This window comes from Protomyctophum bolini (assembly GCF_963924005.1).
Source record: "Protomyctophum bolini genome assembly, chromosome: 16".
Taxonomy (NCBI): domain Eukaryota; kingdom Metazoa; phylum Chordata; class Actinopteri; order Myctophiformes; family Myctophidae; genus Protomyctophum; species Protomyctophum bolini.
In genome coordinates this window covers 18,319,590-18,391,678 of record NC_137877.1, presented here as the reverse complement: position 1 = coordinate 18,391,678, position 72,089 = coordinate 18,319,590, and the positions used below count along the sequence as shown (strand labels likewise).

Genomic DNA, 72,089 nt, shown 5'->3' with positions numbered 1-72,089 from the left:
GGTCCTGACATAGGACTATATATTTCAGGTTCATTGTGAAAACATAAATGCAGATTCCGTGCCAACCTCTTCACAGTAGCTCTTCTCCCACCAGCAGATGTGATGGTATAATCAGCATGCCTTCCTCCACCATCCCTCCAGCATTTTGTTCTTTACTGATAGTTGGAAGTCCGAACAGGTGTTAAGGGACAGCTCATGTGAAACGTCCATGCATGTGTTAACATAGACATTACATTGTATTCGTAGATGAGTTATAATCCATTCCTTTGCTCTCAATTCTTCTGTCACTTTCCAAGCCGTTATATATAATACATATTTGATGCTTAACACTCACAGTGAGTTCTTTTTTTTCCTCCTCACTTTTTCTCATACCCACTGTAGTATGTCTGCACACCCCTATAGGGGCAGAACGAAAATAGAACGTCGCAAAAGTAACCATTTAACTGCTACCATTTCCAAAATAGCGAACATAGTGGCTCTCAGCAGGTCATTGGTTTAGATACCTGGAACGCATCTGTGTCACCATAGCTTTTAGCCACTTCAACCATTATTTAAAAACTTAGCTATTGTAATATAGCAGACCATATAGAAGCTCATAGTGCCACGCTACGAGCTTGTAGATCTGCCATTTTTGAAAAATGGTGAAAACGTGTGCAAATGTTTGAATATATATTATTTCACAGCAAAGGTTTTTAACTCAAATCTTTGCTTCTGGGGGGTCCACTAGTGCGGCTGCATTATAACTTTGGGGCGGGCCCGTCTAGAGTTTGAATGGACAGGTATCAGTCAAAGCTCCATATATGGAGATCTATCATATAAGGGTTTGAGGTTTGTTTTCGGATGTACACTTCCTGGCCAATATTGATGACATCAGGGATCTCCATCCCTGATGATGTCACGTGATGTCGATTAAAATTTGTATTTAACTTTTTTGTTATTTTTATTATTTGTAGTAATAGTAGTAGTAATATTGCATTGCATCAGCCTATTCAGCCTCATCCTGGACGTCCACTAACTGTACAGTACCACTAGTTGGCAGCAGCTAATAATCACTGCAGGTACTTGACCTGTCACGTTGACCTGCTGTGTTCTTTGTTTGTAATTGTTCCCACTTCCCGGTGTGTGCACTCACTGCACTAGCAGCCCTGAGAGTGGCGATTGCATCATTGTATAGCCTATGCTGCCTCCCAGTTATCTTAAGTACCTCTCGGAGAGAGTCATATGGGGTCCAAGCCACTAGATGGCGCAGGCACACAGCCTAACATACACTCACGGAACAATTCCATTGGATCGTGAACTGTCGCTCATGGCGTGGTTATGTCCCCACCCACTGGGTATATAACCTAAGGTCCGCCCTGAGCAACGTCATTCCTCGCTTTCTGTGCTACGCATACACGTCTTAAACAAAGAGAATCACCTTTTCGACTGTTGAAAATTGTTTTCCATAAAGGACGGGTTTCAAACTTGTGCCGCGGAAATTCGCAGTCCTACGTTGGTGTCCTTCTCTCACTCACGGACGTTCCAGCTTTAAAAGCCAGTAAGTTATTTTAAGGACATTAAAACTCAAGTGGGCCGTACGGCGGCTTGTAGTTTGTCCTCTTGCTAGCTATCCCCGAAACTTTGTTTCCCCCTTGCTAGCCACGTTGCGTCCCTTTGTTCTGCTAGCTTAGCCTTAGTCTACTGTTGCACAACGTAGCACTACTATAAGCTGATAAGCATTAGAACGAGGCCCGAAGTGTTTTTCTCTAGCTCACCTGCCCAGCTACAAGCTAACCAGCGCTGCTCTATCTAGCCTCCGCAGTTTCGCTAGCCCCTTGGGTTAGCTAGCTCCCGCGAACGCAGCCGCTAGCCTCTTAGCTCCGCGAGACGTTAGCTAAGTTTCCAGCCGTCAGGCGCTAAACTTAGCCCTCTCTAGCGTCCCTCGCACGTGCCGGTTAGAGATCCACGGCCCTACTCTACGTGACGCAATCCACGCTGCCGACGGAAGCCCTGCTGTACGTCGGACCTGATACAACAACAGCGTGACGGCCTCGCTACGCGAGTCCCAGGCTTTGCGGCCTTCCCTTCTAGAAACAGCAGCCACAGTTGAAAAACGTGGTTTTTCTCTCTGTAATTGGACTCCTGTTTCTTCAACACTGTTTTGTGAGTACCAGATCTTTCTCCTCACACTACATTACTGTTGCAAATATATATATTATTAGTTGTAAAACAATAATATATATACTGTGACTTTATCCTCTTATTGTTGTAATATATATATATATTATTAGTTGTCAAACAATAATATTATATATATTATAGCTTTATCCTCACCGTCTTCTACAACCTTGTGAGTACCAGATTTTCTCCTCACACCTTTTTACTGTTGTATTATATATTATTAGTTTTTAAAACAATAATATTATAATATAACTATAAAAAAAAAAAAAAAAAAAAAAAAAAGAAGTTTCCTCCTGGGCTACTGTTTCTTCTCAAGCTACAACCAGTACCCAAGATGGCCTGCGGTGGTGGCGACAGCCCCCCCCAGCTCCCAGAGGAGGATCGCCCCCGTGTGTGTTTCTCACGCACCTGTGACAACCTGCTGTCCCCCGAGGACAGGCATTCTCGCTGCATGTTCTGCCTGGGACTAACACATGCCCGCCAGGCCTTCGAGACGCCAGGTTTCTGCCCCTGCTGTTTCTACTTTACAGACAGGGAGAAGGGTCGACGCATCTCTCGCGTCACAAACCACGAAACCGACCTCAGAGCCCGACTGCCCCGACCAGCCCCGACCTTCGACTGGCCTGACCATCCCACCCAGGGTGCGAGACCCAGGCCCGCCTCCTCTTCCTCCCTCTCCAGAGACCCCGACCTCGCCCCGTCTCAAAGACGTCGTGACGAGTCTTTCATGGTCTCCTCTCCTGCCAGGAAGACGGCTCGGACCGATCCCATCTACGAGAGAGCTGCCTGTCCCACTGGACCCTCAGCCTCCTTTTCTCCCCGGTCACAGTCCGACAGAGACTACTACCAAGACCGTTCCGATCAACGGTCCTACAGTCTCGACGATGACTACAACATCGACCGGCCCTCTAGACGCCGTTCTCTCTCCATCGATGACCTCCCCCCTCTCCCCCCTCTCTACCTGGCCAATGGCCAGAGATGGGGTGACGTATTGGACGATGAACGTCCAATGGACGACCTACCGCCGTACCAGGACCGGCTGGACGACTATAGAGTCCTGGATGAGATCGGCTACGACGACCATTCGGCCTACGACGCTGATGCCCCAGACGAGGCCGACGCTCCAGACGAGACCGATGCTCCAGATGAGGCCGACCCCCCAGGGTTGGTCTTGGTGGACCGCGACCGGCCCCTACCCCAGGACGTCCCGGACCAGGCAGCCTTGGCCGCTGACCCGACACTACCGCTTGACGAGAGGGACCTGGTGGATCTTTTCCGCCAGGCCTCTCTCCGATGCAACAGGACCTGGCCTGAAGAGGCCCCGCCACCAGTCCAGGAGGACGAGTGGCCGGGTATCAAACCCAAGAAGCAGGTCCGCAAGATCCTGCTTCCCCTGTCTCAGGGTTTCAGGGCCCACTACACGGCTAGCTGGAAAGAGCCCTTGGCTCCTCCAGCTACTCCGCGTCGCTCTCGTGTCCCTCTGGACACGGTTGAGATGCCCTCCCTATGCTTCGACAAGCTGCCAGCCATCGACCGCATAGTTGGAGCCTTCCTCCTCAACCCCACCTCCCCCCACATCACGCCTTTGACACGCGACCCTGTCCTTCCTGACAGGCGTGACAGAGAGTCCGCGGCGGCGAACGCAAAGCACTACGCCCTTGTGATAGCGTCTGCAAAGCATCTCAATGCTTCTGCGCTACTCCAAGGTTCCCAGAGTGCGCTGTTTCAGGAGATGGGCGACGCCCCCACCCCTGTACAGCTGGCTGAAGCACGTCGTCTGCACGAGGAGATCGTGACCTTTACATGCTGCCTCACAGACTTGACCGGCCGCATGGCCACGGCTTCAATTACATCGGAGCGTACCAGATGGCTGGAAGCCTCACCCAATCTAGACCCCGATGCCCGGAAGGAGCTCTCCGAGGGTGCCATCATCCCCGGAGGCCTCTTCAAGGGTGCACTGGAGAGGATGGCCCTCAATGTCGAGGGGCAGCGCCCAGGCTGCGAAGCCTTGGCGGCCTTTATCCCCCGTTCCGTGCGCCCCCGAGCTCAGGGCCGCGGACAGGGACAAGCTCCTCGCCAGCCTCCCCGCCCTCCTCAACGACAGCAGCGTCCTGTAGGCAACAGGAACGCTCGCCAGGCTCCACGTCCCCGCCCTGCCAGAGATGCCAGAGATGCCGGAGACCGTGACGTCCCCGGACCAGCTCCACCCGGTGACAGAGATGGACGCCGTCGACGCCCCGGAGACCAACGCCGTCGCCCCGCCGGCCCCCAGGCTGGCCCTAAGAGAGGCGTTCCTAAGCCCAACAAGGGCCAGCAGCCGAAGTGACCTACCGACCCTCCCCCCATGCGCCGGGCCTAGTACCGGACGTAGCAGTCTCGGATTGCACGTCCGGTCCGCCCCTGAAGCGCTCTCGGACATCGGCACAGATGGACGTCCCGGACGTCCCTGTGACCCAGTCCCAAAATATTGTTTACATGCATACAGCACTTTCTGTTTTTTCTGTAATAAAGGCTTTGCCCCAAAACAAAAAAACAAAACAATATCGACAGAGGGGGGACATGAACCCACTGCCAGGGGAGCCCCATGGGCCCCCCAACACAGTGGGGCAGGGCATGAGGTCAGTGGCGTACCAAAACGCCACTTGGGAGACGGGTCATGCCCAATTTTTCTCCGACAGGCCAGGGAACTCTGCCCCCAGGCGGGGCGCGCCTCCCATGGCTGGAGAGAACCCACTAGCCAAGCGCCTGGCACAGTGGGAGCGGTGCGGAGCATCCCCGTGGATCCTCAACACCATAGCGAAGGGCTACAGACTCCAGTTCGCCAGAACACCCCCAGCGTTTTCAGAGGTCATCTTCACCAACGCCAGGGGTCAAGAGGGTCTGGTTCTCCAACAGGAGATAGCTTCCTTGCTGGAGAAGGGTGCCGTCAGAGAGGTACCCTTGGCCCAGCGTCGCAGCGGGTTCTATTCCCGCTACTTTCTGGTCAAGAAGAAGGGGGGGGGCCTACGTCCCATCCTGGACCTGCGGATACTCAACAAGCACCTCAAGTCTTTTCAGTTCAAGATGCTGACGGCCAAGTCTCTGGTGCGCTCCATACGCCCGGGCGACTGGTTCACATCCATAGATCTGAAAGACGCCTATTTCCACATCCCTATTTACCCGCCTCACAGGAAGTTCCTGCGGTTTGGGTTCCAGGAAAAGGCTTACGAGTACACAGTCCTTCCATTCGGGATGTCCCTCAGTCCCAGAGTGTTCGTCCGCTGTACGGAGGCCGCACTGGCACCCCTGAGACTTCTGGGTCTACGGGTGTTCAGTTACATAGACGACTGGCTCCTATGTTCGGATTCAGCGGAGGAGGCCACGAGGAACACGACTCAGGTCGTGTCCCATGTGACCTCACTGGGTTTCAGGATAAACCTGGCCAAGAGCATGATGACGCCTACCCAATCCACGGATTTCATAGGCATCACTCTGGACTCTGTCTCCTACAGGGCTCAGCTGAGTCGGGACAGGGTCAACGACCTCTTGAAGTGCGTGTCCATGTTCAAGACAGGCCGCACACTTCCACTGGGTACGTGTCTACGGATGGCCGGACTCATGGCCTCGGCCATCTCTCTGGTGAGTCTGGGCAGACTCCATATGAGGCCTTTTCAGCGTTGGCTGAAATCCCTCGGTCTGTCCACCAGGTTCACGAAACGCAGAGTGACAGTATCCTCGAACTGCACTCTGGCTCTGAAATGGTGGTTGAACAGAGGTGTTCTGACGGAGGGCGTCCCGATGGGTCTCCCCACAGTCAGGAGGCTGGTCACCACCGATGCCAGCCTCTCCGGTTGGGGCGCCACCCACGACGGGAGGACGGCCAGGGGAGTGTGGGATGCCGCGTTGCGTTCCTCCCACATCAACTACCTGGAACTACTGGCGGTGTTCCTGGCACTCCGGGAATTCGAACAATTCCTCAGGGGTCACCACGTCCTGGTTCGTTCAGACAACACCACGACGGTTTGTTACATCAACAGGCAGGGGGGACTCCGGTCTCCTCGCCTGTGCTCCTTGGCTCACAGACTCCTGGTTTGGTGCGACGGCCGCCTGCTGTCTCTCTCAGCGTGCCACGTCCCTGGCCGCCTCAACGAGGGGGCCGACCTACTATCCAGGGGACCATTACGCTACAGCGAGTGGTCCCTGAACCCCAGGGTAGCGGACTTGGTCTGGACCAAGTTCGGCAGACCGGGGGCGGACCTCTTCGCCTCGGAGACGAACAACAGGCTTCCTATGTTCTTCTCTCTGTCAGGTTCCCCTCCACTCGGCCTCGATGCGCTAGCGCATCCGTGGCCTCTGGGACTGCTTTACGCGTTCCCTCCGTTGGAACTGATTCCCCACGTCCTAGCCAGGGTGCGGGATCAGGGATTGGAGCTACTGCTAGTGGCCCCAGCCTGGGGATCTTGGAGACAGGACATAGTCCCTCTCCTGTTCGAAGATCCATGGCAGCTCCCTCCGTGGAGGGACCTACTGACCCAGGCCGGAGGAGAGATCTTTCACCCACGTCCTCAGGACCTAGATCTCTGGGTTTGGCCCGTGAGGGGGCGTCGCTAGAAGCGACCGGCCTGCCTCCAAATGTCGTGGAGACCATCCTTGGCGCCAGGGCTGCCTCCACCAGACGGCGTTATAACACTGCTTGGCATGTGTTTGAGCGTTGGTGCTCGGACAGACAGGAAGAGGTCTTCCCTTTTCAGGCGTCTGTGAGACACATTCTGATTTTCCTACAGGAGTTCTTAGACAGGGGTCTCGGTCTCTCCTCAGTCAAGGTCAACCTGGCGGCCATAGCGGCCTATCATGTTGGGATGAACGACAGACCAGTCAGTGAACACCTGCTGATCCGTCAGTTCATGAAAGGCGTTACGCGCCTCAGACCCGTCTCCAAATCTCTGGTCCCCCCGTGGGATCTGACAATAGTCTTGGACTCCTTAATGAGAGACCCCTTCGAGCCACTGGAAACGGTGGACCTGAAGTTTCTCTCTCTGAAGACCGCTTTGCTCGTTGCCCTGACGACAGCGAAGCGGGCTGGTGACATGCACGCGCTCTCAGTGAGCAGCAGCTGCTTGAGATTCAGTGGCAATGACACCAGGGTCACGCTCAGGCCGAACCTTTCGTTTCTACCTAAGACTTTCCCCGCGGGCTGCTCGCCCGTGGATCTCACGGCCTTCCATCCTCCTCCCTTCTCTTCGGTGGAGGATAAGAGACTACACTGTCTCTGTCCGGTGAGAGCCTTGAAGGTTTACAGGTCAAGGACTGCCCCCTTCAGGCTGGGTGAGCAGCTCTTTGTGGCCTGGGGTTCACAATGGAAGGGTAAACCCATTTCGAAAGTGAGACTCTCGCAGTGGATTGTGGAGGCTATAAGGTTAGCCTATACCTCGTGTGGTGCTGTACCCCCAGAGGGCCTACGTGCACACTCTACAAGAGGTTTGTCTACATCCTGGGCCCTGGCCAGGGGTGTCCCTATTCAGGATGTCTGCGCTGCGGCGAGTTGGTCGTCTCCATCGACCTTTGCCACATATTATAACCTGGATGTGGCCCCTGCAACCCTAGGACATGCGGTCCTGGGGGTTGCCGCCGATCTGAGTCAGGGAGTCTGACTGGTCTTCTCTAGGGTCAAGGGTCCCTTCTGGCCCCCGACCATTAGGGATGGGTGACCATCGTGTCCTCTGACCGGCAGGGCTGGAACAGCAGAGCTGTCGGCCCTGGGTCACGGACATCTTCTCATAAGGTCATGGGTCCCTTTTGGCCCCCGACCATTAGGGATGGATGACCATCGTGTTCCTCTGACCGGCAGGGCTGGAACAGCAGAGCTGTCGGCCCTGGGTCACGGACATGTCTTTCATAAGGTCATGGGTCCCTTCTGGCCCCCGACCATTAGGGATGGGTGACCATCATGTCCTCTGACCGGCAGGGCTGGAACAGCAGAGCTGTCGGCCCTGGGTCATGGACATCTTTCATGAGGTCATGGGTCCCTTCTGGCCCCTGACCATTAGGGATGGGTGACCATCTTGTCCTCTGACCGGCAGGGCTGGAACAGCAGAGCTGTCGGCCCTGGGTCGGGGACATTTTTTATAAGGGATGTCTCTTTTGGGTGAGCACGCAGAGTTGGCCTCTTGGGCCTCCTTTGCGTTTGGTCTCTCTCCAATAGAGATGATCCTAGGGTCGAATTTTCTATCAGCCGAAGGCGATCATACGGGAGCGTTATGTTCCCCATATGACTCTCTCCGAGAGGTACTTAAGATAACTTCGGGTTACTTTAGTAACCTCAGTTATATAAGTGACTCGAGAGAGAGAGTCATTAAGTCGCCCTTCTGTCTTCTTTAAGACGTCAGAAAGCAGGTTGATAGGAATGACGTTGCTCAGGGCGGACCTTAGGTTATATACCCAGTGGGTGGGGACATAACCACGCCATGAGCGACAGTTCACGATCCAATGGAATTGTTCCGTGAGTGTATGTTAGGCTGTGTGCCTGCGCCATCTAGTGGCTTGGACCCCATATGACTCTCTCTCTCGAGTCACTTATATAACTGAGGTTACTAAAGTAACCCGAAGTTATACCTTACAGTCATTTCAAGACCAAGTAAAATAATTGTTTAATCAAGCTGCTTTTGTGTAGTTTTCTACTTGGCTGTGCTGTATGCTGTTCATGCTTTGAAGTCCGACAATGCACATAAAAAACAAAAAAAACGGGGCCTCCCGATCCTTAAGGCCGCCCCTGCTCCCGGTCACTAGGCACCCCTGTGCTCACTGTGTTTTGCCCCTAGCAAGAGGGCCGCCAACACATAATGCCTCGGCCGCTGATCTTTATAGACGCTTATCTCTGAATTACGGCTCAGATTTAGCTGGATTGAACAATCCGACAATGTTAGAGGCTCAATACAAAAATCCCGGTTACCGCACGTTTTAAATGGGCCCATTAATGCTTCTAAAGATTCTTAAATAGACAATCGCTGCATTAGCTTTAGCGGATTTGACTAAACTACGGAAATGGTCTTCTTGGACAAGCACAATAGAATGAGAGTCTGGTGGCAGTAGCCAACAACGCCGGGATTCTCCCTGGCTGTCAATGAGTTAAATATGGAGATACAAGGTTTCGGCCCCCGACGGGGACGATAGCAAGTAACACGATCCTGACTCCATGCTTTACCTCCGTCTGACTGTCGTCAAACCCTGCACAAATTGATTAGAATGGCCTCATAATGCAGTTTGCTCTATTGGATAAGAGCGTGCGTGCGTGTGTGCGTGCGCGTGTGCGCAGTGATACAGACGTACTAAGTGCATTCAGCACAATTTCTGCTATCATAATCAAAAGAGCAAAATCAAGTTAAGTTGTGTCTCTACTCCGACGAGCCGGGCAAAAGTACTCTGCTGACATTAAGAGCAATTGCTTCTCTCCGTGTGTGTGTGTGTGTGTGTGTGTGTGTGTGTGTGTGTGTGTGTGTGTGTGTGTGTGTGTGTGTGTGTGTGTAATTGTGCCCACACAGTACAGTATGCTGTAAGTTGCTCTAAATAACAGCGCCAGCCAAACGTCCAATATATAGATGTTTATGCACTGCCTCTGTGGTACTGGTTATACTCATATTTGTGTGTGTGTGTGTATGCGTCTGATGCATGCACATGTGTGTGTGTGTGTATTTTAATTGTTACTTGTGAACAGTGGTGTAAAGTATTTTTGTACATTTACTTAAGTACAATTACTTAAGTACTTGCGTATTTCTAATGTCCATTACTTTTACTTCTACTCTACTACACGACTACTACGATCCAAAGTACTAAATTGTACTTTTAGTCCACTACATTTATTTGACAACTTCAGTTACTAGTTACTTTGTAGATTTTGATTATTATTATTACAAAACATACAGTAACCTCTTCAGCCCGATATACATTTCGGCCATTTGAAAATAGCTGATCTACAAGCTCACAATGTGTTGCATAGTGACACATTGTGAGCTTGTAGATCTGCTATTTTCAAAAGATTTGTATGCATTTGAAAACTTGAAATGGGGCATTTTGCATAATTACTACTTTTACGTTTGGTACTTTAAGTACATTTTGTACTTTTACTCAAGGGCATCTTGAAACATTTCTATATTGCAGTATAAAAAAAGAAAATGCATGCGTCGGCGAAAACGATGATTGATACTTTTGATTATAATTGCTTTACAATTTTTCTCTCTCTCTCTCTCTCTCTCTCTCTCTCTCATCTTTTCACGTACGTTTGTCACACGTACTGCCTGTCTCTGGTCCTCCATTCCTTATTACCTTCTGGCTGTGCATAGGCTGTTAAAGGAAGAGAGAGAGAGAGAGGGGGGGGGGGGTTGTTTTATGGGACTAACCTCTGGGACTTTCTACAACTCCTGACTCCCAGCCAAAGTCTCATTTGCGTGTGTGAATTGTGGGGGACATCACAGTTGTGATAAAGACACAAACATACATACACACACACACACATACATATACACACACACACACACACACACACACACACACACACACACACTAGCAGTGACTGTGCCAGTGTGATTTTATAGTGGACAGGGGGAGGCGGGGGGTGGGACAGACGGACGGACAAGAATCGGGGTCCATCTGCAGAACTCCTGCCTGTCACGTATTAGTTAATGTATTTAATTTTGCAGCTAATTAGGTTAACGAGGCCCTGAGGAGCATATGTTATGACCAGAGAGAGAGGCCACCTGACTTTTAAGAGGTTAACTTATTTCCCCAGACCATGTGTTGTGGACTAAAACTATGAAAAATGTACGTCGACTACCTTTTTCACAGAGGGAAACTAAATAAAAACTAGGCTATGCCGCCTAAAACTATAAGACTAAATATATACAGATGTGTCATTCCACACTTGGATGGCAGAGAGCACCCGTATTTCTGCAATCAACTGTTTTAGTCACACCACAGCAATTATTTGCAGTGGCACTGGTGTTCCTAAAAAAATGTAGTTCGCAAAGATTAAAATTCGCAATTTCAAGCCCTACCTTTTAGAGAGAGGGTGAGAAGTTCTGTCACGCGAGAGAGACTTGGAGTAGAGTCGCTGCTTCTTCACTTGGAAAGTAGCCAGCTTAGGTGGTTTGGGCATCACAAAGTAAATAGTAACTAAAGTGCAAATACCTTAAAATTGTACTTAAGTACAGTACTTAAGTAAATGTACTTAGTTACTTTCCACCACTGTAAGGGGATGAGTAAAAAGTAATCTGTGTGGTTGTTCAACATGTGCACAACTGGTTTAGTAAGACAAAATCTTCGCTTCAAAATCAACCTGGCTTAAGACACATCTCTTCCAAATGAACCCTGACACTTTACAGACATGCTCTCACCTCTGCAGACGGCATGTGAAGTACGGCTGGAATGAAAGATAGGAAAAAACAGACCAATCGAGTAGGGAAAAAAGAGAGAATAATGAATATATTCCCATTCATCCACATGGCAAAAAGATCTTCCATTTACAACGCACTTCTGAGGGCTTTTCATCACAAACTAATGAGATTTCAGATAAACGTGGGCCAAGACTGCATATAAATTGCTATTCAGAGAGACACACACACACACACACACACACACACACACACACACACACACACACACTGTAGGCCAATGTGCTTCATTGAGACGCTGCAACAGTCCACTTAACATTTTGGCCATTAACTCTTGAACCGTACAATACAAATACCTTGGATTCTCACTATCCACTTTTTGCTATAATATTTACAACATAACTACCATTAACACGCCCTAAATGGCGAGGTCACGCTGAAACTACAGGTCTGGGAATGCCCATATATGGACTTTTTTTAAATTTATTTACGTTTTCGGGCCGAAACAGATCAGCTATCTAATGTTTTGAGGTGAGCTGTAGAGTTGTTGTCCGGCTCCATATATGTAGATCTAAGGTTTTGAGGTGAGATGTAGAGTTGTTGTCCGGCTCCATATATGGAGATCTAAGGTTTTGAGGTTAGCTGTAGAGTTGTTGTCCGGCTCCATATATGGAGATCTAAGGTTTTGAGGTGAGATGTAGAGTTGTTGTCCGGCTCCATATATGGAGATCTAAGGTTTGAGGTGAGATGTAGAGTTGTTGTCCGGCTCCATATATGGAGATCTAAGGTTTGAGGTGAGATGTAGAGTTGTTGTCCGGCTCCATATATGGAGATCTAAGGTTTGAGGTGAGATGTAGAGTTGTTGTCCGGCTCCATATATGGAGATCTAAGGTTTTGAGGTGAGATGTAGAGTTGTTGTCCGGCTCCATATATGGAGATCTAAGGTTTGAGGTGAGATGTAGAGTTGTTGTCCGGCTCCATATATGGAGATCTAAGGTTTTGAGGTGAGATGTAGAGTTGTTGTCCGGCTCCATATATGGAGATCTAAGGTTTTGAGGTGAGCTGTAGAGTTGTTGTCCAATTCCATTTGCAAATCTTGGTGATGATCCAGTCTTCTCCATGTATATGTATGGCTATCCAAGGTTTGATGAGGTCATCTTCATATAGACGGCCATATATGGAGTCAGTCAGTCACGAGGTGTGACTGACTGACTGACTGACTGAACCAATCTACGGTCGCAAACTCTCAATAAATTAACTTAATATAGCAGTATTTGTGTTCTCGGCTTGGATCAATGTAATTTACATAGTAAACACACACGCGTGTGTGTGTGTGTGTGTGTGTGTGTGTGTGTGTGTGTGCGCGCGTGCGCGTTACTGCCGACTAAATGCATCAATATTCATCAAAGGGACGTGACACAACCACATAATGTTTGTGAACATCATAGAGAACGCAGGATTGATTGAATGAAATTAAAAGTGAAAACACTTCATTGCATTGTGCAGGCGTCTGATGTTAAAAAGGCTACGTGACTAAAAAACACTCTGCATATAAAGAAGAAAAAAGAAACACAGTAGCTGCCGTATGCAGTATGCACATAGCACATCTTTAGGCCACGGGCCACTATTCACCAGAGGAAACTTTTGAACTGTATACATTTCTCAAAAAACGTTCGATGACATTGTAGACCTCCGAAGCATTACATTGTAGGTACTGTAACGCTTGCATGTCAATGTTTAATGTTTATGGTTAGCTTCAGGGGTTAAGATTAGGGCTTACGGTTGTTTTCAGACCTTGTTTTTTGTGAGTTTTGGGTTATATGTTTAATAGTTCTTTGTGAGGTTTGTGTTTGGGTTATTGGTTGAGTTAGGGTTTAAGGTTGGGTATATAAGCTTGTTTCCATGCAACGTTTTTTTGTTTTTTTGCAAAATAAGAAAGGAAAAGAAAAAAAGAAAGGTTAAGGGCTTTGATTCCATTTTGGCTTTGGGGAGTTATAATGGAGGATTTGCATGGGAGTGGCAGTGAGTGCAGACAGTTACACTACACCAGACTAGACACTTGGCTAATAGCGCCATCTGGCGGTCATTGCACTCACTCCAGCCATGCAGGCAGCAGCAAAATAGGGAAGATTAAGTTATTATTTGATCTGTCTGTCTGTCTGTCTGTCTGTCTGTCTGTCTGTCTGTCTGTCTGTCTGTCTGTCTGTCTGTCTGTCTGTCTGTCTGTCTGTATCTCTCTATCTCTCTATCTCTCTCTCTCTCTCTTTCTCTCTCTCTCCGCCTCACTGTCTCTCCTGTCATTTCGATAAAAGCTGACAAATGTCCTGAGTACTTTAATTAAAATAAAACGAACATTAATATAGCTCTGTTATAGCCTAATTAGCATTTTCACAATATAACTCATGAATTTCAGTCTTATAATGAGGGAAATTGCTCTTTCCTGATTAAATAGCCTTTTTATTGTGGGGAAATGACCGAATGGACACTTGGACACTGGCATTTGGAACACTATTTTCCCTCCTGTCTTTCATGCATAGCTTTTTCCAAGTACAGTGTGTGACTGTGTGTGTGTGTGTGTGTGTGTGTGTGTGTGTGTGTGTGTGTGTGTGTGTGTGTGTGTGTGTGTGTGTGTGTGTGTGTGTGTGTGTGTGTGTGTGTGTGTGTGTGTGTGTGTGTGTGTGTGTGTGTGTGCGTGGGTGTGTGTGTGTGTGTGTGTGTGACTGTGACACACACACTAGGATTGGCAATGCATTAGGACGGGGAATGCACACACACACACACACACACACACACACACACACACACACACACGCTGTCTGGCATGTAGGTTCACACACATGGTTTGCATTTAAAGGCAGGCTTCCTTCAAGCATCCATCAGAGAATGAAGATGAAAATATTCCATCAGTCAGCAGAACACACAGATGTGTCCATTACCTTCACCAGGCCCAGCATGGGGTCCTTGTTGCACCCAGGGTCCAGTGGTGGAAAAAGTACTCACATTTTTGTATCATGTATCAGTACTGCAATATAGAATTTTTCTGTTACAAGTTAAGTCTGAAATTCAAAATGTACTTGAGTAAAAGTACAAACGTACTTAAAGTACCAACAGTAGAAAGTATAGGCTACTCATTATGCAGACCGTCTCATTTCAAGTTTTAAAATGTTCAGATATCTTTTGAAAATAGCAGCTCACATCTATACAAGCTCACAATCATAAGTGGTTAATGTATGTTTTGAAATAATAATGGGAAAAAAAAACTAGCCACTAAAGTTTTCAAATAAATGTAGTGGAGTAAAAGTGCAACATTTGAATCCAGGGTGTAGTGGAGTAGAAGTAAAAGTATTGGAAATACACAAGTAAACCTCAAAATTGTATTAGTCACTTTCCACCACTGGTCCCAGCATGGGTCCTTATTGCACCCATGCAGCGCTGGCCCAAACTGATCCCTTCCCACAAACATCTGTAATATGTTTTCTTTTGTCTTTCCTATGCAAGAACAATGGCTTCTTTTGCTTCTGGACATTCCTAGAACAAAATATTTTCAAATGGGGGTCGGCGGTCAAATACATATAATTTTTGGCGTCCGGAAAGTTTTAGCACCACTGATATAGAAACATATGTTTTTTTCAGTAAAGAAAGAAAAAAAACATATCTTGAGTATACTGCCTAGTTACGGCCCCTCGGTCTGTGAACATTTCAAGCAGTGCAGGCGCGGGTCAATGTCACGCTCGTTTTACCTATATATTATTACAGCATGCTGTCTGTTCCTCCACCGGTAGCTAGCTAGCTAGCTGCCAGTCGCTGCATGCTGATTTACAGCTAGCCGCGGATTTTGATACCTCACTGTCTGATTTTGATGGCCGGCGATAAAACCGGCTCGTAAACTAACGTCAGCTCCCTGTAAGCTCAGCTGCTTCTGGACAGAGTGCCGAGCGGGCAGCACTTTGATGTTGAGGAGATGCTACAGTACTGCTCTCCGTTTGAATGGCAGGGGCTTTGAAAAAATGGACACACACTGGTCCCACGCTGACTTCACTACATCTCTATGGTTCATGATCTGGAAGTGGAACTGGAAGATGGACTCTTTCCTTTCCTTTTCTTTCCTTTCTCAATGTAGAAATACAAATTTGTGTGAGTGAATGTCAAAAGTATTGGCAAAAGTATGGGTAATTCATTGGTCAGAAAGTCCCATTTCACACAGGCAAAATCTTTCAAAAATAGCTGATCCACAAGCTTACATATATCCTGAGCTTGAAGATCTGTATACGAGACGTTATAGATTTGCACAAATTGTCAGGATTTTTCAGAAAATAACAGGCTCATAGATGTATGCTTTTTAAGTTAATTATGCATAGTTCTCATTACAAGCAGCCTTCATATCGACCTGTAGAAGTGTCAGGAGCAATTAGCGTGTCATCTTTTCAACCGTCTTTCCACACACGCTCATTAGCTAAACATCTCTTAATTGGTTCGTCTGCACACAAACAGCGCGCCGCTGCCTCTGCCCCTTCCTTTCATCGTGGCTCTGATGCGGTTCTGGATCAGTGTGCCATGTTGTTGTTTGTGTGTCTGAGAGTCTTTCATCGTGGCTCTGATACGGTTCTGGATCAGTGAGAGTCTCGCTAATTATGACCACGTTTTTTCAGCCCAAATGGAGTTGTTTATCGCCGCTGTCGCCGGGCGGAATCCTCTTCATGTTCAAAACCATTACTCTTCAGGAAATTCACCCATTTAGGCCTGACTTCAAAATAAATAAAAAATCTTCTAAATCCTCTAGTTTTCTAAAATAAATATTTTCACGATTTTTCAAAAACAGCAGACCTACAAGCTCGCTATGAGCTTGTAGATCTGCTATTTTTCAATAGCTAAATTATAACAATGTTTAAAACACCAAAAGGGGTTCCCGCCCAAAATGGGTTAAAAAAGGTTACCTGTGTTCCAATGGATCCGTGTGTGTATAGTGTGTATCCTACAGTTTATTACAGATTTATAATTATCTGTATAATAAATGTTCAAAATGTGTCCAACCATGGCTTAACTAAAATAGTTCATGAATGCTTTTAGATACTGGCACTTCTCTGGGTGAACACTAGAGGGTGGTCTTGCAGTTCCGGGAGGCTCAGAATAGGATTACTGAACTGGTTTGAGAGGTGAAGGAGGCTGATACAATAGTAGAGATTATATATCAAGCTTTTCTATATGTTTGTCTTTTCAGGTGAAGGTTAAAGTGAACAAAAAAAAAGATCACATGTTCAAACACACTATTGTCATGGGGTAAGTGATATATTTAGGTTAAAATAAGAAGTTGTTTGTTAAATGGTTAAAGTACAATAGGATTTCTAAAAACCCACACACAGACGTATTAGTTCAATTGCAATGGCCCTGTTCTCTTTAGCTCAAAAGGACCATTTATGTTTTGTATCAGCCATGGACTGTTTAGAAAGTGGACAGTATATAATTTGTTCTAGCAGCATTTCCATGGACTTAGCAGACTGAAAGACAGACAACAATAATTGTTGTCTGTCTGACAGTTTACCCACTGTATAGTGGTGTAACGATACATTTATTCAAGTACTGCACTTTTCTTTTACTGTATTTCTTATATAATATTATTTTTTTACTTCTACTCTGCTACATCTCAGAGGTCAATATTGCACTTTTTACGATTATTCATAGTGCCGATTTGTGTATTTTTGTTAAGTGTTAGTGTTGCTGATTAACAAGCTCACAATGCATCACAATGTGAGCTTGTGGATGTCCTATTTTCCAAGGATTTGTTATTTTTTGTGAAATCTTCCAAAATGGTACCACTACCTTCTGCGTAATGAGTATTCTGCGTGTATTCTGAGTGTTTTTTAATAGACTTGTGCTTGAAACTAGTATTTCTACATTGTAGCAATGATGCTTTTTATATGTAAGTAAAACATGTGAGTGCTATAGATCACTGGTTCTCATACACTGGGTTGCGACCCATTTGTGGGTCGCCAACACATTTTTATGGGGCCTTTAATTTTTTTGTTTCCTACATTTAGTTTTTATTTATACATATTTCAAAATATTTCAAAAAACTTTCAAAGGTTTTCATGAATTAAACACAATTCCAGTAATTTCTTGAAGAAATTAAAAAAAATCTAAGACATTTAAAACAAATGTTTTAAGAAGTAGTGAAAATAGCTGGTTTTGGTGGAGTTTGGATCCCGGGCAAAAGTCTAATCTCCCCTTTGGGTCTGGACCTGAAACGTTTGGGGACCACTGCTGTAGATATAGAGTTAATCTGTTGAGAAAATGATCTTCTGTAGCTTCTGCAACTGTAATTGTTTCCTTTCCTTCCCTGAGCCAGTCTTTCCTGTGAGTTTAATAACGGTAGTGTTTACCCAACGTAATGGCATCTGTTAAACATGTCCCGAGGCTACAATACAAGCAGTCGCCTGGCTGACTGGCGTAGTATCATAATGTAATCCAGTATAGCGGACAAACCAGACCGTCCGGTCGGTTGGTCGGTCGCACCCTTGTGTTTACCTGCGTCGTGTTGTCCCTGACACCAGACACCCGTGGGTGCTGCTGAGTCCCAGAGAATCAGACAAGGCCCCTGGGAAGGTTTAGGTAAGGGTGGGACAAACCATGTTCCCTCCCAGGCCTCGCGTTGTGGACACACACACACACACACACACACACACACACACACACACACACACACACACACACACACACACACACACACAACCTCCTTGCCCCCATATGAAAGTGTGCGTGTGTTTCTTTTTATCCTTTTTTCTTTCTTTTGTAATGTCTGATGTGAAGGAATGTGTTGTCTGTCTTGAGGTGATAATGGATGGCTGTGAGCAATAGTTTCGAGACAATTAACACATTAACCTAAAAATAGACCTGCCGATGAATACTGATGAAGTGAGCAAGGCACACTTTTTCATTAGTAGGCTATGCAAACTGGTGTCTACTGTCTACAACTGCAATTCAAGGTAACATTCGTTCTTGCATTGAAGATGAGACCACGACTCCAGATTTAACAACACAATAAAGTAAAATAAGCTGTATGAAATAAAAATATAAACAACACTTGTGCACCCTCAAACATTTCGACTGGAGGTGGCCCTGTTCCCTCCACTGATTTTTAACAACGTTTCTTGAGTGTGTAAACACAGAACGGAATGGGATTTCTACCCGACAGTAACAATATGGAGTATACACTCGCTTCTTTTCAGGCATTGGTGGAAAGTAAAATAAACTTGATACCAACTCCAGGAGAAATCCAGGATAAATGAAAATGCAGGAGTCCTGCACGATATGTGGTCAAAATGCAGACCCCTGCAGGATCCAGGAGTGTTGGCAGCCTAGCCTGGCTAATGAGCCAGACCGAATCAGCCATTGGCAAAAGAAAAATCTGCCTGCCGGCGGATTTTTATTAGCCAGGCTATTGGCAGCCCTGATCAGGACCCAATATTTATACTGCATTCGAGCCACGGCCATTTTATTTCACAATTCCATGCTGTATTGATGTTGGTAACTTGGTACCATAGAATAACCGGCAAACGTTGATCCAAATAACAATTCCTCTAGTCTACATTATCTAATTTTGTACTGTGTAGACCTTGCAGATGTAGACCAACAGCTGGGGACCACCTGGAGCCCTCTCAAGGACCCCTTGAGGTCCTCTTGTAGCCTACTTTTACTCAATTCCAATGCAGTTCAGTATGTCTACGTAGTGGTATTGCTACATTGGAAATAAAGTGCTTAAGGTGTAATGAGGAGGTGAGCTGATTATGAGCTCCCTGCACATTCCCACAGCATTATTGTAATCCCCCCTGGACTCATTGAGTGCGTGGCAGCTTTCCAGGCTGCGCTGTGTGCACAGCCTATTGTCCATCCTCGTATAGCGGAAACGCTCCGAACAAAAGATAATCACACAGTCGCAGTCGGACAGAAACCTCCTATCTCCATGCATATATTCTAACTTTATAACATCCTACTTTAATATCAAGGCCCATAATTTGTTCTGCAGACCACCATCTGATGAGATTTGGCATCGCAGAGGCCAAAACTAAAGAATATTTTGCTGTCGTTGGAGGATTTCGTCCACAATTCCTTGCTGTATTGATGTTGGTACTATAGGAGAGATAACTTGCAAACATTCAAAATAACAATTCTTCTACAATTGTGTAAGACTCCTTGTAAATGAAGTAATGCAGATTATTAACAAGCTTTTATACTCTAAAGAGTTCAATTTAGTTTCCAACTTGCCATCATTTTAGACAGAGGCATGCTATAGCGGAGGAGCGGGGCAGAACAATGCTTCTGAATAATGCAGTCCTGGACCTGAGATGAAGAGTTATAGGTCATGAAAAGCCAATGTATTAATTTAGACGACGTTATTAGCGTGGAGACTTCTGCCCACTGGAGGGGTTTTGTTGGGGGGGAATGGTGTGGGGTAAACCCAGGCATTCATTTCAAATAAAAGGCTGATACATCGGCCATTGTATGACTTTTATTACGACTCCGTTGTCAGAGATTATATAGATCTTTATCCACTTATTCTCTCTCCCTTTTTGTGCTTTTTACCCCTTTCTAATCGCAATTTAGTCGTTATGAACCCTGCTGACCTGGATGCAGATGTGAAGAGATCTGGCCACACATGGGGACAGCCTGAGAAGATGGCCCAGGACCATGATGTCTGGAGAGCTAGTAAAGTAAGTAAGAACCCTGCTGACCAAAGCGAGGCAGTAAAGAGACCAGGATTACTTCATGTTTTTGGGAGGGTACCTACTACCTATACCCTAGGTCAGTGTTTCCCAACCTGTGCTACGGGGAGCTATGGTGCTCCTCTTGATGTCTCCAAGTGTTCCGCCTGATTTTAACTAAATTAACACTATCCCTCCCCCGAAAGCAAAAGCTATTGAGCTGCAGGCTTCCTATTGTTGCGTCGTTGTTGTCACACGTCTAACCATTAGACATGCGATAACTACAACACGGAACAATAGACTCTAACGAGTAACGACCCTCGGCCATTGAAATGTTAATGCTTAGATGCATGCAGAATACGCTACATTTCGCTCCCTCCAGAAAGACTGGAGCGCGCAGAGTGCATATGCACGTAGACAGCAGACACACCTTACTCTAAGAGACACACACAGTCACAGTCCCGACCCAAACACTGAGGAGGTAAAGTAAACGTGACGTTGTTGTGATTAAACATAATGTGCCACGAAAAATAGCTGTCCAAAATAGCTTTCCATAGATGTCCAAACATGATCGCCTCGTTCGGCCAACAAAATATATCTCCCTCCCTTCACAGAAGCGCAGCGATGCCTGTTTTATTCTTCGTCGTACACGTGTTATGCTTGCATGCTGAAAATGGCTGATCTACAAGCTCACAGCGCGTTGCGGACGCAACGCGTTGCGTCCGCAACGCGTTGTGAGCTTGTCGATCAGCTATTTTCAGCACGTGGAAATAAGCAGGCTGTGAGAACTGAGACCCTTCACAATAAAAGCATGCAGCATTCACAAGTTGGCTCATAATAAAGAAAGGAAAAGGATTAGGTGGCATTCATATGAGCAATTTTTTTGAAACTGAGGCTCTGTCTCTGTCCTTTTCTTTCTCTTTGAAGTTATTTGATGAGTGCTGTCATGTGTGTTTTTAAAAGTATATTTACTTTTACGTTTTACTATATATTTAATATATATATATATATTTAATATATATATACACCCCCCCCCCTAGGTGTTCCCCGATATTTTAGGGCTATGAAAAGTGTTCCCTGGGACAAAAAAGGTTGGGAAACACTGCCCTAGGTGACACAGAGAGAAGAGGCAAATTTAATTTGCTTGTTCTCTTGCAAACTAAATTATATTAGATTTATTCTCATAATGTTCTGCAGATTGGTTCCTATATGCTTCACCTTACCCGAGGAAAGTGAAAAGAACAAAGCGCTTAAATTGAAACATTTTATTATCAAATACAGTCAGTGAGTATTCTCTGGGGTTTAAAGGAGTGGAAAAAAGGCTATTACCAGAAACGTATACTGTAGCTCAAAATCCCATATCAGCAGGGATTTGTCAGAGGAGAAAATTCAAGCTCGCCGTACATATAAGTGCAGTGCTATTTCATTCAACGCTTGTGACTTGAAATCTTAACTTGAAAGGTGTGAGACGGTCATTAGCGACATTGAAAAGTTGTGCACCCCCCCCCCCCCCGCCTGCCTGAAAGCCAGAGCTTCAAATGGCCATCCTTTTGAGATGCAAATGAACCTTATTTCTGAATAAAAAAATAGATTAAGGTCTTTCTTAAAACTGTAAGCTCCTATAATGAAATGGATAGACACGGTGGGACTCTCATAATCTCTGAATGTGAAATGTTCTCCACCAAGCTTTAATTTGACATTCCTATACAAGTATTCATACGTCTGTCTGTGCATGTGCCTATACCCTATATACAGAATGAAAGTGACGGATTCAGAGAAGGCTTTTTTTTAAATGGCCTGGGATTTACAGTCTTGATTTACTTTGTCCTCCCTTGGCGGTGTGTCCTCTCTCTGTCCGTTGTCCTTGGTTGAGACACGCAACACATTTTGTTGTCGCTGGCGGACAGAACCCATATTTATATATCTGGTTATCTGGATGTTTCCCCCCGCATACATTAATGGCAGAGTAAATACATAAATAATCCTCCCACTGCCAGCTTTTATTTATTTGTGTTTTTCCCCTTACCTTTAAAGTAGTCACAGAATATTTGTCTCCACTATAATCGATCCCCCAGTCGTTGCAAGTAGTAATCACAGAGCCTTTATCTGCTTTAGCGAACATACAGCATCATGTAGCATGCTGGCCGACATACCCCGACAATGATACATTTGTATTTGGCTGCGGACCCCCTATCAGAACATGTTTTGTGCAAGGGAAGGGAAGATTTGTGTTAAATATAAAAGCTTGTAGATCTGCTATCTTTGAATAGCTAACTTCTCAAGTAGTTTTAAAAGCAAGTGCTCGTGTAATTTAACTCATATTTCACTTGTAGTGGAGTCATTATTTGACCAGGAATAATCTATCTTAATTGTACTAGTACTGTGGTTGAGTACTTTGTCCACCACTGTAATTTCCCATCCATCACAGTCCACCAGCTGTGCCAAATGCATGTCCATCAAACTGTCCATCAAACTGTCCACTATGTCCGTCTGTCCGCAGTCCATCAAACTGTCCATTATGTTCGTCTGTCTGCAGTCCATCAAACTGTCCACTGGCACTATGTCAGTCTATCTGCAGTCCACAAAACAAAATGTCTTGAACTTCACAGGTCCGCAGTCTTGTCTGTTTCGTGGGTCTGTTTTCACAGTGTTTTGGCCATTTCCTTCTAATCAAGCAGCAACGTACCTTGCTTAACGTCTTAAATAACTTAGTATAGTTTTCCACCGTTAACTCATTAATAACTGTCACCATTTTGCGCAATATCGGCAAACCCTGGCGACAGTAATTTTCTTAAGAAAGTTTCTCGCTTTCGACCACCCCCTTTCCCCTAGCTTGGTGCCCTATAGTCTGCACCCCCTAAACCCTTGTGCATTAAGCCGGGCCTGACTGGGGGTGCTCAGCTGAAATGAAAGACGTTCATGGGAACCACATGCTATAGGCAGCATCTCCACGGGGGGCAGCAGCAGCAGCAGAGGCGTCGCAGCGGGTTCTTCCTCTTGTAGCGCGCCGCCAGACGGAACTTCTCTCCCGACACCTGCACGTAGTCCTGTGTGCGCTCCACGTTGCTCTGGATGTGGTCGATGTGAGCGCCCTGCTCCTCCACCATCATGAAGATGTCCTGGAACAGGTCCCGCAGGTCCTTCATGTTGCTCTCCAGGTTCAGTAGCTCCTGCCATGCATGGGGGAGAGGGGGGGACGTGCGTGAGTGGTGGGAGGCAACTAAGGGTTATGGTGCATTCACACGGGCAGATGCAAAGATACAGGATACAGTCTACCATTCATTGTCAATGGAAGCCAGCAATGTGAAGCTACAAAGCAGTGTTTACTTTGTGGCGTTGTTCGATCTCGGACAGCTGTGAACGCGTTATCCTGGCGTCGTTCAGGAGGTTCTCGTTGAACACCTCCCATTTCCCCGTGGCCACCATTTCGTCCACCTCGTCCTCGGTGACGTCACGTCCCAATACCTCCAGCTGTCTGATGATGAAGTGTTTACAGCGGTCCTGCTTGGTCACCAGGCCTTCGTTGTAGCGACGCATCACCTACAGTATAGAACATGCAACAGCAGAACATAGACATTTCACCTATACTGTATGTCACTGAACACCCAAGGCTGGTGTCTGGAACGCTCAAAATGCCTTAACAAGTCAAATGCTCTCAAATGCTTGAAACTCGTAACTTGTGGTTGAAAGTCTATAGATTTAGAAAACAAACCAGCGCCATTGTTCTTGTGAGGCATCATGTGTGTTGGTATTTGTGAAATATGTGCGATATCATATATGCACAAGGTTTGACCCACACCCTCCACATGTACACAAAGTATAAGCTTTGATATCATATGCACAAGGTTTGACCCACACCCTCCACATGTACACAAAGTATTAGCTGTGATATCATATGCACAAGGTTTGACCCACACCCTCCACATGTACACAAAGTATTAGCTGTGTAAGCATAATACTGTCAATGTGATTTTCTTGCCGACTCGAGGATAACAGGATGTGACTGTTGAAGTACAACTGTCATCATGTCTGTTAGAATGTTTGAACGTTTTCTATTCATTCCTATTCCTGTCCTGTCCTCCTTCTGTATCAGTCATCATGACTCTCATGTCTTTCTGTCACACATACTGTATTGGGATATTCTCTGTGCGTTCTTAAAACGTAAACCCTAGTTTACCCGGGTACCCCAAACAACATGTGTGGGGATATGTTGGGGACCGCGTGTGCATTCTCAATATTTGTAAACAAATAATTGGCCTATAAGTGCTATTTTGGCTCCAGAAATAGCTTTCATGGTTTAGCATTCAGACTTGTTGAAAGTGTCATCCCTAGTCAAAAACTCCTATAAGATTTCAAAAATCCTATTAGAATATTATAGGACTTTACAAAGTTCCAATAGAATCCTATAGGATTATGAACATTTTCATTTTTCAAATATTCCAATAGAATTTCTATAGGATTATGAAGTTCCTATGATGTTGTATACTGTAGGTCCAGGTAGCACAGTCGAGCTCTCACCTTTGGACCACAAGTTCATTGGTTCGATCCCGGGCATCCCCAACTCAGTGTATGAGCACCGCTTGGGTGCCGCATGTGTAAGAAGATCCTATTGGATTGGATGCACGTGGTCAGTGTTAGCGTTACTGTTGGTACCTGTTGAAAGTGGCGGTGCAGCGCTGCGTGCTGCGAGCGTTGGATGCGCGTGGTGACCGAGGCCGGCCCCAGCGTGTCCTCGGTGCTCTGGGCCGTCTTGGCCAGAGCGTCCAGGCGGCGGTGGAGGCTCTCCGCCTGCAGCTTGATGTCCCGCGTCACGCTGCTCTCCTTCTTCATCACGCTGAAGCGACGCATGGTTGCCACCAGAGTCTTCTGCTGCTGGCTGAACTTAAGGACCTGCAGGACATAATACTGTAGTTAGACAATAGACATGTATAGTTAAAATACGCATGGTCACTATCGGAGTCTTCTGCTGCTAGCTGAACTGAGGACCTGCATGGAGCAATTGAGTATATAAAGTAGATGGCGGACTGCCCCTCTCCAGATGTTTATTTCAATGGAAGTTGCACAGTGGCGTTTAAAGCACCTGGAAGAATGCTTTACTTCTGCATATACTCCTACAGTATATACAGGTTAAATGTTTGTTTTTAGTCCCCGTTCGCAAAGTGCAATCATCACCGTTGTGCAACAGTCCCGAACAGAGCAACAATATTATTACTATCTACTGCCAACTTGGCTATAATGGTGTGTCTCGAGTCTCTCGACAGCTTACAGATCTGTTTATTTTGGGCACATATAACGAGGCAATATAATACTCAGCATTTTGAAAATCAAATGTAGCCTATTTGTAGCCTGCAGTGCACTGTAACATTGCCTGGTCATCATACACTTGCTAAGTTGCTTGTTACGTGTATAGCGTTTACAGAGTTATATCACTTATATGGATCGTTTGGTGACTGGTGATGTTGATTAATGATTAGGTTATTCATCGCAGCAAGATAGCTCAGTGAAACATGACGAAAAACTGACGCTTCAGCTATCGTGTGATAATCCGATTGATTTTATAAAACATTTACTTAGCATAATCGTTGGGCCTGGCTCGGCCCGAAAACGGGTCGTTACCGATCGGGCCAGGTCAGGTTCGGGCAGAGTTTGAGAACTTTACCGATGATAGCCTACTAATTATGGTTCTCAAACTTAATTTGAAGGACCCCCATGACTCTGAGATTGTACAAATAGAACCAAATGGACCCATACCAACAGTTATTGGCCACTAGTACCAGCAGAAACACCTCTTGCTTTATTTTGGTGTTTTGAAATTTAATTATTTGTTATTGTTAGATCCACAATTTGGATGAACCTAACCAGACACCTAGCCATGTACCGTACCTCTGTCTCCAGCCTAACCAGACACCTAGCCATGTACCGTACCTCTGTCTCCAGCCTAACCAGACACCTAGCCATGTACCGTACCTCTGTCTCCAGCCTAACCAGACACCTAGCCATGTACCGTACCTCTGTCTCCAGCCTAACCAGACACCTAGCCATGTACCGTACCTCTGTCTCCAGCCTAACCAGACACCTAGCCATGTACCGTACCCAGGGCTCGACGCTTAGCATTTTTCCAAGTAGCACGTGTGCTCCTAAATTGAAAAATCTAGTAGCACACAAATTATTTTAGGAGCACGATGAATGATGATAAGAGTGCCCCTCACTTCACACATGTTTTATTTTTCTTTAATAAAGTGATGATGTAGGGGCGGGCAATATGGCAAAATATTATATCACAATATCTTTTCAGAAATGATCACAATATTGATATTCATCTGGATATCATATTTTTTATATAATCAATTTGTTTTTATACTGATTAGACTATTAGTTTGGTATGCAGATGGATAGATAGATAATCAATTTATTTTATGAATAGATGGACAGACACTGTCAGACAGACTATCTGTTTTTATCTTGTTTTTATCATGTGAGTGTGACATTTAGTGCAGAGGCTACTCGATGGTGAATTAGTATTGTAACATTCTCCTTGGCTTTGACTGCTTCAGTTCAGACAGAACAACGGACATATAGGCTGCCTATACCTCGGCGTGGTGGGGGGGTCTTTGCCTTTTTTACGTTGCTCGTTTAGCAGGGCTGGACCAGGGCTATTGCTCGTTATGCAGGCCAGTGAGGCCACTGACTTATGGACCTGAGCTAGCCAATGACTAATATATCCAGCCAGGTCAGTCATTCGTATTGCGCTGCTGCGCACACGCTTTTGTAAGCGAGGTGCTAAGCAAGGCTTGTTTTGGTATATCAATCAATCCGTCCACTCCATGTGCGTGCGCATGTGCACTCTTTAAGTACGCGGCTGCACGCTGTTTCACCCACGTTTGTTAAAAGTTATATCAAGTGATGTTTTAACATTGCAAACTTTCTAAATAACTTTAATATTCAACGTGTCGGGGTCCTAGCAACTCCTTCTGTCTTCTGTGCTACCATGCTATCCTGCTTGCGCAGCAACCATAGACTGTAAAAAATATGGACAAAGCGTTCCCCGGGTCTAACATGAACGTAAATTGAAGCCTGTCATTTTTAGTAGCATATGCGAGTACCTAGTCGCACTGTCGAGCCCTGACCGTACCTCGGTCTCCAGCTCTGAGATATCATCGCGGATCCGCTGCGTCTCTGACAGGAAGTTCTCAATGACTGGCTCCTCCTCGAACAAGACGGCCTCCGGTTGCGTGGTGACCACGCCCACCCGTACGGGGTCGTCGGGGTCGTGGTCGAAGGGGCTGGCAGTGGCCTCACTCTCCCCCGCCTCGCTGAACTCCTGCGCCCGCTGCCGCAGCTCGTCCAGACGGTCTCTCATAGCTGCTTGTTGTCTCTCAGGACTTAAATGTTTGTATGTGTGTCCTACTCCGGACGCTCGATCCTTAGGGAACTGGTTGGGTCTGTGGGACAATAAGGGATACAATCAGATTATTTACTAATCTAGACTATTGGTAAATGGCGCATTTATATAGCGCTTTTTTATCCAAAGTGCTTTACAGGTACATACAGTAGATTGTGCATTACAGTACATTCACCCATTCACACACACATTAATACACCGATGGCGGAGCAAACCATGCAAGGGACCAAACTGCTCATCCGGAGAAATTAGGGGTTCAGAGTCACTACTCTTCTCACTAACTCTGGGGGAGCCCGGGATCAAAATGGGATTGAACTGGGAACCTCATGGTTTTCCCTAGCCTTGCGTAAGCCAGCCTTCATCTGCCTTTTCAATGCATATTTACCCAGGCCCGTCTCAATTGTGGGAGGACTTCACGGTCAAAGTGGTGACGAGCCAACCAGATTACTGTGGAACCAGGCTATAACCAACCAGGTTCCAGTATGCAAATATGGGGCGAGACATTGCAACAACACTGACGGGGACAAGACTAATATCCACGCAGTGATATTGGTATTGCTATGCGAGGCTAGGTTTTACCATCCTGCTGCTCTATACTGGCCACTCTACCCCTGAGCCCCATTGGCAGTTGCTTTGTTTAACCACTTAAATGTTACTTTAATGTTTTTCAGGCCAATGACCCCTTAGCTGAGGGAGAGATAAAGCAGGGACCCTCCCATTACATAGTGTAATAAAATGTTGTTGCAGATTAAACCTTTTCATTGATTTCATAAATATAATCATAGACTTGTTTGACAGCACTGTCATCAGTGTTGAGTTTGATTCATGTCCATGAGTATTGTCAGACATTGAAAAGTTAAAACCCTCAATACTTGAACTTGAACATGTAAGATGTGTGTCACTGATTAATTCCCCCCGAAAATAAGAAACAAAGTATATGTCCCTTGTCGGTTCAATAAGGGACACGTCTCCAAATGGAATATCAAGTTGCAGTGCAGGCAAACACAGCTGGAGATGAGTGTTCAGTGTACTCTGGCGTGTCCGCAGTGAGTCAACGCTTTATCAAAGTTTGTTTGCAGTGTCATAACCGAAACACGACTCAGGCATAACTGATGAGGCATGTCCGCATTCCGCCAGGGAACGCGGGGTTCTGGGGAGAAAAATAAAAAATAAAATACAGTATTTTTAACTGTATGAAAACAGCAGCAGATGAACGAGCACAAGGTCTGCATGCATGCATGCATCATCGGTTGAAATCAACTTAGGCTGCGGCTTTCCCCCCCCCCCTTTCCCACGAGAACTCATGTTTGTTTTTGAACCACAGAGTGTTTCCCCCTGTGCGTGCAATCATCTCCGCTCATCTGAGATGATCACAACCCTAGGAGAAGTGGCCTTCTCTGGGAATACACGCACGCACACACACACACACACACACACACACACACACACACACACACACACACACACACACACACACACACTGATTTGACTGCTGTGTTCAAAGGTAAAAGTGTACATCTCTTGACAACTGCTATTGTCCATATTTCACTGACAACAACACTCATCTCAGTCAGGCTTTGTTTGTATGGGTTTTTCCCCATAAAACGATTGCCCTGGTTCATCATATGATCGATGGTGGCGGGCAAAAATACCCCATTTGCAAGCTCACAACTTGTCGCATCGTGATGCATCAAATGCTTACAACGACATGCCCACAATAGAATGCATGGCTTTTGATGATTACATCATATGGCAGCAAAGTCTATGGACTTAAATGTGTTTAGGGCAGTAAAAGATGATGTAAGACGTCATGTGCCCGATACAGTGGGCGGCCCTCACTTCAAACAAGTGTTATTTTGTTTTTGAGGGGCTCTAGCCCCTCCTATACACAGGTTTAATGTTTGTCTTGTCTCCAACACAAACATTAAATGCCATTAACATTGAACAGAGTTTAATGTTTGTTTTGTCTCGGCATCGGCATGTCAGAGGAAACCCTGGCCAACAAGGGACCACGATTCTTATAAATTGATGTCATATGTGATGTTGGTAAAGCGCCCCTACTTCACATGGGTGTGATTTCTAAATATTAAACCAATGAAAAGGTATTAACAAGAGCTTGTGTAAAATAACTACATTGGAACACAGAGGTTATTTTTCCCCATTTCTTAACATACGAGGTTTCCTCCAGCCAGCGATGATATTCTGACATGTAGATGTGCTTTCTGTGAATCAACTGTGACACGTATTTAGAGAGAGAGAGAGAGCGCAGAGCGGCCATCTACTATACAAGTGAAAAGGTGTACCCATACTCATTCTTCATGCTCTATCTCCGACCGAACCACACTTTTACCACACATCTCTATATGCAAAATAAATTCGCCACCCTCCCCGAACTGACATAGCCTATTTTTTAGCCGTTCAAGTTTCTTATTTACTCTGCAAATATTACTTTTATGAAAATCACGATCGAGCCAGCAGATAAACGGGTGCCACAACACGCCGAGAAACAAGGAATTTAACCACGCTACTTGCATACACTGCAACTCGCTTACAATTCGCAAACCTGGCAACACTGCCTGCCTCTTACGTCACCAGCTCTGCTCCTCCTGGCCTCCGTAGTCCGTCGCGCTCACAATCTGTCGCAGCCATCTTGCTTTTCTTTTGGATGGGCGAGTGGACATTTAATGCTAATAAATTAATTATAGGTCCAGCAAGCAAATCATGATGGTCTGATTGTGCTCAATAGGTCACAATAACATTCCGAAATTAGGTGTTGTGTTTTGTATGGCATTTTCCCCAGTAGTAGTTGCATATCTATCTCAGCTTTTGCCTGATAGCACACATGCTAACGTCAGCAGCCATAGCAACATACAGTGTGCGCAGACATAACATGAGTTGTTTACAACACAAACACACGGCCTTTTCACCACGCAATACACACAACAGCTCGGGAGTTATTAAACCGAACGTGGACGCTGTTTCAGTGTTACATTTGCTGCGCATATCGGAATAATTGTAACGGCATGCATGATAAATGTAACAACGCTAAAAAACACCATTAAACATATCGTTTTCACCTTAAAGCTATTACATTTCATTGAAGCAACTCCTTAGCATTGTTTTCATACCATGGATGTGATAAGATAATGTATCAAACATAAGGGAAATATTAAATAGGATCGGGTGTACCAGTTTGGCCATTTCTTTTTTTTCAATGGGGCAATACATTGATTAAACAAACGTTTGATTGATTGAGTTGTACAACGTTATACAACCCTAAACTAATTTTAGAATACACTACACAATACAATACAATTTTAGAACATATTTTGCACGTTCCATTTTTTTACTCAGAGATCCCTTTAGCTACACATGTAATATTTCCAGGCAACGGACCTACACATGTCAGCTACCATAAACCACTTCAAGTTATTAGGACGAAATAACTGACAGGAGTGACGGTGCTGTGCTGTGAGTAAACTAATAGGGGAGAGCCGCCAAGGATGTAACATTTTGCACGTTTCATTCTTTTACTCAGAGATCCGTTTAGCTACACATGTAATATTTTCAGGCAACGGACCTACACATGTCAGCTACCATAAACCACTTCAAGTTATTTTTTGGATAAAACAGGTCGGGAGTTATTCAACCGAACGTGGACGCTGTTTCAGTGTTACATTTGCTGCGCATATCGGATCAATTGTAACGGCATGCATGATAAATGTAACAACGCTAAAAAACACCATTAAACATATCGTTCTCAGCTTAAAGCAATTACATTTCATTGAAGCAACTCCTTAGCATTGTTTTTATACCATGGATGTGATAAGAAAATGTATCAAACATAAGGGAAATATTAAATAGTATCGGGTGTACCAGTACCAGTTTGGCCATTTCTTTTTTTTCAATGGGGCAATACATTGATTAAACAAACGTTTGATTGATTGAGTTGTACAACGTTATACAACCCTAAACTAATTTCAGAATACACTACACGATACAATACCATTTCAGAACATATAATATTGGCCAATATGTCAAATATGTAAATATTACATATAATGGCATTGAATGGAAGCGGACCATTTGTAACACATGTTACAAATGACCCGCTTTTGCAAGTTTTCTTTGCAGTTGCTTACAGACCAGAATGAACGTGAATTCCGTCTAAACACGATGCAAACTAATGAAGAACATAAGCATGAACACATCCATGTGGATTTTTATTCACCAACACCAAAGACAAAAATTGTACCACACATATACTCCAGGTGTAAAATTAGACGCATTTTGAAGGTAAACACTTCAAACTTCAAACTCCTGGCCACGTAGAGTACGTTGCTGTACACATACTGACGCGATGGCGTCATGGTGGCGTTGACCAATCAAGATATAACGTCCATGTTACAACCGTGAAGCGTTACAACCTTGGCGGCTCTCCCCTACATTTGTTACTAACATTAGGTTGTGGCGAAGTAGACACGTGGCCAGCAGATACTGTGTTTTGGACAAACAGGCTAGGTATTGGTGTTGATTTGGGTCAACTGGACAAACAGCGTGGTGTTGTTTTGTGTCTGTGTTTGTGTTGGAGCGCCTCAGTGTGGCCGTACAGGTCATGTGCAACCTCTTCCACAGAGAGATGGAGACACTAAATCTCAGCTGGACAAACATGTTTGCATGCATGCATCGCTGCCTTGCATGCTGTGTGCTACTGTTGAGTCTGTCACTTACTTTGACTGATTTATGGCATTGTCTTTCTGTTAAAATCCAACTATGTTAATTTAAGAACTCTGGGCATATAGGTCATTGTTTATTCACTGTGCACACGTGTAGCCTATTGTATGTCAGACTGTATGTCTGTCCCACAGTCACAATCCTTTAGTACTTAGGCTGTGGAAATATTCAGGACAAAACAATGGTACATTTCCAATAACCCATTCGTTACTACATGTGGAGTCAACTCCCGCCATTTATTTCTTCCCATAGTGCGTGGCAAAGTCGCTCTGGGATGAGTGCGCGCGTAGCGCGCACGAAATTCTAGTGATGAAACAATTGCGATACAAGAGATAGTGTCTGGGATTCCTGTGACTACTCAAGTGTAAATAGCAACAGCATTTCTCTGCAATCAGACTGAAAACGAGGAGGAGTTGTCCGCTGTAGGCCCGCTAGGCATTTGCACTGCACACACAGACATCAAAGGAGGCTTGAGCCCCTGCCTGGCTTTTACCCGTCTGTGAAACAACGTTTGCTGACTCCAGACCATGAATGCACCATTTACTATGCTGAAAAAAATGCCATACCCGAAGGCAGTATTCAGGGGAATTGCCTTTTTCCAAACTCTCCCGAACTTGAACCCAGCATTTTGTGTCGAGATAATGTTTCCTCTGTGTAGAAATCCATGTTGTATGCCACACAAAGTCACGCGCTATGAGCTTATATAAATACATTCTTGCAAATCTTTGAATATGATAGGCTATACATGTGTTTTTGAAGCAAACATTTTTAGCTCAAATCTTTGCTTCTGGAGGTCTCTGGCACAAAACATTTTCAGATGGGGGTCCGCAACCAAAAACATTATGTCAGAGGTCCTTGACATGTTGGAGGACCACTGCCCTAAGAGGTGGCGGTCCGGACCCCCAACTGAACACCAGTCAAGCAGTGGTCCTCAAACATTTTTGGCTCAAGTCACTCCTATTTTTGGCGTAGATTGAAAGCGACCAAGTACAGTGAATATACTTTAGAGGGGAAATTAAGTGGTTAAATGGAACTCGTACGTTCCAAATAGTATGGAAGTATTCTGGGGCACACCCCTGGACTTGCTTCACGATACCTTAAGGCAGCAGTTCCCAAACCTTTTTGGCCATACACCCCCTGTTACATCCTGACCTAGCTGACACACCCCCCCACATGGAAATATAAATTGCATAAGCTATATAGACATATATTTCCTATTTATCCATATATGCACATATATGAACCTGAATATGGCATATATATATACCGGTATGCAGCATTATGCTATATTCTGCATATACTTGTTAATATATTTAAAATTATTCCATAGCACCACCATTAGCCTTTTCATCTCGCGCACCCCTTAGAAGGCACCCGCACACCACAAGGGGTGCACGCACCACAGTTTGGGAACCACTGTCTTAAGGGTTCCACGGCACTGAGAACCCTATGTGAAGTGAACGTGTTGATTGGTAGCAATGTGTTAATTTGGTGGGAAAAATGGAGCAACTGCAAACTACACCCGATCCAATTACCACCGGATAGGTTTCTGCGTCTGCCATTGACATATAAGCACATATTTTTCTCAGCTTAGGGGTGTGTGTGCTGCATGGTGTAACCATTACAGTCTCTCGGGGGCAGATCTTATGAATATAAAAGTTTCTATTGTTCTCTAAAGCTGTCAACGGCGAAGCGAGAATAACTAGTGGCTGATGTACTCCAAGGTTCTCTCCTCCAGAGCTTATTAAATGAAAAACACAAACAACAACAACAAATCAGCTCAGTCCTACGGCACCTGTGTGTGTGTGTGTGTGTGTGTGTGTGTGTGTGTGTGTGCGCGTGCGCGTGCGTGCGTGCAGACACGCGTGTGTTGTGCGTGTGCAGGTGGACATTCGGAGGGCTGTCTCCCACCGTATGCGTTGTATTCTCTGCTGTTATGTTGTCAGTGGAATCGCAAACACAGACTGTCACAGCAATGTGATGTGATCTGATCTAGGACAGTGGTTCTCAACCTTTTCAGGCCAGGTGTAGCAGATGGCCTCAAAAGTCTTATGTCTCCCCTGGTCCATACTGTAGTAGTTAAGATATTGGACTTTCATGCGGGGACCCAAGTTCGAATCCCGGGTGTTAATCAGGCCGTGACCTCCCAAAACAATCATATTTGAACTAGGGCCCCCCCACCCTGACAAGCACTTAGAATTTAGAACAGTTGAGTCATTACATTTTGTTTGACTTGTCCCACAGATTTTTGAAGTGAAAATAGCCCATCTACACACCTCGCGAGTGAGCTTGTAGATCTGCTATTTTCACATTTGTTTTGCCTTTTTCTCGTGAATGATTTGACTATTTGGTCAATGTTTGACCAGTTAGTATAGTTTGTTGATTACTTTTGATGCAGTAATGGTATTTTTATTTCTTTGGGGAACCTCCCCAAAATCATGTGGGTACCCCACTGGGGACCCTGACCCACAGGTTGAGAAGCACTGATCTCTACAAAGACACTTACCTCGGTACTGCTAGTGATCTATGTCAGTCAGTCAGTATGTTGTAGGGTCTATGTTCCCACGCAGAGCAGACCAGCATAACACAGCCTCATGGTCCAAATCCATGCACGCGTTTTCTGTCCAACTCCACCACACTCCACCACATCACTTTCCCCCATAGTACTCCGGGTCATACTCCTCCGCCTCCTCCTGGTTATCCATCCATCCGTACCTGCCGGCTGTTCATCGGCTGTGAAGGACAGGTCGTCGTCGTTAGAGGCTCATTGTCATTACATGACAACTAACGGAATAACGGCTTAACTTAACGTGACTGTACAGACGATGATAATACAATGCTGTTTAAAGAGGACTCCAAACTGCAAGACCTCTTCGGAGTCTTCGGATTTTATTTCAAGCTGTGCCACGGTTTTAAGTCCTCTTGTCTAAAATCTTCCAAAATTAAAAAAAGAAATGATAATAACAGATCTACAAGCTCTCAGCCTGTCACAATGTGAGGTTTAGATCTGCTATTCTTAGCTGTTTTTTTCTGACTTTGTTGAATCTTTAATTCGAACAAACTTGTCACTAAAACTACTAAAATACTAAACTAAAACTAAGCCTTTTCAGAAAAATAACAAACTAAAAAACTAATTTTACTAGCAAACCGGCTTTATCACAACTAAAGTGAAAATGAAAACAAAAAGTAAAGTAACAAAAATAATGGAGAAGATAAACTTTACAAAGCACCTTGCTTGGTTTCAGAGTTATCAGTTAACAGGACCGGATAACAGTCGACCAGGATATGCACTAAGGAAAAGAAAAGGAAAAACACTTGTGGATGAAAATCTGGTGGAGCCAGTTTGAAGCCCCTCCCCCTTCCTCGTGAAGTGGGCCAGGCCTCTGCCAGTGAGCTGGGACCTGAGCCAGGCCTCAGCAAATGAGCGAGGAACTGCTTGTAAGCAGAGCAGTGCTTTGCTGCCTGTCGGGCAGAAACCTCATATCTCCATTATTTCAACTTTTTTTTATCCTTCTATAAATTAACGACCAACTACTTCATCATAGTGGTTCCCAAACCTTTTACCCCAAGTCCCAAAAGAGAAATCAATACATTTGCGAGGTTGCAGATCTGCTATTTTTTATAACTTCTTAAACATTTGTTTGCTAATTTCGATTATTTGCACTGTTATTTGTGAAATTATTTGTGATTATTTTAGATTTTTCATGCATACCTCATGAAAAAGGGTGTGGAGTTTCGTGGAAATCTTTAGAAAAACATGTAATGACAAAAATGTGGAAAACCACGAATAAAGGGATATTCACTTGGGACCCATGGAAATGGATACGCGACCCACAAATGGTTTCGACCCACTGTTTGGGGAACGGTGCACTCACTACATTGTCACACAAAAATAGCAACCATAGCAGATCTATGTATATATTTTGACAGTGACGGTGAAAGTGCGTCTGTGGGTTTTTATAAATATTGAACCAATATGAACAAGAGTTTGTGAGAAAATAATAACCACATACAGTACAGTTATAGGGTCCATTTCTTCACTTTCTTCTTCCTGAAAAGTATAACCCTTTTGCTGGACATTTTGAGGTTTCCATGCGACAGAGACTCGTGTGTTTATGTGGAGAAAGCCACAGTGACGTGATAAAGTAAACCACAGCCTGGGGAGAGGCGGCTTGTCCTCTGCCTGGCAGTGGTGCCAAATAACCAAAGTACCAAAAAAGTGTACTTTAGTAAAGTTTAGTACACCTTTGAGGTACTTTAACTTTACTTCAGCGTGTCCAGTTTTAAATATTTTATTTTTGTTCTATTATATCTCAGAGGGAAATGTTGTATGTGCTATGGCACTAAGTTATTTAAAAACGTTTTGACTGTACCCTGTACTGATTACATTTCTGTTTGACTGTACCCTGTACTGATTACATTTCTGTTTGATGGTACCCTGTACTGATTACATTTCAGTATAGTATTCAATCAATCAATCAAACGTTAACCAATTTATCCTTATTTCATACTTCATCTAATTGAAAATGTAGCAAAGTTGGACACATCTTTGAACAATTTGAGTACTTAATTCTCAAATTTGTACTTTGTAGATTAGTTCTACATTGTGTCATTGATACTTTTACTCAGGTAAATGTGAGTAGTTCTTCCATCGGTGGCCCGGCCCTGGGGTTGAATTGGGAACAGAACCGCACAATGAAAACGGAGCCAGCGGTAATGCATTGTGCTCCATTGTTGAGGACACAACAATGGGGGATTATAGAGGAAGGCGGCCGTGTGTTGGTGACTCATGCGCTGGTCTGTGGACTTTATCTAGACTTTATTTATGTATCCGTCTAAGGCTCTGGGTTAAGGGGGCTCCGCTGTCACGCTCCCTCTGCCCCGGTGACTCCAGCTGACAAGTTGTTCAGAGAGAGAGAGAGAGAGAGGAGGGGGGGGGGGGTGGGGGGGGGGGTGTATTATGTTAGTTCCATTGATCAAAGCCTGAACACAATCAGATGGATTGATCATGAGAATTAAACATGCTTGGAAAATGCACGTGGTGTGATGACAGTGCAAATAGGTGGAGATTCAGTTCTATAATGACAATAAGATGCTGTTATGACAACATGACTACAGGAACCGGTTTCTGCACGTGTCATCGCACTTCCATATCCATGTGCACCAGGGGGCCTCCACAAGTGTTGATTTCGTCGACTAAAACTATGATGAAAAAATGTTTGCCGACTGCCTTTTTTCACTGACAAAAACTAAATCCAAACTATAAGCTACAGTATGCTAACTTAAGAGTAAATATATTGACAATTGTGGTGAATAAAAACTAGACCAAAAGGTTAAGGATGGACTAGAGGAGAAGAGATCCAGTAGAACTGAAAGACAAGTCACAAGTAGCTCACAACGCGTCACAACGTTGTGATCTTGTAGATCGGCTATTTTCAGCAGACGGTGTAGTGCCTCAGTAGTCTATGATCACATACAGAAAATACCTAGCATCAGTCTAAAAGAATATACTATTGAAAGGATACGATGTACATTGAAATGATAGGATAACGGGTAAACAAATTAACCCATACAAGTACTGAATATACGTAGTTATGGCATCAAACGTGTATACACCCATTATGCAGAAGGTTTTCTCCAAAATAATAAAATAAAAAATACATAAATACATCATGTAAAATAACCGATCTACAAGCATGCACCTACTAATCAAAAATATATACGTTTTCAAATAATTGTAGTAGAGTAAAATAATTTGCCTCTGAGATGTAGTGGAATAGAAAGTATAGAAATTTGGAAATACTCCAGCAAAGTAAAAGTATACCTAAGAATTACAGCACTTGCATGTTACTTAGTTACACCGGCCTGGTGTTAACCCTTCTGCTAATGATGCAGTCAGCCGTGTGTGTGTGTGTGTGTGTGTGTGTGTGTGTGTGTGTGTGTGTGTGTGTGTGTGTGTGTGTGTGTGTGTGTGTGTGTGTGTGTGTCCGTGTCCTGTAGCACAGCACAGTACAGTGTGAATCACACCATGTGTCTTATGTCACCTACATATTGTTGATCTCTCTCTCTCTCTCTCTCTCTCTATTATTATTATTGACTCATTGACTTTCAGTGCGCACATTAATCAAGCAACCAAGACTGCCTTCTTTCATCTAAGAAACATAGCGTGCATTAGAGCCTACCTGTCCCTAGAGGATGCAAAAACACTCCAGTTTTATACCTTTATGTATGAAAGGTGCTATACAAATAAAGTTTATTGTTATTTATTATTATTATAATTGGCCTATTAGTAGTCTATATCAGTGGATTTGAATCAGTGGGTTCCAAGTGATCCCCAGCTAAATGATGGAGAGTAACCAAATGGACCCTTATTAGATATTTAATTAATTTCTCAGTCCCTCACTGTGCTGTTCCATACAGTAAGCCTACTAGCGATCCAGAATAGATAAAAATTATCGGAGCGACCCAGAGCGGCCCTCACTAAATGTATCCACATTATCGCACCCACCATGGCCACCCACCCTCTTGCGTGTTTTCTTCTCTTTTCCAACGGTTCAAAAGCTATATAATGTGAGTTCAATGCTTTCTAGTTAGAAACCTTTTCCGCAAGTGTTTCCATACGCCATTTGTGCATTTCACTTTTTCGATATAGCCCCAAAATCCACCCCCTTCAAGGGGTGCAGTACTTAGCCCCTCTTCCAAGCGCAAAAGTGTTTTTGCAAACACATTGAGTTATTCACATGTTTCCATTCAGGATTCAGTTCATGTCCTTATTTGTCTCTCTTGCGACATCTCTCGCCCCCTCTCTCTCTGCCTCATTCAGTCTCATGTCTTCATCTGCCTCTCTCTCTCTCTCACAAGCACAATGTCTTGGTGAGGTGAATCTCGTATGCAGCATTATTGGCTCTGGCTGCAAAAGGCTGCTTAACACACACAGGCGTGTCCTGGTTGTCAGCTAGTTCCTGCTACAGCGCTGCATGCAGTGTATACACAATGCTCGCTACTCAGCTTGACAGAAGCATGTCGAATATAAACAGTGGTTCAAATAATTGGCAAAACACTAACATTTTATTGATAACACAGCATAAAAAACCGAAAACATTGCTCCCGATTGGCTTATAGGAATGTGACAAAAACTAAAAACAAAATCGGCATGAATTCAAGGCTTTATGGAGTGTGTAGCCGAATGTGAACGAATGAAAATAAAAGCCTGGGTACTGAGGCTATGGAGTGTGTAATTGATAGAAAACACGCAATTCATCACCAAATCTCTCCACCAAAAATAGCCGATCTACAAGCTCATGATTACATAGTGTCACAACGCGTTGTGAGTTTGAAGATTTGTTTTATCGTCTATATGATATTCCCCCCAGAATCTGGTGCTCAACAAATATTTCTAATAATAATTAAATAAAACAGTATTCCACCATTGAGCAGCAAACACATTTTGATTTACCAGAAGAGTAAAAATAATCTTAAGCAATTCTATTTATTCCAATGTGAGAGTGAACTTGAACACAGCTTCTGAACCATGGTCACTGCATGTGCACTAGTGCACTAGTGTTGATATTGACAACTAATTTAGATTTTAGGGGGGACTGTTATGGGTTAAAGAGAACCTCTTAAGCCTCAGCTGCTTTAGCATGTCTCTCCTCTCCTCCACCTCCACAAATGTCCTACATTAAATGCTGCCCTGTTACAAATGTCAGGAGACGTTTTGCTGAAGAAAAACGCATCTCATTTTCACGGCTTCTTGAAAGATTTTATCTCTTTCCGGTGCATGGCATATAAATGTTAAAAAAAGAGGGGGGAAATTGTCGATTTAAGGTCACGAGTAAAATGTCAAAATTTGCACGGTGAATATGTGGCGAGGGACACGGTGGTGGCGCCAGGCTGACACATCATTTATTAAGTGTCACACTGAGAAGAAGTTAAAGAAAACATTCCCAGGAGCTGCTGCCTAGAAGAAAAATATTAAAAAAATAAGAAGACAGACATTTAGAGTTATTGCGTAAGCCCGGAGGCAGTGTGACAGTGCTCTGCACTATTAAGTCAACTCATGACATTCTCAACGAGTTTTTTAACAGAATGCAGGATTATTTCCTCAGCCATCTTTTGTTAAACATGTACTTTTGTTTGGGTTTAGATAAGATGTATTCATTGATAATTATCAGTCTGCCTCTTTTCGCCATTCATGCTTCCATTTGGTTGTTTTGATGACTTATCTTTATGACGATAAAATAAAATAAAGCTGAACTCAGTGATGGACAAAGTACTCCTGAGTTTGTATAGACATGCCTGGTCAACTACAAGAACAAGTTGCTCTGTCAAGAGTATTCAAAGAGGTGGCCTTCATTCTTAAAAAAATAAACACTATTCAGTGTTTATTTTACAGATAACACGGTGCATTGTCCTTTTTACAGTTTAACACGATTGTTAACACACAGGTGGCAGTGGTATAGACTGCATATATAAGTGGCATGGTGGTATTAAGTGCTGAAGGGACACATTAAGCGGTATAGTTAGGTAAATGGCTCATTCCAGCGGCCGGGGCCAAGTTCACTCACCTCAGTATAAATCTTGCTGATTGGCTTAATGGCCGTGGCAGTGACCTCATTATCCTTGCCCCGGTGACCAAAGCCCCACACACCTCCCCACCCCTCTCCCACTCCCCTCCCTCATCCATCTACGTCTCTCACTCCTAATGGCTCAATTTGTACCCCGTCGTACCGCTACGCCCCTGTATACGGTGAAGTATATGAATCCAGGCTTAACTCAATCTCTCTCTCTCTCTCTCTCTCTCTCTCTCTCTCTCTCTCTCTCTCTCTCTCAGCACCCTCCTGGGAAAACACAAACATGGCATAGTTTCTCTGGGCATGCTGAACTCCCACATGCTGCGCAAGCGCACACGTGCACACGGGCCACAGAAAACAACAGTCCCAAGGTACTTGCACCATAGCTCTGTCTGTCTGTCTGTCTGTGTCCGTCCGTCTTTCTCTCTCTCTCTCTCTCTCTCTCTCTCTCTCGCTCTCTCTCTCTGTGTTAATTGAGGTGAGTGCAACTTTCTAGACCCTTCCACCAACCCCGCAGTTACAGGCAGCACACAGTAAGCATTTAAATAGCTTTAGAATAATGAGCTATATTACCATATACTCAAAAAAATGGCCTTCCAACTGATTTCTTTACAATGTGCATTACACACGCATCCACCGATGGTGGAAAAAACGTGTTTAAAATGTAGGTACTGCGGTGAATATGATACTTGACATAAATTATGGGCAGGGGTTGAGCATCTTGCTCAAGGGCACTTTAGAAATAAAGCCATGGAACCTGGGAACAGTATGATACCAAGACGGCCCGGTCTCTGCCTCATTCTGAGACGGTGCTGAATTTCACACCGAAACAGAAGTTGAGTTGACTGCGGAAGAGACACAGTATTACTTGACTCATCCCTTATTCGTACCTACCGTGACAGCATGGATGGGAGTATTAAGGGTGCTGCTGTTTGTCTGGGAACACATGTCTATGTGTGGGAACTATGTTATATGCATGGGAACAGATTTTACTTCTGGGAACAGATTCATGTCTGGGAACAGATTTTGTGTGTGTGTGTGTGTGTGTGTGTGTGTGTGTGTGTGTGTGGGTGTGCGCGCGCGTGTGTGTGACATTATCACCACTCTCATGGGTCAACCCGACTGGATTAAAAAACTAAAACTAATATATATTTATTTATATTTATCTGCGACTCATAAAAAGGGGGAAACACTGCAATGCAGTACAGTAGCATTTATCCACTTTGCCTCCACAGTAGTTCCATTGTAAATGCAGTCTGCTGTCAAACACACTAAAGGTCACTGTTTGTTTAATAACACAAAAATAAGCAACTATAATGTGGCCTGACACGCAACAATGACCCGCCAGCCCAGCAATTTTTTTATCCCACGATTTGTGGGATAAAAATGCCGATTGCCTAAGCTGTGATCCTGGGTGAGAAAGTAGCACTACTTTCTCTCTGCCAACCTGGGGAGACAGGCGTACGGCTAACTATTTGCTTGCCCTAAGGCATTGTGTTTGTGCTCCCAATACCCCCAGTGCATACAGTACTGTGCATATATGCCTGATGGCGGTACTGTGGGGAGAGCCCCGAACTGAGCTCATGCTTCCTTTAATGCGTGAGGAGGAAGCAGGCCGCTTGTTATCACCTGACAGTGGGAGTTTCCCGGGTAGGATGTATTGTGCACGGAAGGAACAAATTATTCCAACCAGAACCATTGAGGTGGCAGAAAACAGCACTGTGATACTGCGGTGTGCAACATGACAACTGTTTTAAAGTATTGTAGTAACAACTAAAGTCTCTAACGTTTATGTTGTACTATTACTAATAAACTATTTTAATTAAAGGTGTTTAAGATCATTAAAGCTGGGCTGTTGCCTAAGTCCAGTGCATTCTGTCAATTTCCGGTCCAGGACTTTGTCACACTTCGCCATGCTCTTCGTCAATAGAACTCCATGTAGAAGAGCCGCCATTCGACTGGCCTCGGTGGCACTTAGCACAGTCATATTCCTATAAGACCAATAACAACTTTAACGGGGACAAGGAGCATGCTTCTCAGGGGGAATGGAGAGAATGTGACCTCTCTCCCTCTCTCTCTCTCTCTGTTTCTCATCCCTGCTGCTCTCCTCTAGGTTTTAATAATACTCCCAACCATTACGGTTGACTTTACGGTGACTAAAACTATAAGACTAACCAATAAACATATATTTTTAAAAAAAAACTATAAGACTAAATATATTGACAATTTCATCAACAAATTCAAACTAGGCTAAAGCGTTAGGGAGGAGTGGAGAGGAGATCCAATTAAAAGACAAGTAATTTCATGCTTAGTCACGTGCTGAAAATCTACAAGCACAACTAAAACCAAGTGCCAAGCAGGGATGCATTGATCCGTTTTTTTATAGTCTTTGGTGTGACCAGGCCTGGGGAATCAAAGCCCCGACCTATCCTTCTCTGGCCAGACACTCTAATCACCTTCCAAAAGCCTAACCCTAACCTCAAGCCAGTTTTTATTTCTCCAATTGTAAACTCTAACATTAAACACTTTAACTTAGACCGACATACCCCATGGGTCATTATTTGGTCCCCTCCCTTTTCCCCAAATCTACTATGCACCAAATTTCACAATGCCAAATTGTTCCAGACACGCACGCACACCCACGTACGCACGCGCATGCATGTTCACAACCGGCTTGCACTTGTACTTGGCTAATTATTTTGTAAGCTTACTTTTTCAGCTATGATTAGGCTGTATAAGGCACAGAGAACATAGAGTGCCATACCTAATCTGTGCTCTTTTTAGTAATCCCCCCCCCCCCCCCTCTCTCTCTCTCTCTCTCTCTCTCAGAGAGTTTTTATTAATTTCTTATGAAAGACCTTGATGCTTGACACCGTTAGTTAAGCTGTCCGTGCTCCATATAGACGACATGACCCTGGCCCATTTAGCATGGACCACTGCACTGCCTTCTATATTTGCACATTATGTCTTCCTATGTAATGTAGTTTGTATCTAGTTTTCTTTTACCTAAAAGGGTAAAAGGGTTTTCACAATGCGTTGCGGTGCGAGAATACACTTTATGCAGAATGTCACATTTCAAGTTTTCAAATGTGTAATCTAAAATCTCACAATGTGTCACATCACAATCTTGTAGATCTGCTATTTTCAAATGAACGGAATATATAGGACTGAAGTGTTTAATGTATGTCTTGTAGTAATAATCAAAATGTACAGTAACTATAATATTTTCAAATAGATGTGAAATTGGAAATACTCAAGTAAAGTACGAATACCTCAAAATTGTACTCGAGTACAGTACTTAAGTAAATGTAATTAGTTACTTTCCACCACTGATAACTGCTCCGGGGCAGGTAGTTAATTGGACATGGACCTGGTTTAAGTAGTTCCATAATTGGTGGAGCAGCAGTGCTTAGCGGGGAGGATGTATGGCAGGTATGAAAGTAAACAGATGGACAGATGGACAGATGGACTCCACACCACACGCTGATGATGATGATGATGAGAATAAACAGATTTACAAACAACAAACAACGCAGTGCTCTGCTCAGCTCAGCGGGGCCTAAACAGACACGGGCATAACTAGCTGCCCCTATCGTTGTTTGTGCAGAGTGGTCCATTTATGAGATCTAAAAGAGGATTAGAGCAAACGGCGCTGGGAGAAAAAGTGTTATACCGTTTGTGCAAACAGTGGAGGATCCTGTGCATCTGTGGCGTTGTATTAGCAGCCGGACGCTAATCTTTGATAAACACACGCTGGGCCGTGTGGAAGTATGTGTAGAAAGGCTGAGTGAGATTTACTTCTATTTCTAATGAAAGGTTTAGCGCACTGACTGTAGTGTAATAATAATAATACATTAATATTTATAAGGCGCCTTTCAGGGCACTCAAGGTCGCCATACAACAGGTTTAAAGTGTGTGTGGATGTGCGTGTGTGCGTGCGATATTTGTTTTTTAATGCACACATAGCACGTGCAATCGTGCATGAGCATGAGGGATATTTTGTGCACATAAATAAATGCACGTTTGAATTTCCCTCGGGACCAATAAAGGCTGTCCTGTCTGTCTGTCTTATCTATTTATCGTTTATATGCAGCTTTACACATGTAAAGTATGCACATGGACACACGTCTACGTGGGGGGTGGGGGATTAGCAGTGTGTGGTCAACAAGCCCCCCCTTCCCCCACCCTTTTCCACCTCTAATCGAGGTGACAGCAGATCGAAGCACCATGGAAGATGACGAAGGCAGGCAGGCAGGTACTGCAGGTATACTGTAGCTGAAGGAAAAGGGGAGAGAGACAGGCAGACAGACAGACAGAGAGAGAGATAATTCGCAGTTTTGGAATTTTACTAAGTACGTGTGGCTGAATACTGAGCAGAGTACGTGGTTCAGGGAACGTGTGTAGTGTGTTCTTACTGAACAGAGTACGTGGTTCAGGGAACGTGTGTAGTGTGTACTGTGTTCTAACTGAGCAGAGCGCGTGGTTCAGGGAACGTGTGTAGTGTGTTCTTACTGAGCAGAGTGCGTGGTTCAGGGAACGTGCATGTGTAGTGTGTAGTAGGGTTTAATGCCGGGATCCCGGGATTACAGGCCTCCCGGTTATAGGGCACGCAAATTCCCGACCGGAAATTTCTTCGGGACCCGTCATCCCGGAGGTTGTTGTTTTTTCTTGTTAGAAATTACACTAAAGGAGTTTTCACACAGTGCGCGTTCTTTCCCCTGATCTATGAGTGCTCAAATGTCCAATCTGAACCCTCCCATCATTTTCAAACATGTTTGATGATATTTATATGGAATTATGGATCACACTCAACTTGGGCTGTAACGGGGGAGCCAGCGGGACCCAACGTAGGTCTAAATGTTGGCGGCACGGGCGGTATTTAAATACCTGCAGGCGGCACGGGCGGTCAAGATAAAATCAGCGGGACTCCGCGAATCCTGCATCCTCCCGCAATTAACCAGATACAGAGCTTATTATAAACGTTAGCAAAATATGAATGTCTGAGGAGAACGTATAATTTCCTGTCTGCGCTGGACAAGCACCGAGTCACTCTCCAGAACTGTGTTGGACATCTTCAGGCACACTCCCAAAGCTGCTGCACCTGTCAATCATTAGTAGCCTAATCAGTCTCTGTGAGAAGTGTGTTTTACCGACGGAGCGAGGAGTTTCCTTTCCCCGTGATAGACAAAAATTGTCACTTCTAAACCCCTTTTTGCTTTTGCCTGCATGTGTGCGTCACTCAGCAATAATGTGAAACGGAACACAAACAAAGATGAGTATAGGCTACAATTGTTTTATAGTAACCACCAGCATGCAGCCCCCCTCTATCTCTCTCTCTCTATATATAATAATCACTAATCATCAGTGTCTTGTGCTGCGCACTGGCCATGCTGGCTATTTTAACACCCAATCGGACTTTTCATAGAGTACAAAACGGGATGATCACATTCTCTGCAGCGGAGAAGGGGACCCAGCACCACTGCTCAAAGGGTGAAAGACCTATAGCTAATGTGAAAGAAAAGACGTGAGGTCGTTTATTTTTCCCCCCGTGCTTCGACAGTCACATTAGTGCAAACTCCTTAAGTGTCACGTTTTCTGAATAGCGTAGTAGGCCTATAACATTATTCATATTTTAATTTAATAATTTTATTGCAGGCTATATGTTCATATTTCGTTCAAATAAAACGTTTTAAACCAAAAAATATCAATATTCTATTGAACATATGAAGTATCTATACATATAAATGCATTTTGGTGGGCACTTTTCTTTCTCTTTTGTTTTTTTGTCTGACGGGAATTCCCGCGGGAGCTGGGAAAAGGTCCGCAAATTCCCGGGAATTAAAATGAGCCAAATCCGGGAAAATATTAAACCCTAGTGTGTAGTGTGTAGTGTGTTCTAACTGAGCAGAGCGCGTGGTTCAGGGAACGTGTGTAGTGTGTTCTTACTGAGCAGAGTGCGTGGTTCAGGGAACGTGTGTAGTGTGTTCTTACTGAGCAGAGTGCGTGGTTCAGGGAACGTGTGTAGTGTGTTCTAACTGAGCAGAGCGTGTGGTTCAGGGAACGTGTGTAGTGTGTCGTGTGTTCTTACTGAGCAGAGCGTGTGGTTCAGGGAACGTGTGTCGTGTGTTCTTACTGAGCAGAGTGCATGGTCCAGGGAACGTGTGTAGTGTGTTCTTACTGAGCAGAGTGCGTGGTTCAGGAACGTGTGTAGTGTGTTCTTACTGAGCAGAGTGCGTGGTTCAGGGAACGTGTGTAGTGTGTTCTAACTGAGCAGAGCGTGTGGTCCAGGGAACGTGTGTAGTGTGTTCTAACTGAGCAGAGCGTGTGGTTCAGGGAACGTGTGTAGTGTGTCGTGTGCTCTTACTGAGCAGAGTGCATGGTCCAGGGAACGTGTGTAGTGTGTTCTTACTGAGCAGAGTGCGTGGTTCAGGAACGTGTGTAGTGTGTTCTTACTGAGCAGAGTGCGTGGTTCAGGAACGTGTGTAGTGTGTTCTTACTGAGCAGAGTGCGTGGTTCAGGAACGTGTGTAGTGTGTTCTTACTGAGCAGAGCGCGTGGTTCAGGGAACGTGTGTAGTGTGTTCTTACTAGGCGTTAGCTAGGTGTTGCGGACGGGGAATCAAGAGTCGTGGAAAGTAACTAAGTACTAAACACTGTACTTAAGTAGCATACAGTATGGGGTGGGGGTCTCATCAAAGGTTGTCTTGTCAAAACCACGTGACTCCCATTGAAAATGAATTGCGAGTTGTCCGACACACGTCTCTTATGTGTGAGCGGAGCCTCTGGCAATCTAAAGATCATGTGTTCCAATGATGCCAACTGAGCTCATTTGAATTGGGCATTCCACCAGTAGATGGTGCTAGAGTGGCATCTCAGCAGCAGGCCATGCTTGTCCTCATGGGATATTTTATTTTTGGAAGTGTTTCATAACTGCATGTCTCTGTCTAGCACATAGCAGCCCCCCCCCCCCCCGCCCCATTATATGCAAATCAGATCAGACAGTCCTCCTATATACATGACTCACAGGGCCCCCCCTCATATAGCCTACCTACCTGTACATTTCTTTCTTTCTTTTTTTCCCCCACAGTCTGGGTCAGCTTCCACCAGTTTTGTTTGGGGTAATTTTCAATCACGTCCACTGCTCCAATCTCCCATTTTTGTGGGATTAGCTATACAAATAGAAAGTGTTGTATAGCCTATACCCTCAAATGTAGCACAAACATGATTGCCACCAAAACGTGGAATGCCCTGAAACTTTCATAAGGCCTGAAAAAGGATAAATTATGCAGAGGTCATTGCATTGCTGCCTTGTCTGACTTGTAAGGGGGGGGGGGGGGGGGGGGGGGGGGGGTGGTTCCGTGACATGAAACTACCGGTTTATCTCAGTGCTTTGACCGCCCACGTTCGTTACCACACAAATCCATCCATCACTGCATGAGCGTTGTACTGCATGAAGTTGTGTTGGCGCGTGTATTAATAAAACCTTTTGTTCTGCCTTATAGCGTTTGTTCCCGTGACCCCGGCAGCAGTGTTTCTGGGTCGCTGTGTACAGTAATTGAATACAATGGATTTACAATAAAAGAGGTGAACTCGAGCGAATTAATTTGAATTTCAATAATGAAGTCAGCTGTGGCAGGACGGATAATTAGCTGCAGGGATTTTTTTTTAACAGCTGTAGCCTAATGCTGTTTTTTGATCAATACTCCTCTTATGTTTTTAAATCCATACGCGTGTGCAAGAATATGAAAATCACATATACCTCGTTTACTGAAGGTCGATATTATAGAACGTCATCGTGTTTTTTTCCCCCCTCTTCCTCTACACCAAGGGTCCTATTTTCATCATTATCCCTAAACGTCTTTTCCGCAAGCCCCTCCTATGCCCAGCTTTCCGGGTTTGTGTGAGCACAAACATTGGCTTGTGATTGGCTGATCACCCCATAGCGATGGCTGAGCAAAGTACATATTGAAGATAAAAATGAGGGCAGAAAAGTGAAGACGCCAAAAGTGATTGGCTGGAATGGCTGGAATTTGTGATGATTTGATTGGTTGAGCACGGAAAGTCATGTAAGAGCTCCCCCTCACTGCACACGGGTGTGATTTTTACTTTTAATTTTAATTTTGTAACCCAGTTTCACCCAGTGCCAATTATCTAATGTAATCCTGGGCGCTACACTTCCTCTGCCAACCTGGGGGGGCAGCGGACTGACCTCATGCCTCCTTCTATGCATGAGGAGTCCAAGCTGCTTCTTTTCACCTGACAGGGGGGAATTTCCCCGGCCGGACGTAGCGCGTGGAAGGGACACGTTATTCCGACCAGTTACTTTCCCTTCCATCAGGCGCCCCGGCTGGCCAGGGGGAGGTAGTTTTAGAGATCAGGATTACTGCATGTTTTTGTGAGGGTATCTACCCTAGGGGACACGGGGAGAACATGCAAACTCCACACAGAAAGGCCCTTTCGCCAACCCCCGCCTCGGGTATGGGCACTGATGACGCGGAGGAGGGAACACGCCGACAGTGCCCACAGCGTCCCCAGCGGGAATCGAACCCAGAACCTTCTAGCTGTGAGGCGACAGCACTACCAAATGTGCCACCGGGCCCCCCGGATTTTTACTATTTTGAAAAACATTTTTCAATCGTTCAAATAATCTACAAGCTCACAACGTATCAATGTTGATATAGTTGAACAATTTTTTTAATGTTTTTTCAAAATAGGAAAAAAAGGCAAAGAAGGTTAGGGATAAGGGGTAAGGCACTGACGAACATAGGGCCCCAAATGTCTTTGCCCAGAAATATCAGATCTACAGTCAAGCTCACAGCGCTCTGTTGTGAAACAGACACGTGGAATGGAGGACAGGAAATCATGGCACACTGACGCATGGAGATTTGAAATCAAGTTGTCAGGTTGTCCATAGCAGGACATGATGGGGTTATTGATTTGTTTGGCTGAGCGCAAGTTGAAGATTATTCCGAGAATGGGGCGCGCCCACATGCTGAAACCCAGCAGTGTGGATCTTTACTCTACTGGAGTATTTTCCGTCTACTCCACTACATTTCAGATGCAAATATTGTACTTTAGTGTTACTAGTTATTTTGTTGATTTTGATTATTACAAAACACAAAACACACACATTTGAAAATAGCAGATTATCAAGCTCACAATGCGCTGCACCTTGTAGATCTGCTATTTCTGAAAGATTGTGGTACTACAGCCTAGAGGACAGGGCTGGTACTACAGCCTAGTGGACAGGGCTGGTACTACAGCCTAGAGGACAGGGTTGGTACTACAGCCTAGAGGACAGGGTTGGTACTACAGCCTAGAGGACAGGGTTGATACTACAGCCTAGAGGACAGGGTTGGTACTACAGCCTAGAGGACAGGGTTGGTACTACAGCCTAGAGGACAGGGTTGGTACTACAGCCTAGAGGACAGGGTTGGTACTACAGCCTAGAGGACAGGGCTGGTACTACAGCCTAGTGGAGAGGGCTGGTACTACAGCCTAGAGGACAGGGTTGGTACTACAGCCTAGAGGACAGGGTTGGTACTACAGCCTAGAGGACAGGGTTGGTACTACAGCCTAGAGGACAGGGTTGGTACTACAGCCCACAGGGGAAATATTGTCTTCTATAACACATGCCAGCCTTTTTATCTGGAGCAGCAAGGTATATAGGGATTGTTAGGAAGTGTGTGTGTGTGTGTGTGTGTGTGTGTGTGTGTGTGTGTGTGTGTGTGTGTGTGTGTGTGTGTGTGTGTGTGTGTGTGTGTGTGTGTGTGTGTGTGTGTGTGTGTGTGTGTGTGTGTGTGTGACTGTGTGTGTGTGACTGTGTGTGTGTGTGTGTGAGAGAGAGAGAGAGAGAGAGAGAGAGAGGAACATGGCTCAGGTCTCTAAGGGTAATGGAAGAGCACTGACCTGTGGAGGAATGCCAGGGAGAAGAGACAGACAGGCCCTGCCAGCTCGCTGTAGCACGTACACACACACACACACACATATATTTTTAACCATTTATGTCCACACGAAGGAGATGCATAGGCTACAAGAACACAAATATTACAGGTACAATAGGCATATCACTCAGTACTCTATGGGTAAGTAGCAGCATCTCCGCCACATACAGTATGATTTGGGCAACAAATAAAAACTATATAGGCTAAAATGTTAGGGAGGGATCCAGTAGAAATAAAAGACAAGCCATTTTATGCTTTAATTTCAGATGACTAAAACTAAATCAAAATGTGCTGTCAAAATCAACACTGAGTGCCTAATCTAGGCCCCTGGGGAACTGTTAACGAGGGTGTTGGTGGTTATGTCTGATTTATCTCTGTGGATGTACGGCGGTATAAAGCGCCCTCACCGCTTGGGCCGTCTCTTACAGAAGCTGTCAGACCGGAGCTGGGAAACCGCATATCATAGCTTACAAAAAAATGTGAAAATCCAGATTGCTTTGACGATGCCAACTTTTTAATTAGTTCAAGGCGTTCGCAATAAACCCTGGTAGTGTTTTTATGACCTCATGCATTTTGAAGTGTTGGAATAATGCAGTGTTGGAGGCTAATATGCTGGGGTGGGCTGGGGGGGGGGGGGTGGCTGGGGTATGTCCTATAGGTAATGTGATGGTAAAGTCAAGAGGCAGGTTAATGTTGCCCCCCCCCCCCCCCCCTTATCCTCTGGGAATTAATCTGCCCTCCCTTAACAAAGTCAACGATCTGTGTGTGTGTGACTGTGTGTGTGTGTGTGTGTGTGTGTGTGTGTGTGTGTGTGTGTGTGTGTGTTCCTCCCTCCTTGGCTTGCTCCTAGACAGTAGGTGCCCCCCCCCCCCATCTTGTCTTGTCACCTGTCAAGCAGACAGAATGGGCTGTGCTCCGGATTGCACGGGACGAGGGTGACAGACAGAGAGAGGCGGAAAGAAGGGGGCTTCTTAAAAGCATGTCAGTCTCAGATTGAAGCATTGGTATTTAGTCTGTCTGTTTGTCTGTCTGTCCATGAGACTGCAAGTCTTTGTTGATGTCCTTCATATGTTTTTATCTCCCTCTCTTTTTCCTGAATTTAGAGTAACCGATTACTAGTAAGCGAGTACTATTTTTACCCCCTTCTTTTCCCTCCCCAATTTAGTCATCATGCCAATATTGATTCCTCCCCTCACACCTTTCTCTGTTGTCACATGCTGTTGTATCCCACTCACTCACCTTGCCAGTGAGGAGAACCCACCGGGAGGACTTAGCCCCACTCCTCCCACCCCACTGACAGGCTCCACCCTGCAGCCTGTAACAGTACAAGCAATGACGAATAGAGGGCATGCATTGCACACACCCCCCCCACCCTCATCTACACGTGTGGCAAAACATTGAGCGCAGCAGTATTGTAGTTTAGAAACTCATTGGAAATCACTCAATGGTCCTGCGTATTTCTAATAATGCAGGAGGCAGCATAGGACGTTGTGTTATTGAAAACAAGCACTTCCAAAGTGACACATAAACACCTGCATTGACTTTCTTGACAGAAAGTAGCTCATAACATGTCTATAGTAGATTTTTATGAAACAAAGACTTTGCAGATTGAAAGAGGATAATTCAAACTTTCCGTACAGCTGCAATGTTGGTGAGTTTAATGTTGTATAATACAATCAGATATAGGACTTTTCTGTTTGGATGTATGGTCTGTCAAGGCCAGAAAGTAGCTTTAGTATTTCAACTTCCGGGTACAATGATGTCACTCAAGTAGGCTCCCTCCCCGCCCGGATTCCAACTGTGGGTCAATTGTGTTCGCAAATATGTGCCCGACAAAGCCGGATGCACCACGGCGGATTCGAACCTACAACCTCCGTGGGTAGGGACTTTACCACTGCAGCACCGGAGTGCACCCTCTGCTCTCCTCTATTTATCTCCCTCTCCTCTCCTCTCCTCTCCTCTCCTCTCCTCTCCTCTCCTCTCCTCTCCTCTCCCTCTCCTCTCCCTCTCCTCTCCCTCTCCCTCTCCCTCTCCTCTGGTAGTAGATCATAAATTGCTGAATATAAGACCTTGTTTCCAGTCCGTTAGATCCAGGGGGCCTTCAGATCTCCTCTCACCCCGACGGAGGCACTGAAGTGGAAAAAGTCTCTCTCTGGTTGTACATCACACACACACACACACACACACACACACACACACACACACGCAGGAGAGCCAAGGTCGGACCTTGGCGTTGTCATTTTATGGGGAGAGGGGAAACGCTTGGTCTGGGGAAAAATCTACAAATTAACAAACGACTCTGAGAAAAGACAATATATATCTTTCCTGACAATTTATCCCCTAATGGGCCGATGTTCTGCCAACAGGCGTCCTAAATGCTTGTTAGGACGAGGCCCATGTGCTGCCAACCAGGGTAGATTCCGTCGACTGAAAGTATGACGATAAATGTTTGTCGACTGCCATTGCTATAAGCTCTGATGACTAAAACTATGATAAAATATAACAACTTAAAACTAGACTAAAATGTTATGCTATGGGACTAATGGAGAAGAGATCCAGTAGTACTAAAAAAACAAGACTTTGTAATAATATATACGATTTATATAGCGCTTTTCTAGGTACCCAAAGTCGCTTTACAGAAAGAGTACAGACATATTTATTAGAAAACGATTTAAAAAGGTTTAAAAGGTTAAAAACTAGAAATCAAAATCAAAAGATTTGTATGTTTGGTTGTGCTTGGATGGCGTGACAGACCTAAGTGGAAGATCTTTCTCGACACAGCAATACCCTCAGTGGTCGTTTCACTCTCAGCGGGTGTAAATATATATAATTAAGATTAGTGCAGAGCGCCGCTATCTCCACCACTTAAAAGCTGATGCCCATTAAGTGTAATTCTTCCCCGCTTCTTCTCTCTACCACTTATCTATGAGTGTGTGTGTGTGTGTGTGTGTGTGTGAGAGAGAGAGAGAGAGAGAGAGAGAGCTGCTGCCATACTTGATGGCAGCATTATAGAGCACCGAAGTCTGACGTCACTTTCAGTAGAGAGCGCCATTACACAGGTTCATGATTTTTTTTTATTTGCATTGAAATCTGACGATTTTAGGTCGCTTCATATAAGAACTGTTTGAAAAATAAACCGATCATCCCAGCCTTTCTGTCAGGGGGGTGGCTGTGCGTCATTAATGATGTCCATTCATATTTGATACAGACAGTTTCTGGAGAAAATGGAATTAATTTGGCCTTGAAATTTATTATGAAAGCAATATAACACATTGCGTTCCTGAGATTCATCCATTGACGTAAGCTCAGCTGGCAGTGACTCGACTCGACTAACCACGAAACATTAAATATAAAAACAAAACAACGTAATTAACATGTCAGTTTATGTTGTGCGACAGGCAGCTACAGCCACCCCGCCTACCCTGAAATGTAGTCTCTGGGTTGTTTGACTCGTTTCTAGCGCTTATTGTGTTACTCTTTGGGTATATTTGTACATTTCCACCCCCGGTGCTCTATAGGACAACTGCCTTTTTGCCGAACTCTCCTGAACTTGAACAGAGCATTTTACACTGAAATAATTTGTTTAGAAATCCATGTTGTGCACCGCATCTCCAATAGCTAAAGAGTGCGTGGTTGTGCCTCGGAAATAGCTGATCTCCAAGCTCTCAACGCATTGCAGCTTTGGAATCCGCTATTTTCCCCTAAAAGTGTGCCCTTATACGGGTATTTCAGGAAGCCCCTACCTCTCTGACATTCTCTGCACGTCTGTCGGTGAGCTCCGAAAAACAGCAAGCCATATGAAAAAACAAACTTGTTCACCCCCCCCCCCCCCCTCCAAAAGAGCCCAGTCATCTCATGCCTTTAGGCAGTTTTCTAGCGCTCCAACCCTGGAGCAGCACAACGCCAAGCTGCTGTGTGATAGCTAGATATGTTTATTATGTCTGCTTAACTTCTACGTGACCCCATCATGCCCAAACACCTGCTGTCAGGGAAAAAAATGTGATTCAGCTTCAAGGGGATGTGCAGTTTGCTATTTACTAGGACTATGGAGTTGTTATAGAGGTTTTGTTACTGGGGCTTGTTGTCTTCCTTGACCATAATGGAGGGTTGATTTTGTCAAATATTTTGTTGACTACCTTTTTTCATTGACGAGAACTAATTAAAACAAAAATTAAGACTAAATATAATTTATATTATAGAATAATATGACAATTTCTTCAACAATTGAAAACTAGACTAAAATGTTCTAGGGAGGGACTAGTGGAGAAGAGATCCAGTAACTTAAGGACTAGTGCATTTGATGCTTGGTTTCGCTTGGGTGTTAAATTGCCACGGGACTGAAAATTAAGGCCCGGCCCGACCCTGGCCAACATGTATGTTGGGACACGATTACTGATTCACATGGGTTTCTGGATTTCTCCTTTAAATAAAATAACACATGGGAGAAAGTACCACAGAACTGGCCTACGGGTGGTGCTTGAAGTGGGCCACGGCACTCAGCCCAGCATGCTCTGCACAGGCAGCCGGAAAAAAAACCTTATCTGAAGCTGGGCTCTCGTTCAGAAAGCGGCTCTCATCTGCCTAGCTCCTTCAGGCTGTTTAACCCATCTAGACCTGAGGCCCATTCTTACAAACGTCTTCAAAATCTGTTTCCTGAAGAAAATTATATATATCACCCATTCTTGAGATAAGGGACAAAACTTTTTTCAAACTGGATTTTTTTTTTTTTTAAGATACATTCAAATCAAATAGATGTATTTGTAGACACAGGTCTCAACTACCAATCTTGAGAAGGAACAGGTTTTTCGCATAACATTTCTTTCTAAAATGGGACATTTATGCACTTAATACCTGATTCATGTCAACTCCGTCAGACACACTAAAATCCCTTTTAATTGAATTTTATCATTTCAACAATAATATAAAGTCCTCAGTTATCTTATAGTGGCTTTCAGTAATCAAGTTAAGTAATACAAATCTTTTAATATTATTTTGTTCCAATATCACACTATTATGAAATATCCAATTTCTCAAAACCGTCATTTCAACCTTTATTTTCAATATTATAACATGAAAACCATGTAAAAAAAAAAAAAATCATCATTACGTATCATTTCAGTTGGTGTTTCAATACATAAGCACAAAAGATTTGACAGCGAATTTTCTATTTCTTTGGAAATTAACAAAAACATCACGGGACGAACGTCTGACGGAGTTGACGAACATCTGACGGAGTTGACAAGTTTAACTGATTTAGGTTCTAGACCACCTAGGATCTTGATTCTGGTGACTAATCCCACATTTTCAAGGATGAGGAATACAGTGGTACTATTTAGATTTGCCCTGTGAACATGGCAGCCATTTTTCAAAATGGCCGCCAACTTTCTGTTATTTCCCAATAACTCAAGTTCTACACCACCTAGGATCTTGATTCTGGTGACTAATCATACATTTTCAAGGATGTGGGATACATTGGTACTATTTAGATTTGTCCTGTGACCATGGTAGACATTTTTCAAAATGGCCGCCAACTTTCTGTTATTTCCCAATAACTCAAGTTCTACACCACCTAGGATCTTGATTCTGGTGACTAATCATACATTTTCAAGGGTGAGGAATACAGTTGTACTATTTAGATTTATCCTGTGACCATGGATGGTAGACATTTAAAAAAAATGGTGGACCTGCTATTATTTTACCAATTTACTCAGGGAATATTATCAGAATAATATAAAATCTGTGAATACATTTCTTACCAAGAATTTTCTTCACCAATGTTTGTAAAGGTGTCTACTAACATATCCCACATTCTATTTGACCACCCTAGGGGCATGTTTGACAGCTGCTGAAAGTTGGGTACCATCAACAAACAATATAAGGCTAAATGTTTTAAATTTCATTATGCTTTAAGTAGCATGTGGCATGTCAAACTAGGGGCTTTTCATGATTCTGGATCCATTCCAAGCATTAGTTTTGCACAAAAAACACTACGTTGGCTAAAAACGGCCATAGCCATCATCACAGATGTGATGAGGTCAGCACATGTCGGCACATTTGGGCAAGTGGCTATGGCCAAACTAGGGGGTCTATGGCCAAACTAGGGGTCAAACTCCTTGGGCTAAATTCGGTGAGGTGAACAGTGAGCAGTGAACAGTGAGCGAAAGACTGAAGACAGAAGATTTGGCTTCAGGACCATCAGGCAGGATGTGCAGACACTGAAGGCATCAGTGTCTTTCTCTGTGTCCCCAGCATGTCAACCAAAGCAATGTTACCAAATCAAAGGAGCCTTCACCTCATGTCACCTGGGGCTGGGTGAGCAATCGTATCCTGTATCTAAACTCACAACTAAATACAGACACTTGGCCAGACTGCCGTTTGAAAGGGTCAAACCCCTCATCCTGATTGGGGAAGACCACCCCACCTAATCACACCAACCGAACAAGTGAGGTTGGGGCCTCCAGGTGGGCCAGCAGCCATCTGCACAAGACTGGGCTGGACCCTGCAGGAAAGCAATCTCCAGCCAAGACAATGTAAGTTGACTATAACAGAGCCCCAGAACACAGAGCTCAGGAGAAGGATGGAGAAACACTGGCAGGAGGCCACCAAGATACAATGCCCCAGAGACCCAGAGTGTGCCACCACTGGCAATAAGGAGATCAACTGCTGCAGCAAAGATGTCATGAAAGGCAAGTCTCCACCAAAAAAAACCCTGAACCTAATCGGGGTGTCAAGAGACCAAAGTTTCTCCCCCACAGTTCCCTGCAGTGACCAGTGAAGTCAAACTGTGCATCTGTACCTGAAAGGGGCAAGTCAAAGGCCAGAAAGCCCACCTCCTTTTAATGTCCTGTCAGTAGAAACTCAACCTGCACCTGAAATAAGCCCTTACCTCTCCCAGAGAAAGATCATCCTTGAAAATGTAATGATTAGTCGCCAGAATCAAGATCCTTGGTGGTCTAAAACTTGAGTTATTGGTAAAATAACAGCAGGTTGGTGGTCATTTTGAAAAACAATGGCTGCCATGGTCACAGGACAAATCTAAATAGTACCACTGTATTTCTCATCTTTTAAAATGTATGATTAGTCGCCAAAATCAAGATCCTAGGTGGTCTAAAACTTGAGTTATTGTAAAATAACAGCAGGTGGCGGCCATTTTGAAAAAAAAAAATGGCTGCTATGGTCACAGGACAAATCTAAATATTACCAATGTACCCCACATCCTTGAAAATGTATGATTAGTCACCAGAATCAAGATCCTAGGTGGTGTAGAACTTGAGTTATTGTAAAATAACAGCAGGTGGCGGCCATTTTGAAAAATGGCTGCCATGGTCACAGGGAAAGTCTAAATTGTACCACTGTATCCCTCATCCTTGAAAATGAGGTCTTAGTCACCAGAATCAAGATCCTAGGTGGTGTAGAACTTGAGTTATTGTAAAATAACATCAGGTGGCGGCTCTTTTGTAATATGGCTGCCATGGTCACCACGAGACAAAAATGTGATGGCCCCATAGCCAAAAATGTTCCTTAAGGCATGCTCTAACTGTGTGCCAAATTAGAATACTGCCCATTATTCAAAAACAATAATTTTATTGTTTTAGGAACACTTTTGTCAACTCCGTCAGATACACGTCAACTCCGTCAGACACAAAATCTGACGGAGTTGACGTCTGACGGAGTTGACAAAATGGCATTTGTTTTCATCTTAACCCTCTTTAGTACAATGTAGCCATTTTGTTTTTGCTTAATTTTGTTAGCTAAACCTAACCCCTAAACTAAAATAATAAACATTATTTTTGAATTCTTAACAAAGTCTTAATAATGTCCTGACGGAGTTGACATGTAAAAGCTGTGACCACATTGTTATCAACATTGTTTGTTTAAAATATCAAACAATTGAATGCTTGTCAGACCAGGTACTCCACTGTTGCAACAAATATAAATGGGACTTGGAAAAGGAGTCTTCAGGCTAAATCTGTCGACAATATTTTCTGATTAATTTAAGACTTTTAAAAAAACCTGACGGAGTTGACGGAGACGTGGGACGAACATTTGATATGAGATATTTAATAGAAAATATGAATTAAAATTAACTGTGTATATTATTTGCTATGTTGTTGACAATCTACTTTAATTTAGTATGTATATTTATGTGATTGTGACAGTATTAGACACTTTTTTGGCAGTTTGAAATTGTGGCCACTTGCTGGGGACAGGCTAAATACAGGCCTTTTTGGGTACAGGGCCTGCTTTTAACTAATTCAGATGGAATATGAAAACAATTATAATGAAATTAAGGGCATAATAATACACAACTGTATTACACTTAACTTTGCAAGTGCTTTTATTTTTATGAATTAATTTATTTTTTACATAAAATAAGGCTCTTATGTGTGGGACATGTTTTTTCCACTTTTGTCCCTCATCTCAAGAATGAGTGATATATATATATACATTTCTATATCAGTGGTTCTCAAACCTTTTCATGTCATGGACCCTCAAAATGATATGTATTTGGCTGCTCACCCCCATCTCAAAAATATTTTGTTCCAGGGACATGCAGATATAGGCCAGTCAATCTAAACTAAAAAGAAAAGGGGCTGACCCAAAATAAATTTTAAAAGCAATCGTAAAAGTAAAGGTTTTGTATGACCCTAATCCAAATAACATATTAACTAAAAAGTATTATATCAATTTTGGAGCATGGTTAATTCAGGGGTTGAAAGTTGGAGTTCCACTAAAAACCTATAAGGCAAAAAATTATAATTTTAATTATGTTTTAATGTATATAAGGTTGTCAAACTAGGAGGTTTTCATGCTGTGTGTGTGTGTGTGTGTGTGTGTGTGTGTGTGTGTGTGTGTGTGTGTGTGTGTGTGTGTGTGTGTGTGTGTGTGTGTGTGTGTGTGTGTGTGTGTGAGAGAGACCGTAGGGGGCCGCCATGATATAATATATATATTTTTTTGCAGGCCAATAGGCAGCAGGCCACCAGGAAAGGTCCGGGCATGATGCCATTCTGCCATTGCCATCATGATAATGTCACTGTTGGGGGTTGTGTAGTTGTCTGTTGGTTTGTATCATTTATCTTGTTCTGTAAAAGTGGTGGTATTAGGGCTTGTTTATTTGTGTGTGACTCGACGGAGCGGGCGGTATAGTTTCTGCTATCTGTGCGCTGGTTGTGGTGGGCTGGTCTGCGTGTGCGTGCACAAGAGATTTTATTGTGTAGTGACATCTGCTTTTTTGATTAGCTGTATATAAAATATAAGTTAAGGTGGTTACAGTGTAAAATGACACAGATACTTCCCCGGTCTTAACGTGTTAAACCACTCTACCTTCGGCAAACAAATGTCAAGTGGTGCTTTCTGATAACTTCTTGTCTTATGTCTGCCTGGCCAATGTCTATGACCCTCTCCTTAAACGCCATGGCGGGACAAAGTTATTCGGCATGGGGGGATCTACATTCTCTAAAATGTTACACTTATGTGGGATATATTGCTGGGTGGCGACAGATATGAATTCCTCTTGAGGTTTGTCTGTCTGTCTGCGGTGGAGAGATTGTAAATGTGAGGCGAGAGGATGTAGTACTAGAAAGCTTTACTTAAATACTTAAAGCACAAAGTGGTGGACGTGCACGCATGCACGTACTGTACACACATGTACGTACGCACGCAGACGTCTGTCTGTTCAGATGGTCACTGTGCATCAGAAAGACATTGCCCCAAGTTCGATGTCCGCCGGGGAAGCTGTGGGCACTTGGGGGCTTGTTCTCTCCTCCGTGTCAACAGCGCCCTAATGAATTTGGCGAAAGGGCCTTTATGTGTGGAGTTTGCATGTTTGCATGTTCTCCACTTGTGCCCTAGATCCCCTAACAAAAAACATGCATAAATCCTTGTATCTACACTGGTCAGCCGGGGCACTTGATGGAGGAGAAAGGAGCTGTTTGGAATAACGTGTTCCTTCCACGCGCTACGTCCAAGTCCAACCAGGGAAACTCCCAACCTGTCAGGTGCATTTGAAGCGGCATGATCATGCATTGAAGGAAGCATGAGCTCAGTTCAGGGCTCTCTCCAGGTTGGCAAAGGGAGAGTAGTGCCCAGGATTACAGTTTAGGCAATTGGAAACCAAATAATTGGGTTACCAAATCATGTCCCTGCCCACAAGGGAAAGACACTCACACTAGGTTCCTCATGGTTCAAGTGGTGGGTGACTATGTGGCTCCACTGAATCATTATTTTCCCATCATGCAGAGTGATTTCAGAGGAGGAGACTGCATGGAGCTACAATGTGTTCTGTTGATATTCTCACCTGCCTTACATGAATAAAAACCAAGCTGTCAGTGTCGCTGATATAAGAGAACTATGAAAAAGAAAACGTCTAACAGATGTTCATGAACTTTTCTTTCTTTCTTTTTTTAACAGTAGCCTAGTAAAAGTAGCAGACTTGCCTTCACGTGAAAATAATTTCTAAACTGTGGATATGTTTATGTGGCTGCATAAAAGTAATCAATTCCCACACAAACAAACAAGAAACCTCATTAATTCCTGAAAAGGAAATAATGGCCCTGTTTTGTAGTCTTCTCATAGCAAACTGACACTTTTTTAAACGAACCTGTTCCTCTTCAAAAGGCATTTGTCAGCAACCAACAGACAATGACACAAAGAACAGGTTTATTTCATTTCAAAGGCAATGTTCAATGGCCTCACATCTATTGGCATTCAGGACACATGTTAATGTTAAGTATTGTGTCGTGAGTCTGGTGACCAACATTGGTATTCAGTCCACTCAGTTCACATTTATTGTCATGTGTTTTATGATACAACCACAAACGAACGTGCATGTGCACACACACACACACATGCATGCAAGCATGCACGCGTGTACGCTACAGTAACGGGTAACACACTGCATATTGTCTGATTGTATGATGAAATTACCATCCTGGAGGCAAATATTTCCTGTGATAAAATGGCCACCAACGTAATCATAAAAGTCAACCAAAGAACAAGATTCCTGTACAGGATCTCCTCACTGGTCAACAAAAAACACCTTGAAGACCCTATATGAGCCTTTGTACAAGGTTTCTTCGACTATATACCTCTTGGTACCACAGCACTTCAAAGGCCCTTAAAACAAGGCTCCAGACTTCCCAAAACAAACTGGTAAGGCTACTACTTGGCCTCGCTCCTCGAACCCACGACACACGACACGATTCCAATACAAAACGTTTTTTGGATCGCGTCTATAGCTCGGGACCCAAGGATGGAAAATAGGCGCCCCCAGCGCGGAAGCAAAGCGCTGCCTGGTGACGATGACGCCAAGAGCCTGTACAAATCATTATTCCCCCTGTCCAGCCGGGACGCCTGATGGAGGGGAAAGGAACTGGTCGGAATAACGCGTTCCTTCCACGCGCTACGTCCGGCTGGGGAAACTCTCCCCTGTCAGGTGAAAAGAAGCAGCTTGGACTCCTCATGCATAGAAGAAGGCAGTCCGCTGCCCCCCAGGTTGGCAGAGGAAGTGTTTAATTGCCATATATCTACGGCAAGGGCGCCAGGTCTGTTATCGGCATGTAAAGATACTGCTAGTGAGCTTGGCAACCGCAAGGTTCCCAGTTCAATCCCGAGCTCCTCAGAGTTAGTGTTGAAGTGTCCTTGAGCAAGACGCTGAACCCCTAATTGCTCCTGATGTGCAGGTTGGTGCCTTGCATGGTTTCCTCCGCCATCGGTGTGCACCTTGGATAAAGGTTCTATATAAATACACCACTTACCATTCATAATGTAGTCCTTGGCCTGAAGTCGATAATGGGAACTGTCAATTGTTTCAAAGTTTATTATTCCTAAATGTATAATATGGACCAACATTGTTCTGAATGATTCCCTGTCAGGTCATAATAACTGGACTTGGCACGTTTTAGTCTATGGGAATTAGTGTTGGAGGCAGTGGTCCAATCAATGCCAACAACAATAAGCCAACAAGTCAAAAGACAAAATACTAATAATAGGAGATTGTATTTGCTGTGCAAATGCCTCTGTTTTTGATATCCCCGTCTCTGTCGTTCATGATTTATGTCATACTGTACATGTAGGGTTTAATTGGTTAGGGAACTTTTTTTTTTGCTGTTGTATGTGCTGTGCAGTAAGACGCTTGCTGTTTGGAGGGAATTTCTATTGGCAGGATCACTGCTGTGGCTGATGCCTTATTCATTATGAATAGTGTTGCTTGTCCTATTCCCCCCCCCTCCCCCCAAAAAAAAGAAAAGAAAGAAAATCATAACAAAAAACTAATAAAAAAACAAAGACCCACGTGCGTGATGATCACAGGGAACATGGGGTGTCAGTGTGATAAGAGACAGATAAACTGGAGTGATGGATGGGGAGTCACCTTGTTATCACCCCCCCCCCACACACACACACACACACACACACACACAGACACGCACACACTCCAGCGGAGCTCTCCGTCGCACGCACACTCGCACTCACACACACCAAAGCTAGTGGAGATACCGTATATAGCCTGAAGGACACCTGGACTGTAGTGTATACTATGGAGCATGCTGTGCTGCCAGAGTTTGTGGGACACAGTATAAAAGTAGAGAGGAGGAGAGGAAGTGTCCATGCATGCATAGGGATATTCCACTGGGAATACAAGGAACTACATATCCCAGCCCAATTACTTGCACACACAGTGATTCTATTTATTTATTTACTTACTTCATCATAAATGGTAAATGGTGCATTTATATAGCGCCTTTATCCAAGGCGCTTTACATAGATTGTGCATTACATTCACCCATTCATACACCGATTCGCGGCGGAAGCCATGCAAGGTACCAACCAGCACATCGGGAGCAATTTGGGGTTCAGTGTCTTGCCCAAGGACACTTCGACATGTAGACAGGAGGAGCCCGGATTCGAACCGCTGACCCATGGATCATTGGACGACCTGCTCTACCTCCTGAGCCACAGTCGCCCCAAAATCATCATTTTTCGACCGCGGTCGAGATCATGGATTTCACAATGCCACGCCAGACTTCCCGGTCCTTCATTGCCATCCCCAGTTCCTGCTTATGATGCATGTGTCCCTAGCGATGACATCAGGGAACGACAGTTTTCTACCTCTGGTCTGCTTTGAGGCAGGACTCCAGAGAAGAAGGGAAGATATAACCTCAATTTCAGCTCTGTAGCAGTGGCCGACAAACTGTGTTCTTCTGGATCGGACTAGTGAAGAAACACGGGGAAGGTTGCCGTATATTAGATTAGTCGATGGGTGGCTCTTCCAAGACAGATTTTGCGCTCTCATTAGAAGGCGGGTGTAATTGCCATCCAACCGTTTCTCTAGTTTCTTTGAAAGTGTCCATGTCTCGGAGCCATAGAGTAGAATCGGCTCTTGTTACTTGTTACTTACTTACTTACTTAGCCTACTTATACTTACTTACACACCTTGTGAATTACCTTTTCATCCACGGCACCCCTGAATTACACTCATTAGGAATGCACTGTATGTGCACTGTACATGCACTGTATATCGGTCACTTATCGATAGGCCTACCATGGACATAAGGGCTACGCTTGCATGCGGGCCCTTTGTCTAAGACAAATTTCTTCCTCGTGAGACAGAATTAGAATTAGAATCAAGGTTCTGATTAAAACCTTGATTCTAATCAGAACAAGCTTTATTCACAGGCGTTTCCGGTCGCGTCACGGTTAAAAATAAATCATGCATTGGGTGGTCCGTGATCCTCCCGCGATAGGATTGCATATCCGTGAGCTAACTCCGGTTAAGACCTGGGGTAATTTTTGCCACTTGAATACAATTTAAAATACCCTTGACACATGAATGGATAGAGGCTGAAACAATTGTGGCAGTCATCGTGTTAAGCACCTTTCCCACCTCATCATAAAAGCTCTTCAGCCTTCAGAAGATTACGTGCTGCGAATGTTGAAGGCTTAGGCAGCTTAATGAGCAAACTCTGGGGAATTAGCCAGTTCATATCATTAGCCCGGGCGCTGGGCTTAAAGCCCCTCTCTCCAGGAGTGCATTAAAGTCATGTAGGACACAGGTAATTTAATTCATAAACCCGGGATTACATATAGGAGCAGTAATGGTCTAATGATGAAGCATGATGTTTGAGTTTCGCTTAATGGGATCGTCCTCCCAATACATGAAAGAGACAAGGCTTATTATCAGCTGGATAGTTAGTGTGGTTGCCTCTGGAGAGGCAACCAGACTCTTGTAATTGTAACACTTTATTATTATTATTCCACACCTGGAGTAAGACAAAGTTTGCCGCCCTACAACAACAAGAAGTTTTGACTGTACGCACTTGAGCCATATGTCAAATTGACCGGAAAAATCGGGAATCGTGTGCTTGTACTTTGCTAAGAGAAATGTTGTATATTTTATTTGATATGAATTTATTAGTGAATTAAATTTCCCCATTGACATGAATGGGGAAATGCAAAAAAACACATTCAAGTATTTTTCCCTCTGAGACTGTAAGCACTATAGTTACAAAACTTTCAGGGATATTTCCTAACTAGAAAGGTCGCAATTTTGAAAAATTGCAGAGTGTGGTTGCCGCGGCGGCTTACATATATACCCCTCCCGCTGATATTGCCGGCCTGTTACGGTTTCGAGTCACGCCTCAGGTCGCGTGTAAGTCATTCGGAGGGGATTTGACCCCCGAAATTCATGTTTTCGCGACAGACGGTTACATTTATCGCGTTTGCGGCGCCCCCTGTGGATGAAAATGGAATTGCTTTCGGAACTCGGTCGAACGAACCACCCCGGACACGCGATTCAAATTTGGGATGGATTGGACATTCCGTTCGTGATTTAAGGCGTTTTTCGTGATATAGGCCCCTCCTACTGACTTCGGACGACGGTTACGGCCGAACGACAGGCACTATCGAAATTCTGAAGTCGGTTTTTTAATCGTATGGGTCCAGAGGTCACGTGTGCCGATTTCTGTGACATTTGGACAAAATCTGTAGTGGGAAAAGCAAAAAGTGTGTTTTGGACAAAATTCAAAATGGCGGAAAATCCATCATGGCGGAAATGGGCGTGGCCTATATGTGGAGATGCGTCATGACCCAAGGAATCCAGGGTAAAAATATTTGTGATTTTACGACCTACGGTTCAAGAGTTATGAGCCAAAAGGTAAAGTGGGATGTTATAGCGCCACCATGAGGCCGACCTAAAAAATTATATTTTTAATTAATTTTAGTGATAATTAGGAAATATCCCTGAAAGTTTTGTAACTATAGTGCTTACAGTCTCAGAGGGAAAAATACTTGAATGTGTTTTTTTGCATTTCCCCATTCATGTCAATGGGGAAATTTAATTCACTAATAAATTCATATCAAATAAAATATACAACATTTCTCTTCGCACGGTACAAGCGGTCGATTCCCGATTTTTCCGGTCAATTTGACATATGGCTCAAGTGCGTACAGTCAAAACTTCTTGTTGTTGTAGGGCGCCAAACTTTGTCTTACGAACTTTGTCTTTGTAAAACAAGAGTCTGGTTGCCCTGTTAGGGCAACCACACTAATAAAGTGTTACACTTACAAGAGTCTGGTTGCCCCTTGGGGCAACCACACCTTGCCATTACTCAGATGGGAACTATTTTGGTCAAAGAACTTGGAGGGTGAGATGCTACCTCCAACTCATGCTGCACTGCTACCACATATCCTCCGTGCCAACTACATCACAATGCGGGATAAGGTCGCATTCTCACCTAATACTTCGGTAGACTCGAATGCGTATGGGAGGAGAAATGGGATTCTTGCATATTTAATTGGCTACGGTTTGCCTTCACACTGTCATGATCCGCAGCAATTGGAAACGCAGCAGGGGGGACCTTTATCAATGTGTTACATTCATAAACTAGCCTACACAGTGAAATGATAAATCTATGGTGATAAAATTATACTCATAACGTGCATTATGTTTATGTGTCGTGCCGTCTGGGACTGCCCCCGCTCTCTCACTATAAGCACGCAGCCACGCACTGTTCTTTTGGGCATGGAGGCACAGCGCTGAGCGCACTGATATAACAGACAGCAGCGCAAAATGTTTACAAGTTTATCGAGATGAAAGTTCCTACTCCCCACTAGTCCCTCCCACACAGTGACAGCACTCCATGTTTACGGCACGCACAGACAGACAGAATATTCTGTAGGCTATAATACTATTACACTGCACTGCAGTGTTTGTGTTTTCTTAAGCAATTGATTAATGTACTCGTCCTCATTTCGATCAGGGCTTCAGTCTCCACTCTCCTCATTCGACCACGTCTATCCACGGTAACGGGACATCTTTGCGCTGCGTAAAATATGCCTTCTCCGTCTCCAACTGTGTTCAGCGTGCACCCGCCACATATGTTTGCTTCATTTCCTGTATTTGCTGCGGATTGCATTCACACCTGCACCGAATCGTAGTCAAGCGCGATTGGAAGCGAAGCGAAACCCCCGTTTTTGCTCGGAGTAAAATGCGGTTCTTTGTTGCGCATTAGGATTCGAAAGAGCCTTCACACCTGCCAAACGAAGCGCACTTTCTGAAAATGCGCAGCAGGATTCGTTTTAATCGCAGCAAAGCTCTCTGGTGAGAATGCGACCTAAGTCATACCTGACAAATTGCCCTGATCGAACAAAATGGATGGAATTCAGATAGTGGAGGGTATATTCCAGTCAGGTGTCTTGCCCTCCCTGCTCAAAAGGCAGTACTTGAGATCATCAAATGTTGTTGCAAAGCAGGTTGCAAGGGACGGTGCAGCTGCTCAAACAATAACCTGCCTTGCACTCCTCTCTGCAAATGCTAAGGTGGAGACTGTGTCAACACTATCAGGGAGGACATCCAAGATGATGATGACGAAGATGAATAGACCCTGCAAAAAATGTATTGTAGGCATAATTGACCATGGGCTCTTTAAGAGGATAGGTGTGTACGTGTTGTGTTGTTAGTATGAGTGCAGTGTGTGAAATGAATGAACATTTTCGGCGTGCATAAAGTGAGAAGTTGCAATACCTTTATTCCCTGCAGTACCACCTGTCAACCATAATAGTAGAATACTAATATACTATCAAAGTACTTTACATAAAAGCAAGATATTCTAATTATATTCGAAATACTTGAAAAACACATACATGGGTGCAAGAATAGGGGAAAGCCGGCCTGTTACAGTTTCGAGTCACGCCTCAGATCCCGTGTAAGTAATTGGTAGGGGATTTGACCCCCGAAATGCATGTTTTCCCGACAGACGGTTACATTTATCGCGTTTGCGGCGCCCCCTGTGGATGAAAATGGAATTGCTTTCGGAACTCGGTCGAACGAACCACCCCGGACGTGCGATTCCAATTTTGGATGGATTGGACATCCCGTGCGTGATTTATGGCGTTTTTCGTGATATAGGCCCCTCCTACTAACTTCGGACGACGGTTACGGCCGAACGATCCGCACTACCGAAATTCTGAAGTTGTTTTTTTAATCGGGTGGGTCCAGAGGTCACGTGTGCCGATTTCTGTGACATTTGGACAAAATCTGTAGTGGGGAAAGCAAAAAGTGTGTTTTGGACAAAATTCAAAATGGCGGAAAATCCATCATGGCGGAAAAGGGCGTGGCCTATATGGGGAGATGCGTCATGACCCAAGGAATCCAGGGTAAAATTATTTTTGATTTTACGACCTACGGTTCAAGAGTTATGAGCCAAAAGGTAAAGTGGGCTGTTATAGCGCCACCATGAGGCCGACCTAAAAAAATATATTTTTAATTAATTTTAGTGATAATTAGGAAATATCCCTGAAAGTTTTGTAACTATAGTGCTTACAGTCTCAGAGGGAAAAATACTTGAATGTGTTTTTTTTCATTTCCCCATTCATGTCAATGGGGAAATTTAATTCACTAATAAATTCATATCAAATAAAATATACAACATTTATCTTCGCACAGTACAAGCGCTCGATTCCCGATTTTATGGGATGGGTCCAGAGGTCACGTGTGCCGATGTATGTGACATTTGGACAAAATGTGTAGTGGGAAAAGCAAAAAGTGTGTTTTGGACAAAATTAAAAATGGCGGAAAATCCATCATGGTGGAAATGGGCTGCTGCTTCCCATATGAAGATGCGTCTTTACATCCTTCTTTTTAAGCAATGGAATTTAATTGAATGCATGGAAATGTACATTGTTTTGTCTGTAACTAAAGAGTGTACTAGTGAATGTCTCACCTTATAATACAAGTGGAACCATTGTCTATCCATTTCAAGCTGGTCAATGGCTGGATTGAATGCTTATTATTTTGTGTATTGTATGATCAAATGTCCCGGAAATAAATACTATTGATGATGTGTTTGTGTGTGTGTGTATATATATATATATATATATGGTTGTTATAATTGTAAGCATTATATATTATGGTAAATGGGAGTCATGGGATTGTATGGTAATGTATAGTTACATGAACAGTACGTTTAGCCCAGATAAGTAACCTGAATCATAGACAAACAACATTATAGTTCAGTTACTTGACATTTATATTAGAAATGTTAAGGATGGGTCCCCAGTATGTAGAAACTGCCAGATGCTAACTTGCACATGCAATTTTTATAATTTGCATTTATGTATGTGACCATACCATTAACAATCTATAGAAGGCAAACAATTCTAAATGTCATCAAGCATGTGAAATGTCACTCTAGGGTGTTTTCATGATGCTGAATAGTCAATCAATTACCAAACATATAGATTCACATTTCAAACACATAGTAGAAATAAGTAGAGACAAAGCACAGCAGATATAGTTTAAGCTGTTTATTAACAAGAATGTATTATTTGTAACTTTAATGAAAGAAACAGTACTTTATATAGTATTAGGCAAATTAAAGTTATATATAATGGTAAGTATGATGCCATTAAACAGTTTGTTTTATTGTCAATATCTTAGGTTATTGATGTTATAATGGTTAATATGACTACTATTATCTAAAGTTATATTGTAACATTGACTAAATTAAACATTTTCCAGAGTGAAGCAAAAAACCTGCCTCCTATTTCAGCCAATTTAGGAGTGCACAGGGAAAAGTTCTTCCACCGACCCCTTTGTTAAAAAGGCGATCAAGCAAGCTTCTGGAAAATATATTCTACAAGCTAATAAATGTAACTTTCTGAAAGATAGGTAAAAACTATAGGGTTGCAACTATATTGAGAAAATGTATTAGTATAATTCAGCACTTAAGCCTATTTAAAGGTAGTTTATTTGTCTCCAATGTTCAAATAGGATTTTTTTAAATAAATAATTCTGTATTCTGTTAAGCCATTATTTTATTAATACATTATTTAAAGTTTAGAAATATTTTAACCATGTTCTGATTAAACTCAAATTACTTTAGTCCAATAAAGTGTTACAGCCCTAAAAACAAATGGTAAGTAAAAACATTATGACATGAACATGCAAATAGAAGGTAGTGGCTCATGAACAAGCAGTATACAATGCAAAATGGTGTTAAGTATTTGTTAGAGATAATCATTTTATGTTAGTGTGTGTGTGTGTGTGTGTGTGTGTGTGTGTGTGTGTGTGTGTGTGTGTGTGTGTGTGTTATTAAATTCAGGGATGGCCAATATTATGGGAGCTTATACAAATTGACTACTACAGGTTCATGAGCTGCAACCTAAATGGAATGCAATGAACAATAAAGAAATCCTGAAAAGTATAAAAGGTTAAAGGCAAAAAAAACAAACATCTGTCAGCACTGCAGAATCACTCAACAGCTTCTGAAAAATAGAGAAAGAAGTGTTATTTTTCTAACAAATGCAAACGATTCAGCACATAAATATAAATGCATTACTTACCATCTACACTTGGAAAGCAAAAGTGTTAAACACAAAAAGCCATAACACTGACACTCCTTATTACATCGGATATCCTCACCTTACTCATATCTATTTTTGATAGTTTTAGTGGGCGAAAACTCTTTAGGGTTTTAGTGTGTTTTCGTAATATTAGTTGACGGAAACTTAAATGGTTTTAGTCCAGTTTGAGTAAAAATAAAAGTAATTGTCTTTATAAAAATGTCTATAGCGTAGAGGTATTAATACATTGGACTCAAGTATGCTACAGGCACACACCCACCTGCAGTGTTGTACAGATACACACTCAAAACACTGCAGTTAAGGTAATACAATTAGAGTACTATTTGTGATGTTTGTCATGCTTTGTTTTTGCTTAGTGTAAATCACTTTGGATTAAGAGAGTCTGCTTAATGCTTAAATTGTACTATAGAACATTCAAGAAAAGCAATGGGTCGGTTGCAAGGGGAGCAGGTCATATCAGGATTTGTACCAATAAGTGCATAAAGAATTGGTTTGATTTGACCTTTGCTTGATGGCACCAGAGCCTGCCACTGTCGGAGACGAACATGGAAGTTCATCCTACTAACCTGTGTCATCTCTGGCGTCCACCATTTTTTAGGTGATGTACAGTTTACAGTTAATTGTATGTATAATACAGATTCAAAACCAACCCAAAGCGTTTTCCATAGGACTACACTACAATGTTGGCATTTAGCAGACGCTCTTGATCCAGAACGACTAACATGTAGACCTGCAAGTGTTAAAAACAAAACAAGGCCATAAAAAATTGTATTGCTATGACATTTAACATCACAAGGTCAAAGTATGCCACAGGCACAGACTCACTGTAGTATGGTACAGGTACACACAAAACACTGCACTTACGGTAAAACAATTAGAGTGGCTCATTGTGTTGCAAAGATTAAACTGACATATATTGTTTCATGATATACTCTACTGTTACGTCCTTAGTTTACACATGTTCTTGATAACTACTATTTGTGATGTATGCCATGCTTTGTTTTTGCTTAGTGTAAATCACTTTGGATTAAGAGAGTCTGCTTAATGCTTAAATTGTACTATAGAACATTCAAGAAAAGCAATGGGTCGGTTGGAAGGGGAGCAGGTCATATCAGGATTTGTACCAATAAGTGCATAAAGAACTGGTTTGATATGATCTTTTTGATGGCACCAGAGCCTGCCACTGTCGGAGACGAACATGGAAGTTCATCCTACTAACCTGTGTCATCTCTGGCGTCCACCATTTTTTAGGTGATGTACAGTTTACAGTTAATTGTATGTATAATACAGATTCAAAACCAACCCAAAGCGTTTTCCATAGGACTACACTACAATTTTGGCATTTAGCAGACGCTCTTGA

The 72,089-nt window shown here is 43.9% G+C and overlaps 1 protein-coding gene across 2 annotated transcripts; it reads right to left on the bottom strand.

Annotated features, from left to right (window-relative positions):
• Window positions 1–21,468: 21,468 nt before the first annotated feature.
• Window positions 21,469–35,622, bottom strand: stx19 (syntaxin 19). Of its 2 annotated transcripts, none has more exons than XM_080786353.1 (5): window positions 34,861–35,622; window positions 27,351–27,660; window positions 24,872–25,108; window positions 23,546–23,758; window positions 21,469–23,388 (listed from the first exon to the last, which is right to left on the bottom strand). In XM_080786353.1, exons 2-5 carry the CDS (start codon window positions 27,576–27,578, stop codon window positions 23,152–23,154), a joined length of 915 nt encoding a protein of 304 aa, XP_080642479.1. In that variant the 5' UTR covers window positions 27,579–27,660; window positions 34,861–35,622; the 3' UTR covers window positions 21,469–23,151. The 2 variants fall into 2 exon arrangements, with proteins under 2 accessions (XP_080642479.1, XP_080642480.1); XM_080786354.1 differs by having other exon boundaries at window positions 27,351–27,650.
• Window positions 35,623–72,089: the final 36,467 nt, after the last annotated feature.

Excerpts from the sequence above, each read along its gene's own strand:
- stx19 (XM_080786353.1), bottom strand. The coding sequence starts at position 27,578 with ATGAGAGACCGTCTGGACGAGCTGCGGCAGCGGGCGCAGGAGTTCAGC. Across the intron at positions 25,109-27,350 it reads TCTCAGAGCTGGAGACCGAG|GTCCTTAAGTTCAGCCAGCA; the intron begins GTACGGTCAGGG and ends TATGTCCTGCAG. Across the intron at positions 23,389-23,545 it reads AGATCGAACAACGCCACAAA|GAGCTACTGAACCTGGAGAG; the intron begins GTAAACACTGCT and ends CATGCATGGCAG.